General features: G+C 34.3%; 9 protein-coding genes across 14 annotated transcripts in view; 6 read left to right on the top strand and 3 right to left on the bottom strand.

Moving 5' to 3' along the window:
- LOC125200575 (ent-copalyl diphosphate synthase, chloroplastic-like) overlaps window positions 1-4957 on the top strand; it is a 5525-nt gene extending 568 nt beyond the window's left edge. The window contains exons 4-15 of the mRNA XM_048098233.2: window positions 74-350; window positions 436-619; window positions 730-944; window positions 1030-1150; window positions 1307-1419; window positions 1510-1736; window positions 2158-2273; window positions 3310-3408; window positions 3550-3801; window positions 3968-4079; window positions 4385-4576; window positions 4675-4957. Coding sequence (XP_047954190.1) covers window positions 74-350; window positions 436-619; window positions 730-944; window positions 1030-1150; window positions 1307-1419; window positions 1510-1736; window positions 2158-2273; window positions 3310-3408; window positions 3550-3801; window positions 3968-4079; window positions 4385-4576; window positions 4675-4902 — 2136 coding nt within the window. The 3' untranslated portion in view covers window positions 4903-4957. The remainder of the gene's footprint in view (window positions 1-73; window positions 351-435; window positions 620-729; window positions 945-1029; window positions 1151-1306; window positions 1420-1509; window positions 1737-2157; window positions 2274-3309; window positions 3409-3549; window positions 3802-3967; window positions 4080-4384; window positions 4577-4674) is intronic.
- An 18273-nt stretch (window positions 4958-23230) lies between these two features.
- Window positions 23231-27739, top strand: LOC125221910 (F-box protein At4g02760-like). Of its 3 annotated transcripts, none has more exons than XM_048124250.2 (13): window positions 23232-23719; window positions 24125-24300; window positions 24732-24929; window positions 25018-25128; window positions 25360-25445; window positions 25513-25634; window positions 25721-25785; window positions 25893-25965; window positions 26055-26117; window positions 26227-26291; window positions 26368-26442; window positions 26536-26795; window positions 27064-27739. In XM_048124250.2, the coding sequence occupies exons 1-12, from the start codon at window positions 23369-23371 to the stop codon at window positions 26741-26743; spliced, it is 1593 nt and encodes a 530-aa protein (XP_047980207.1). In that variant the 5' UTR covers window positions 23232-23368; the 3' UTR covers window positions 26744-26795; window positions 27064-27739. The 3 variants fall into 3 exon arrangements, with proteins under 3 accessions (XP_047980249.1, XP_047980207.1, XP_047980199.1); XM_048124242.2 differs by having other exon boundaries at window positions 23233-23719; window positions 27071-27739; XM_048124292.2 differs by lacking the exon at window positions 27064-27739 and having other exon boundaries at window positions 23231-23719; window positions 26531-26695.
- Window positions 27740-27940: 201 nt separating this feature from the next.
- On the bottom strand, window positions 27941-29126 carry LOC125221951 (uncharacterized). The gene has a single exon (XM_048124304.1). The coding sequence runs from the start codon at window positions 29124-29126 to the stop codon at window positions 28083-28085; it is 1044 nt and encodes a 347-aa protein (XP_047980261.1). The 3' UTR covers window positions 27941-28082.
- Window positions 29127-29171: 45 nt separating this feature from the next.
- Window positions 29172-30496, bottom strand: LOC125197843 (uncharacterized). 3 transcript variants are annotated; one of them, XM_089065370.1, is made up of 2 exons: window positions 30324-30496; window positions 29172-30118 (listed from the first exon to the last, which is right to left on the bottom strand). In XM_089065370.1, exon 2 carries the CDS (start codon window positions 30070-30072, stop codon window positions 29245-29247), a length of 828 nt encoding a protein of 275 aa, XP_088921496.1. In that variant the 5' UTR covers window positions 30073-30118; window positions 30324-30496; the 3' UTR covers window positions 29172-29244. The 3 variants fall into 3 exon arrangements, with proteins under 3 accessions (XP_088921496.1, XP_047952318.2, XP_088921497.1); XM_048096361.2 differs by having other exon boundaries at window positions 29172-30098; XM_089065371.1 differs by having other exon boundaries at window positions 29172-30098; window positions 30328-30496.
- Window positions 30497-36949: 6453 nt separating this feature from the next.
- Window positions 36950-38788, top strand: LOC125205598 (small ribosomal subunit protein eS24z). The gene is made up of 6 exons (XM_048104647.1): window positions 36950-37089; window positions 37207-37282; window positions 37381-37422; window positions 37843-38013; window positions 38431-38517; window positions 38596-38788. The coding sequence occupies exons 2-6, from the start codon at window positions 37211-37213 to the stop codon at window positions 38635-38637; spliced, it is 414 nt and encodes a 137-aa protein (XP_047960604.1). The 5' UTR covers window positions 36950-37089; window positions 37207-37210; the 3' UTR covers window positions 38638-38788.
- Window positions 38789-51039: 12251 nt separating this feature from the next.
- Window positions 51040-52970, top strand: LOC125206398 (small ribosomal subunit protein uS13z/uS13y/uS13x). Its single transcript, XM_048097761.2, has 4 exons — window positions 51040-51139; window positions 51217-51377; window positions 52364-52552; window positions 52635-52970. Exons 1-4 carry the CDS (start codon window positions 51137-51139, stop codon window positions 52738-52740), a joined length of 459 nt encoding a protein of 152 aa, XP_047953718.1. The 5' UTR covers window positions 51040-51136; the 3' UTR covers window positions 52741-52970.
- A 1415-nt stretch (window positions 52971-54385) lies between these two features.
- Window positions 54386-55070, top strand: LOC125201801 (late embryogenesis abundant protein D-34-like). The gene is made up of 2 exons (XM_048100063.2): window positions 54386-54719; window positions 54916-55070. The coding sequence occupies exons 1-2, from the start codon at window positions 54402-54404 to the stop codon at window positions 54943-54945; spliced, it is 348 nt and encodes a 115-aa protein (XP_047956020.1). The 5' UTR covers window positions 54386-54401; the 3' UTR covers window positions 54946-55070.
- A 221-nt stretch (window positions 55071-55291) lies between these two features.
- On the bottom strand, window positions 55292-56426 carry LOC125201794 (uncharacterized). Its single transcript, XM_048100052.2, has one exon. The coding sequence runs from the start codon at window positions 56178-56180 to the stop codon at window positions 55710-55712; it is 471 nt and encodes a 156-aa protein (XP_047956009.1). The 5' UTR covers window positions 56181-56426; the 3' UTR covers window positions 55292-55709.
- A 6217-nt stretch (window positions 56427-62643) lies between these two features.
- LOC125201275 (uncharacterized) lies at window positions 62644-65239 on the top strand. 2 transcript variants are annotated; one of them, XM_089066027.1, is made up of 4 exons: window positions 62644-62831; window positions 62935-63014; window positions 63119-64925; window positions 65010-65239. In XM_089066027.1, the coding sequence occupies exon 3, from the start codon at window positions 63375-63377 to the stop codon at window positions 63996-63998; it is 624 nt and encodes a 207-aa protein (XP_088922153.1). In that variant the 5' UTR covers window positions 62644-62831; window positions 62935-63014; window positions 63119-63374; the 3' UTR covers window positions 63999-64925; window positions 65010-65239. The 2 variants fall into 2 exon arrangements, with proteins under 2 accessions (XP_088922153.1, XP_088922152.1); XM_089066026.1 differs by lacking the exon at window positions 62644-62831 and having other exon boundaries at window positions 62838-63014.
- Window positions 65240-71153: the final 5914 nt, after the last annotated feature.

Below are 71153 nucleotides of genomic sequence, written 5' to 3'. Positions count from 1 at the left end.
CATATCCTTAAATATTTACCAACTAATATTTCTCTTCACTTTTCCAATTTTTTTTTTTCCCATTTTGGATAAGATCGGCGAGCTAGTTAACGCGGTGCGGTCGATGCTTAGCTCGATGGGCGACGGCGAGATCAGCATCTCGCCCTACGACACCGCGTGGGTGGCGCTGGTGGCGGACGAGGGGCGGCCGCGCTTCCCAGCGAGCCTCGAGTGGATCTCGAGGAACCAGCTGAGCGACGGGTCGTGGGGCGACGCCCGAACCTTCTCCATCTTCGACAGGATCCTCAACACGCTGGCGTGCGTCGTAGCCTTGAGATTTTGGGATTCGCATCGCGACAAAACCGACAGAGGTTCGTGCGTGATCTTTAAAAAAAAAAGTTTGAAATTTGGGCTATTCTATTCGAACCACGTGTGAGTAATAACTATGTTTTGTAGGGATTTTGTTTATTAAGGAGAATGTGAATAAGCTCGAGGAGGAGAACGTGGAGCACATGCCGATAGGCTTCGAGGTGGCGCTGCCATCGCTCATTGAAATAGCTCAAGAACTCCAAATTGATGTCCCGAGTGATACGCGAGGGTTGAGAGAGATCTATGCGAGAAGAGAGATAAAGCTCAAAAAGTAAGCACATGCTGTGGTGAAAAGATGTGTGTTGAGAATAATAGGAAAAAGGGTGTTTGCTTTTTCTATTTTGAAAAAGAGGAGTATGTGGGAATAATAATTAATTGCAGGATTCCAAGAGACATACTGCACCAAATGCCAACAACATTGCTGCATAGCTTAGAAGGAATGGGAGGACTAATGTGGGATAAGCTTTTGAAATTGCAAAGTGAAGATGGCTCTTTTCTCTTCTCTCCTTCTTCCACTGCTTTTGCTCTCCAACAAACCAAGGATCATAATTGCCTCAAATATTTGACCAAACACCTCAACAAATTTAATGGGGGAGGTAATTAACAATTACTTATAATTTATTTTTTTTAAATTTTACTAATATTTTTGATAAATTATTAATTTTTTGAATGATTATTTAGTTCCAAATGTGTACCCCGTGGATTTGTTCGAGCATCTATGGGCGGTAGACAGGCTGCAAAGACTTGGAGTTTCACGTTATTTTCAGCCAGAGATCGAGAAATGTGTCGCATATGTTTACAGGTACTACAAAATTAATTATATTACCTCTAACCATAAAAAATGTGCAATAGTATTTTATTAGGCGTATGCAAATTTTCTTTGTCAATAGTACTATAATTTATCCTTACTATACTAGTACTTAAAAGTAATTAAATAATTATGGAAATATTTTTAAAGATATTGGACAGAAAAAGGGATATGTTGGGCAAGGAATTCGGAAGTTGTGGACATAGACGACACGGCCATGGGATTCAGGTTGCTGAGGTTGCATGGATACGAGGTTTCTGCGGGTAATTAAAAATTTAAAAGTAGTATTATTATTTCTTGTTTAAATAGAAAAAGGGAAATGTAATACTAATATGGAATTTAATAAATTGCAGATGTGTTCAAACATTTTGAGAGTGGTGGAGAATTTTTCTGCTTCAAGGGGCAGTCGACGCAGGCGGTGACCGGAATGTACAATCTTTACAGAGCGGCTCAGTTGATTTTTCCGGGAGAGAAGATTCTAGAAGAAGCAGCAACTTTCTCTTCTAAATTCTTGCATCTAAAGAGAGCTAATAATCAGCTCTTGGATAAGTGGATCATCACCAAAGACCTTCCTGGCGAGGTATCAAACAATCTTCACTCTTGACTTATAGTACTATTATACATTTGAACCTACTTAGTAAAACATATAATGTGCTAATTAAAGAAATAGTAAGTTTTCCATTTAAAAGAGGAGATGGATAATGTTTCTTTTTTCTACTTTTCGGAAAAGTGGAGAAGCTTTTTTAGTTTAGGTGTTGTTCTAACTGGCCACATACTCACTTTAAAAAAGCAATTGCACTAAAAATAAAATTTTGAAATTAATGAAATATTGTATGTGTTCAATGATGGTATACACATGTAGATCTAGCAAACATTAAAAAAATACTATCACCATCATGCAAATAATTGCCACCTAGCTCATTCCATAACTTTTCTTATGGATTGTTGCTTGAATACATGATATAAATTGAAATTTAAGGTTGATAATATTGTTGTTTTAGGTGGGATATGCACTAGATGTTCCCTGGTACGCCAGCCTAGCCCGAGTCGAAACAAGATTTTATCTAGAACAATACGGTGGTGAAGATGATGTCTGGATTGGCAAAACCTTATATAGGTACACACTTTCTTTTACCCACATCTCACATCGTGGAATGAGTAGGGGTGCGTTATAATGCCAACTTTTCTTAATTTGCTAACTCATCACGCAGTGTATTAAAAATGTCAACACAGTATATTAAAATATCAACTGAATTTATTTTGACATTTCAATGTTGATCGTGTTGACATTTATAATACATTGCATTGATCAATTAACTATCTGCAATTTGTGTTGACATTTTAATAAACTGTGTTGATATTTTAAATATCAATGTCACACATTGTATTAAAATATCAATTAAATTTATGTTGATAATGTCATCGTGTTGACACTTATACATTGCATTGATCAGTTAACTATGTGTAATGAACATGGACACATTTATATAATCCACCGAATACAAAAACATAAGCATACAAAATAAATTTGGTAGTTAACCCTACGTTGAATGAAACGACCAACATATAGATATCTACACACTCCTGTGTCAATCTGAAAATAATAAGATAGGACACGTGAAATGTCTTGATCTTTTTTGCATGCATGTATTACGAGTGCATCTCATGCATGGTTTTTAAAATAGGATAATACATACGTTGTTGTCCATGCAAGAAGACTAAGACAACTTGCATTTTGGCATTCTTATCATTGGATTAGGATATAGAATAATACATACCTTGTTGTCCACAAAGATTGCGACAAATTTCATTTTGGCACTATTAGATTTCTTCAGCCCACCACCTTTTATAAAATATTAATTTCTAAGACTAAGACTTGCTTAATATTGAAATGTTATTTTGTGTTTTGAAAGCTTATATAAATAGATAACGTAATGGTAACAGACGTGGAGATTCCTCTTAATTTGTCTCATTACATGTAATTTTGTATTGTTGAAAGCTTAATTAATTAAATGACCGGTTGATACTCTGTATATCTGTCAAGGTTTTCTGTCTTTCATTTTGTCTCGATTTAGTGGAATATACTTAATTTTTAATGTTTATTAGAAAAGATGCGTAATTTTAACTAGTAAATTTTTAAAAAATACTTTCAGGATGCCATATGTGAACAATAACAAGTATCTGGAGCTGGCGAAATTGGACTATAATAATTGTCAAGCGTTACACCAACAAGAGTGGAGAGACATCCAAAAGTAAGATATACTTAGTATATTACTACTTGATTTGTTGTTTTTTTAAATATATAAATCAAGAAACGAAACAATTAGTCCTGACACAACACTCCTGAAAATACATTTGGCATCTATTAAATGTTTGAATATATTTGGTTGCAGATGGTACCGAAATTTGAGTTTTGGAGAGGTCGATTTAAGCGAAGAAAGTCTTCTACACGCATACTACGTTGCTGCTGCTTCAATTTTTGAGCCAGAAAAATCAAATGAGCGTCTCTCATGGGCCAAAACCGCAATTTTAATGCAAGCTATTACGTCGCATTTCAACCACAACCAACTCTCTACTGAACAAAAACGTGTTTTCATCCATGAATTCGAACACGGCAGCATCCTCAAGTATGCAAACGGAGGAAGGTAAATTGAGCTTCCCAATGTATATGAATCTTATATTCGTGTTATTAAGGGTCAATTAATTGTAGAAACATTGAACTTTCAAAAATAGGCAAATAATTATAGGGACTTGTTATTTTAGAATGTGGCCTTTCGAATGATTGAAAACATATGGAAATTATCTGGACAGGTACAAAACAAGAACAAATTTGGTGGGGACATTACTCACAATTCTAAATCAGCTCTCATTGGATATATTGTTGGCAAATGGCTGCGACGTTCATCAACCATTGAAAAATGCAGTACGTCCAACATTCTCATTCACTTCAACAAATATACTTCTTATATCTTCAATTATCTCTTGCTTTTAATAATTCCATTATCCTTGTTCATGTTCCACAGTATATATATTCACGTATCTAAAAATATTTACTCTTCCTTTAAATAGAAAACTCAGCCTGCTGCAACAGAATGAAGTCAGATAACTTCAATTATTTGCATGTTCATAAAGTTAAAATGTACTTTTTCCTCAATTTCTTAAAAAAAATATTGGCCTAATTAAATTGTGTAAAATTTAAATTATTTTACTTCGGGCGCCACCATGCAGTGGCACAAGTGGATGAAGACTTGGGAAGGCGGCGTGAATAGTGGGGCCGAGCTATTGGTGCAAACGCTAAACTTAAGCGGCAGAGGGAAGTGCGGACCCGAGGAGCTACTACCATCGCACCCGAAATATGATCAGTTGTTGAAGATTATTGTCAGTGTCTGTGATAAGCTTCGTCTATTTCAAGATCAAAAGGTTCATTTTTTTTTATTTGTATTTTCATTGAGTATTATTTTATTTCATTAGTGCACACGTTGAGGGTAGTCTTGTGACATATTTTCATGTCGTTTCAGAATGTCTATGGATGCATAGCTAGTGCCGAAGGATTTACAACGTTGGAGATAGAATCCCAGATGCAAGAATTAGTGAAATTAGTTGTGACAAAATCCTCAGATGATTTGGATTCCGAAATTAAGCAAAACTTTTTAGTTATTGCTAGAAGTTTCTATTATGCAGCTTATTGTAATCCAGGAACTATCAATTTCCATATTGGAAAAGTGCTCTTCGAAAGAGTACAATGACAATGTACGTGTTAAATATTGATTATATATTATAGTAATAAATTGAGTGTGATCATATATCATAGCATTATTTAATTTCATGCAATTAGTCTGTGTTAGTAGTGACCCCTCTAAATAAATATATCAATGAAAGACCGCAATTGGAGAACAAAATCACATGAACACGTAGTAGAATAATATTCGTAGTCATAGTAACGTGTTTGACAAAATCTAATCTTTTTCAACATATTAAATGGTGATATAATTTGTGTACTGGAATAATGAAGAGTTGAAGACCCCAGAGTCAACTTTTTGACATATTGATAAATCTGACGTGGCATGTACAATGGTGGAAAGGATCACTCTTGCATCACTAGTTCTAAGTTTCCGACAGAATATCAACAGTTATGCCAACTACCTAATTTCAATCAACATCATCGTGCAATAAAAAAATATCTCCAACCAATGGGTGTAGCGCAGTTAGCAACGCGGAGCTGTGGTGGCCTTGTAGTCACACTCACAAGTACAAAGCCCACTACCCGCTGTGAGACTTTCAGCCTTAATCCGTAAACCCAATCAAGTATGATTAGTCGGATTCTGCTAACAAAGGATCCAGTACACTTGTGGTCAAACAAAAAAAATATCTCCAATTACAAAGCATTAGTTTGTATATCACGCCTACTTAGTTCGAAACTTCGAACACATGTACATTAATTTTCTTTTTTCTCTTCACTGATATGGATTGTGAATTGTGATTAAATCACATTAAATATTACTAGAACATTAATTTAGATTAAAATAAAAGTATATCAATAATACTCAAAACAAAATTTAATGGGCATGGACTGTTATACTATGTCGTGTACTTACTCCGTATGTTTATTTACATCTAATATAGCATTTGTTTGTTTTCTATATGAGGACTACTGACTGTTATTTTACTTATGTTTTATTTACATCTATTATAATACTTGTTTTAATTAAAATGTGTAAGGAATTCTTGTAATCCTCTAATGAGCGCAACGAAAATAGCATACAAGAATAATAAATCTAGATTCATAATCATATTGCAAGTTGAGCATGTAAAACACAACGGAACTAAACCTTACTTGTGTTGTTTTCATCGATTGATTGAATCCTGCAGATTGAATCAACTACCATCGAGACCCACGTACAACCCAATCCGATGCAGGAACTATCTCGGCACAATTTGCTATGTAGAAGAAAAGCTAGGAAATCTTTCAGCAAAGCTTTAAGTATTACTCCCTCCGTCCCGGCTAAGATGACACATTGCTTAGCCGGCACGGGATTTTAGGAGTTATTGGTTAAAGTGTTTAATTGGAGAGAGAAGGTGGGTGTAAGTATTAAAGTAGAAAGATGAAGATAGATGAATATTTTAATAGAAGTGAGAAAAAGTGGTTGAGTGTATTAATTGGAGAGAGAAAGTTACCATAAAAGGAAATGTGTCATTTTAGTTGGGACAAACTAAATAGGAAAACGTGTCATCTTAAGCGGGACGGAGGGAGTATATGTATTGTGACTTTTGTGTTCTCTTTTCTTTCACGCTAATTCCCACTTCTCTTATTCACCACAATATAGAATAAATAGTTATTATCAAGTAGATGATCAGGCAAATTAAAAAGTCACTTGGCCTCATAAATTAATATAATTCTAGTTCATTTCCTTTCAGAAATATACTCCCTCTGTCCCATTAGAAATGAAACGTTTTTATTTTTAGTTTGTCCCATTAAAAATGAAACGTTTCTAAAAATGGAAACAACACTCTCTTTACTTTTTATTCTCTCTTACTTTACTCTCTCTTCATTAACTCACAAAACAACACTACATAAAATCCAGTGCCGAAAAGCAAATGTTGCATATTTAATGGGACGGAGGGAGTATTTATTATTGCTGAACAAATGGGTTGACAAATCTCTTTTGCATTATTTGTTTTAATAATGTTTCTTCTTGACAAATCTCTTTTCCATTATTTGTTTTAATAATGTTTCTTCTATTTTGAATGAACAATGTGATTCGGTAATTGGGTCAATTCAATCGAAATGATTTGAAACAGAATACCTTATCCCACACGTGCAGTGGGGACGACTTTTTGTAAAACAAATCTTGCATTGCAATACTATATTTTGAAAGCGAAAGTGGTGATATATTTACACTAGACCACCACCTCAAATTGGAGATTGAAGGGACACTTAATTGATCCAGAAAAGGTGGTAGGCTCATCATTCATGTTTGCATGGTTAAGACTTGAGAGAGAGAGAGAGAGAGATATGAAGTTAAGAAGAGGGCGTGGACACTTGAGCACCAAAGAAAGAATATGTGTGAAGAGACATAGGTGCACTAACTTTGAACAGAGATCCCACCAAATGGAAAAATCTAATGTTGAATGGCTTCCTTTCTTTGGAATCAGTTGATGACTGCTGCCCATACATATATGTTCATCACCATTCATCACCATATCTGTCTAACATTTCTGTAGTGCCACATTGCAACATCCATCTTTTAAATGGAACCCACATCATCTTCACCTTTAATATTCCTCTCTACCTTCCCTACCAATCTCCTATCTACACACACAGCATAATGCTGGCAATAGAAACTAAAAATAAAGATATAATTATCTTACAACGATATAAAGAGAGAACTAAAATCATTATAAAGCATCAACTGGTTTTAGAGTGGATAGTCGATTATCAAATTTAACTGACCTAGCAATACATCTGAACTGAAACCGAAAAAATGAATGCCCCAACAGTAACAGATCACAAAAAAAAGTCCAGCCCCTCCAAGGTTCACCTTAAAAGGTTTGAGGAAGGGATGCTACCAATTAAAATTGTCACACCTCAATCCTCATGACTTATACACTTACTATAAATAAATTCAAAATTTAAAATAAATAATCCCACACGTATTATAAAATTTCAAAAGCCAACATTTATCAAATACACATTTCAAAACATTTTAAACCGTAGTGAGACCCTCTCACCACTCTATATACTATACAATCATTTACATGCAAAAATGATGAGGAAGAGAAGTTGTCAAAATGCGTCAGCCGCTGACCCTTATAATAACTGTAACTCACATCAACCCACGAATCATTGATATCTTGTTCCTGAAAAATATTAGTGGTTTATATGAGTCACAACTCAGTGTATATAAACCTTACTTTTAATTCCACATACAAATATCAAATACATTCATTCACCTACATATATCACCAGAAGTAATAAATATCATAAACAATTTAATATCCATATGCATATGTCTCTCCTTTCTTTTTATTATTCTGTGACACATCAAGCCTGGTATCTTCCTGGGATTTCCATTGTATACGACCCGTAGGTCCCTTATATTTATTTGACCTTTCCACGAAGGTCCCTCTTTGATTTGACCTTTCCACGAAGGCCCCTCTTTGATTTGACCTTTCCACGAAGGTCCCTCTTTGCTCTTTGTATTGACCCGTAGGTCTATTATCATTGTATATGACCCGTAGGTCTTTTGCCATTGTATATCAGATCCAGAGCAAGACTGTCGCATATCCTCTTTAATCCTATGATTCAAATTATTCCAATATGATACATCAAACATATCCATTGCATCAATTACATAACCATATATTCCATCAATTAATTCCAATACTATAGATAAACATATCCATTACACAAATCACATATCCACGTCACATTTCACCATCAATATCAACTAACACATAACCATTTAGTCTCATATCATATAATTCAAATATTCACTCCAAATTAACACATAGCAATCAATCACATAAAATATGTAAAATTTAAAGTGTGATTTATACACGCCTGATTAAGATAGGTAAACTTATTGAGCTCCTGATTCCGACTCTAATTTCTTTTCTTCTTCTAATATTTCTCTCGTCTTCCTCTACTAACTATTATCCTTCTCCTCTTTTCCTTTCTTTTCCTTTTTCCCTTCTTCCTTTTTCCAAGCTCACTGACTACGTGTATATATATAAACATGATATATAAATATGCAAGGACGGTTACCAAAAAGAATAATAACTCTAATGGTAAATAATAAAATAAATATCAACCTGTATAGTTTATTTCTTCGACATTTTTGTCATGCAAGATTAGTGGCACTGTTAACACTGAACACGTACATACTAACACATTTGTATATTTGAAGCTATGTTACTACCATTATTTATATTATATTAATTTAAGATTACTATCATTTCCTATATAGTAATATATATATATATACACGTACATGATTAGTAGTACAATATGGTACACATGCACACACATTTACATAATTATCGTGTATATATATGTACTAATTTATACTATAACACTATATATATACATCTATTTAGTAATTTTCCGTAAATTAAAATTATTTATATATCCCATTATAGTGAGTCGATCATAACCATAAATATATTCTCTATGATACACTCATATCTCTGTAGTATAAGCGACAATAAAATATGTCATGACAATATAATATGGTAGTATGCAAAATAATGCAGGTTTTGGGTTAGGGATGTCACAAAAACTAAAAATAAAAATAAAACTAACTAGTCACATCAGTGTAAAAAGAGAACTAAAACCATTATATAAGCTTCATGGGTCTCTCCTTCTTTCACCAATTAGTTTTAGGCTAGAATCTCGTAGATTTCTATCACATAAGTCCAAGGTGTCAAACAGATGATATATACATCTCGGATCCATCGCAATTGTTGGAAAAAATTCTCTAGTCAAGACATACAAATTAGTGTGTCGTGTTGCACAAGAAAACTGATAGGATCATTCTTTCAAATCAAAACACAAAAGTGACCACTATTGTGAAAACAATATATGTTGACCAACACTAATATGATCATAGGAGCCGAGACCACGAAGCAAGTGAATCCAAACCCATTGAAGGCACTTGGAAAGTCGATGACGCGCTTAATGACCTTGAAGAAGCTCGAAGAGTTAACATTGCTAGTGCGGAAGCTACTGGACGAGGATGAGGCGCACGGGGGGATTTCTGTATATTATTACTAAAATAAAGACATGCCATGAAATCCCAATTTAACTGAAAAATGAAACTTAAACATAAAAAATAATTATATTCTTAGTTAGATTAGTGAATCCTAGTATGACTCTGAAATTATACTCTCTATCCCACTATAACTAAGACGTTTCTTTTAGATACGCGATTTGAGAAAATAATATTTAGGTAGTTAAGTGCAAAGAGAATCAAGTATGAGAGATAGTAAAGTTGATGATTGAAGATAGAATAATATATGAGAGAGTTCAAAAAAGAAAGTGACTCACTTTAGGTGGGACGTCCCAAAAAAGATTACAGGTAGCTTATAGTGGAGCAAATGGAGCACTATATAACAACATATTAAAATTAAAATTAAAATTAAAATTAGTAAAATAAAGACATGCCATGAAATCCCAATTTTTAACGGTAAAATGAAACTTAAACATAAAAAATAATTATATTCCTAGTTAGATTAGTGATCCTAGATGACTTTGAAATTACACTCCCTCTCTCATTATAATTGAGACGTTTCTTTTATATATGAGATTTGAGAAAATAATATTTGGGTAGTTAAGTGAAAAGAAATTAAGTATGAGAGAAAATAAAGTAGATGACTGAATAGAAAATAAGATATAAGAGAGATAAAAAGAAATGACTATGAGTAACTTATAGTGGAGCATATGGAGCACTATATAAGAACATATTGAAATTAAATTCAACAATTAATTAATATATTGATGGAAAAATTGGAACATTAAATGTATTATTTTTTTCAACGTATATTTCTTGTTTAATCTTTATATTAAATTATAATGATAAACACTTTACAATTTACAATATGTGGAAATTGGGCTCGTAAAGTAGACGTAATGGGTATTAAATTAAGGGTAAACTGCTTCTAAAATCGTGAACTTTCACAATAGTTTGGTATTTCCCGTAAACTTTAAAAGTTGCATAAAAAATCATGAACTTTGCTCGCGTGTGCCGATTTCCCGAGTCGGATTTTCCGGCTAAGTAGAGTGTTGACGTGTATAAGTGTCTGACGTGGATGATGTTGTGGGCGCTGATCTATACAATTACATGGATTTAAATTTTAAATTTTAAATTTTTTAAATCATCACATACCATAAAAAAACCCCAAACCCCTAACCTAACCAAACATCAGAAATTAAACATCAAATTTCTTCTGCTCAGCGAACATCTTAAGATTAATTTGAGAGCTTCCACCGTCGTCAACAGCCTCCCTCGCCAAATCCCTCCATTTCTTAGCGTTTTTCCTCATCTCCCTACTCTCATCTCCACCGTCCATCACCATCTCTAAGCACTGCACGGTCTCATCTGCCTCCACAATCTCCCCCTTCACAACCCTCACTCCACACCTCCACGAATCCTCCACCAGCTTCGCAATCGCCACCACCGGCACCCCCAACCGCCACGCTCTCCAGCGTCGAATTCCACCCACAGTGGCTCACGAAAGAGCCGACGCACATCAGGGAGGATGGTGATGATCTCCAAGCGATGATTTTCTCCCCTGAGCTGAATTGGCATCCGCCTGAGATCTCCCCGTCGTTTTACGTTTGCAAATTTTAGACATAATTAAGGGATATTTATTTAATTTAAGGGATGCAGCGAAAATTAATTTTTTTTAATTTTTTTATTTACAAAACACAAAACGACGTAGTTTTGTGTTCCGGCTGCCTAGTCACGCTTCCGGCTGCCACATAAGATAAGTTTATGCCAGAAAATTATCGGGTCGGGTCGTTTGGGAAATTTGCACAACCCGACAAAGTTCATGATTTTTTATGCAACTTTTAAAGTTTACGGGAAATACCAAACTATCGTGAAAGTTCATGATTTTAGAAGCAATTTACCCTTAAATTAATCTATTATGATATTTCATTTATTGAGGCCCAACACAATCCTTAGCCTTGATCCAGCTTGATTGTTGGTCAATACTGATCCATTCTCATTTTTCAACAAATAATTATAACCGCTGGGTAGGGGTGGGAATACGGATATATCTCGGGTATTGGGTTTACCGGTACCTGACCCGATATCCGCCGGGTATTGGATACTCAATATCCAATTTTATGGGATTGGGTATGGAATTGGGTATTGTAATTTAAGATAAATCGGGTATTGAGTAACCCGAATGGGTATAGGATATTACCCGAATATCCAATTTATTATTTAAAGCATTTTATAAATTAGGTTTAGTCATTTTGCCTTCAAGAGGTGGGCGAATTTATTTACTAATTACAACTTACTAGGTTAACTTTTTCTAAATTTATAAATAAATAAGTCAATCTCTCTTACTCTTGGTCACGGCTTCTCCAAACTCTCAAGTTTTACGTATTGCATAACCAACTCATGTGACTTTTATATTTTAGTTAATTATTTTGACTTTTGAATTATATTATTGGTTGCTTCCACAATTTAATTAAATGCGTAACTTTTATTATTTTACTTACATATTGTATAACCAATCTCCATAAATATAATCATATACTTTAAAATAAAAGTGATCCATTTTTTTATATTTTTATACTACAAAATAAATGCAACATTAAAGAGTCAATTTAAATATTTATATTTATATTAATATATAAATTTTGAATTTTTTTACTATTAGTTATTAACACATGTAAAGAGTCGGATATTTGGGTCTCAGATACGTGGGATGTGGATACCCGAGGCGGGTATTGGAGTACCCGAAAATATATCGGGTCGGGTTTTGGATAAACATTTAGACGATTTTCGGGTTTGGATACCCGGTTTTTTCGAATTGGGTATCTGAAGAACGTGTGTGTGCAGTGTGTTTGCTTTATCTCTTCCTAGTGCTTGTAAAATTATCAAGCCTCCTAGATCCAGCGAATCGACTAGATCGCAGGGTCTAGGAACTCGCGGAACTGGAGAATCTCGGTCGTTGGATACACAGAACACTCCTTCAAAACCCTCAACCACGAATACTAAAATTTAGCACAGGGAAGTAGGGATCGATCCCACAGAGATGGATACGTAATGAATATGCATAGAGATCTGGAAACTATTTTTGGTTTGACTGCTGCCACGCATTTTTTTTGGGTTGAGGAAATTAAACTAGGTTTGGAAATGAACTCTGCTATGCTAACAGCTAGATCTAGGCAGAAATGAATATTGCATGAAAACTAAGACTAGACAATCACTAGATCTAAAGACTCGTAACTAATTTACCTAGACCAGGGAATTTAAAATGCAAGTGGGACCCAAAGCTGAAAAGGTAGATACGGACGAAAAGAAAAGCTGCAGAATAACTAACTAAAGCATCAACTGAAAAATGACTTCATCTTCTCCGACGGACTCACAAGAACACTCGGTAAACTTAATAGGATGCGATTCAGAAGCAAACAATCAGATTTAAAACAAGCAGGTGACATACGAAAAGATAACAGAAAAATCTACGCTACTAGACGAAGCCAAACAGAAACAGAACATAACACTTGAAATTCATGCACAAATCTATCTCCCCTGCTCAGATCCAAAACTCGGATGCTAAATCCACTCCGGATCCAAGCATCCGACACAAAACTCCAACCAAAAACAGCTCCATAACAACAGATTTGGATTCTCCACAGATCAACAACAACAAATACAGATCAACAATCAAACTCCCAGATCAAACACCATGTCGACAGAGAAAATAGCTCAACATAAATCAACTCCAAAACAGAGGAAATGAAACCAACAGAAATGCATAGGAAATTGAGCAACATCAACAGCAGATTCGACTCCCGAAAGTGAAGTTCGAAACAAGAAACAACAAACTGGAATTAAAACGATTGTATCCTCGCCCTCACGCGGACGGTGTTACGTCGGAACTACTGAACTCAAAAAAAACGACCCCCTTAACCATCCCGAATTCCCATTCCAAGTGTGTGTGTGTGAGCTAAGTGTGAGCAAAATATTCTCTTCTTCTCTTTTTCGTGCTGCATACTCCTCCATTTATGGGCGTTGAGGTGGGGCCCAGCGAGGTATAGATAGACCTTGTTGCCCTCAGCTATTAACTCCCTTCCTCTAGCCTTCTTTTCGTTCAGTTTTGATCAATTTCTGCTTTGTTCCTCGCTAGACTGTTTCCTCCAGTATCTCCTGGATCTAGCGCTTTATCACACACCTGGCTTAATCAAACATGTTAGACCCAGCAGAAATGTGATGCTTTTCACTATATAACCAATACATGAAATTAGCCTTATCAGTATCCACGGATACTCGTATTCCCACCCTAACCGCTAGGGATCAATTTTCCACATATAAAAATTCCATTTCTCTTCCTAATTCTTCACTCCCTTTGCATACTGGTACGCTCGGATTTTGCACTGTTTTAAGGTCATTATTTGGTCTGTTTTTCATGTCAAAGTTGCATTACATGTTCATTATTCGCATATTTTATCAATTTTGGTATTTTGACGTGTTTTGTGAGAAATGTGCAAAATAGAGCTAAAAAGGGGCATAAAAACGACAAAGTTTGGAAGCTGGAAGTGAAGCGCAACCCGCCGGACCCAACGCGGCGGTTGCCGCAACCTGTCCAGAGTGTTTTGGAGCTGTCCGGCGGCTAGCCACAAAAACGTGGCGCACGACAGTTGTATTCAAACTCAATTTTTCAGCGATCCTGAAGTCTGATCAGAGCGTTCTACATTTCATTCTCTTCGTCTTTGAAAGAGCTTCGTGTTGGTACCAAGATCATCTCAATCGGAGTTCTATGGAGAAAGGTATGGCCGTTCTACCAAAGTCGCGCAAAGCTGTCAAATACAGAATTCTAGGCGGAAATTTAAAGAAGGAAAGAAACATTATCTTGTGAAACCAAATCTTTTCCTTCTACTATGGGACACGAAAATTCCATCTTTACTATTATTGGAGGAAACTTTTTACCAAATTTAAATCCTTTTCAAGCCTATATATACCCCATAACTTAATTCATAGAATTCATCCTTCTATAGCCCCCAAAAAGGGGAGCTTTCATAGCTCCTCCTCCAACCCTAATCTTTCATCTATATCTTCTTTTTGCCAATTAATTCCATAGCATAAATTTGAGAGTTCTTCATTGTGCAAGGGGTTGGAGAAAGAAGCAAGAGATCATCAAAGAACTACAATGATTCAACCTTTGGGTTTTATTTGCTTTAGCACTTATGTTTATTTTGTCTTCACTTCAATCTATGTTTTTAGCTTATTCAATTATGTTTAACTAAATTCATAGGATTCCTTGAATGTGTTAGTAACTTTTATTGGTTTATACAATTCCTTTTCTATTTATTATCCGTTTTGTTTTTACTTTGTTTCTTCCCTAAGTTAATCTTGACGCTTCATGATTGAGTGACACAATCGTGTATGATCTAATATAACTTGCTACATAATCGTGAGAGGAGGTTGGCGAGTTAGGTCCACTTAGTAAACACTACAATTAACTTCTCTTAAAACGGCACTGTTAATTGAGAGTGAGGACTTTTAATGTTAGTAACCAACGTTTGCATCGCATGAGCATAAGCTAGGTGACTCATCCTATCAAAGTATTAACTTTGTGATTTAATTGCATTTAGTTGTGATTTAATTGCATTTAGTTGTTTACTTGCTTTTAATTGTTTTTACTTTCAAAAATCCAAAAATTCTCTTGTTTCTCTAGATAGTATTCGACGCTTAGTACATAATAGCCAGTTGTAATTATATTCCTCATGTTCGATATCTCGGTACTGACCTTTAGCTATACTAGATCTACTCTGTATACTTGCAGGTATTTTTAGTGCTAATAAAAAGTGCATCACATACAACTCTCCTAAATTCATAATCCCGAATGATCAATAATTTGGTCAACGATTAATCTGACGAGATTTTATCTGCAGAGGAGGAACGGAGTAGGAACCCGTACGAGAGATAATGGGGGGAACTTGCAGAGATGATAAGATGGTGCATATGAAATAGGGCAGCAACCAACAGCACCGCTGATACCACGAGTTTCAAATGCGTATGTGCGCTAAGAACGTGAGAATACTGTCTCACACATCGCGAATGATTAGTATGCAACGGGTCACGTGCAATTGTATATCATCATCGGTTCGTATGCGCATATCATTGTTGTGCATAACTGAAACATTAATGACACTAGTGTTAACCCACGTGCGATGCACGGATGAATATTTTTTCATCGTACGATTTAAAATTGTTAATTGATTAATTAAAATAAGAAATAATATAACTATATAAGATTTTAAAATATAAAAATATACTATATTATAACAAATCAATAATTATAAACTCCTCAAGAGTATACGATTTTAAAATATAAATTCGTTTTTACACCTAAAGACATAAAATTAAACATATTCGAAATGGAATCAAGGCAAACACGATTATTTGGACAACGATGAAAAGAGTATATCAAGTGTTGACACTTTTGAAAAATATGTTTAAACCAATCCTTTATATCTCTACTAAAAAAATGTAAATCACACTTTTAACAAAATAATGAATCGATAACTCATAATAATGAATCGATAACTCAATGTTTTTTATAGACACAATAGTAGGACATGAGAGATCATGGAATTAAAATATTATAAATTATAAAATTAAGAATTATAAAATTAAGACATGGAGGTTACAAAAATTGTTTAATGCACAAAATCCTATTTAAATATCTAAATTCTTACGGGTTGCTTATAAATATTCATATTCATGATCATGTATTAGTTATTTCACTATTTGGATATTGCTTCCTAGAGAAATAAATTCTCATCATTAGAGAAATAAATTGCCCTCACCATAATCATCCAAATATATATATGATTATGATTATAATCAATTATCTAATTTAATAGTTTTTGTTTATTGCATTTATATCCTTTGCACAAAATAGTTATTCAAAACAATTCAAAACTCGCCTTTTATATATGTACATGAATTTATTAATTCATCATAAGTGATCAAATATTATTTTTTGTGACACCACTTAATATAATTATAGCGCCAGTGAAAATATAAATATACAAAAATAATAAAATGTAAAGATGAAGATAAATATTATGTATGTTTCGAGTTAAGGATATTACAATTCCTCCCTCTCCAAGAATTGTATAAGAAATATTGGAATAAAATTCTTAAACCATATATACATGCGGTACTCTAACTATTGCAATCAAAGAAAAAAAAACAACAATAAATGAAATGGAAATGAAAAATTATAAAATAAACTGAACTATTAAGTCTAGTCGAGAAAAATCATCTTCCCGCAAGACAAATTACAGCACGGTTAGTGTCAGCGGCGTATGCAGCTTGGGGGTACAACTGTACCCCCAAAATAAGGGTTATTATTGTAGTATTTATACTGCAACTACAAAGAAGCTGAGTGCTCTGGTGGTTGTCGAAGCACTTCTGCATTTGATTCCCTCGGGTTCGATTCCCCATCATGGCATTTGGCGTAGTTTTATATTTTTATGTTTTGTTTAAGTACTTTAGTTTTAGTTTTTTTTTGTTTTGTTTAATATTTTTATGTTTTGTTTAAGTACTTTAGTTTTAGTTTTTTTTTTGTTTTGTTTAAGTACTTTGTTTTATGTTTGCAGGTTTTAGGTTGGTTTTGCACGTATTAGGTAGTATTATAGTACTATTATTTTTTATTATCTCATTTACATTTTAAATAGTACGACTTTGTTTTTTTTTTTTTCTATTTTTAATTTTAGATACCGGTAGTTTCATTTTATTTTATTTATAATTAAATTATTTTTTCTTTAGTATGAATTCAGAAACTCAATTAGTTATACTTTTTATTCTTTTGTTCTATGATTATATTAACTGTTTTTTATGTGATAGGACTCTAAGTTTAATTATGTTGTAAAATGACTATAAATTGAATATTATTGTAAGATGTTATTTTAAATATTATTTTATTTTTAACATGTTATATTCTATCTTTTTCATATGTCATATTTTTCTTTTTAGTTTGTCCTATAAAAATGTTACATTTCTTAAGTTCTCTTTCATATTAATATAAATATACTATTTTCTCTCTCCACTTAACACATAAAATAACATCTCCTAAAATTTTGTATCATTATTCAAGTGTGCCATTTATTATCGGACGTCCGAAGGGAGTATTTTACATAAAATTCGCACCCCAGTCCAAAAAGTCTGGATACGCCACTGGTTAGTGTTCTCGGATTGACATATCATCCCTAAAGATGAAACGACTTTCTTCAACGTATATTGCATCTCAAATCCGCTAGGCACGATAAACTTGATGGGGCTCTAAAAATTGAGCAATACAATGTTCCTAAAATGTACAATAAAATATTGAGAGCTTGAAAGAGAATAGAGAATACTTTTGTTGGTGTGTAATTCATCCACAACTCAATGCTTTTTATAGGCATAATAATAGGATATGAGAGGTCATGGAATTAAAACATTATAGATTATAAAATTAAGACATGCATGTTACAAAATTTGTTTAATGCTCAAAATCCTATTTAAATATCTAAATTCATGAGAGTTGCTTATATATATTCAATTCATGGGCATGTATTAGTTATTTCACTATTTGGACGTTACTTATTAGAGAAATAAATTCTCATCATTAGAGAAATAAATTTCCCTCACCATAACGGTCCCAGTCAGGGGCGGAGGGAGGGTGGGGCCAGGAGGGGCCATGGTCCTCCCACTAATTTTTTAAAAAACCTAGGAGTATTTTAGTAATTTCACATTAATTATAATTTATAATATATATAAAAGATAGATTTCAGCAAAATTATACTCCCTCCGTCTATGCATAGGAGTCCCGTTTTTCTATTTTAGTCCGTCTGCGAATAGGAGTCCCGGTTCACTTTTACCTGGTAATAGGGTCTCACCTTCCACTAACTCATTCCTCTCACATTTCATTCAAAACTAATATATACAAGTAAGACCCTTATTCCACTAACTTTTTTCCACCCACTTTTCTTAACATTTCTTAAAACTCGTATTGCCCATAAATGAGACTCCTAATGGCGGACGGGGGGAGTACTCCATAAATCGTTTCCTCTTAATTAGTTTTCTCCTTCTGCCGTCGTTCTACTCCTTCTGCAGTGTAATCTGAAATCTAGTTATATAAAACTAGGTATATTTTAAAACTCAATTATGATTCAATTGATTTTTCTACATATGTTGTTTTTTTGTTTGGCTGCAATAGTTATGTAAATTGAGACCTAAATAATCATATTCAAGCTCTAAACTGGTACACATAAAATTCAAATGGGAAGAAAAAAGATAGCTAATGTAATTCAATGACTACGGCGGTTCTGTGTTGGCATTCTTTAACCCTTATTCTTAATTTGATGTGTATGTAAAGTTTTACACTATCTGATTTGTGACAGCAACATTTTAGATCTGAGCATATTGTATATTTTGTCTACTCTTTATTCTTTTAGTTGTGAAGCATAAGATGAACTTTATCCTTTTTTGTGTATGATTTATATTTTGCAAACATAATCAATGTTGACTATTTTTGTAGGTATATGATCGTTATTTCAAAAAACTTTCTTCCGTTGATTCTTCATCAGTTGAATGATTGTTTAGTTCCTTATATGGAAAATGATGTGTTTGTTAAAGTTACCAATGAAACTATTATGCAGCAATTTCAGAAGATGAAGAATAGAAGACAAATGTTATGATGTGATTGCATTTAACTTTACATTTTGAACATTATAATTTAATTTAAGTAATTTTGTTTAAGTTTAATTTTGAACCCCCCATGATGAAATTTCTGACTCCGCCACTGGTCCCAATATATATGATTATGATTATAATCAATTATCTAATTTAATAATTTTAGTTAATTATATTTACATCCTTTGCACAAAATAGTTATTCAAAACAATCCAAAACTCGCCTTTTATATATGTACTAGTATCACACCTGTATGTTGCACGATCCATTCAATTTTCCTTGTATTTATTTTACACCGTGAAATAATTATCGAAATGATAAACATACCATCATACAAATCTAAAAGCATAATATATATACTAAAAAATCATTACATCAATATATAAAATCAAATTTTAAAATCAAACAAATTTGTAAAAATATAATTTCTTAGTAAATTTGGCAAAAATTTCTCAATAAATTAAAATGACCAACTGATTGGAATCAATAAAAAAGTTTATACTACTAATTAAGAATTAATCTACATCGATCTTCTCTTCTATTCCAATATGCATTCAACTTACCTCTAATCTCTCCCAACCTTTTTTATCTGCTTGTCTCTATCTCCAATAGCCTCCTTTTCCGTTCATCATCTCCATCATTTTCATCACCCTATGCCGATGTCATCTTCTCCATCGTGTCTGATTGCCTCCAGCTATATAAGAACTTCAAACAAAAAATAACAAAACTCGTCTTTTATAACCCTACCATTTTGTCATGGAACACCCACCAATGATAATTGATTTGTCATCGGGCTTGGTCATCTCAAAATCGCATACTTATCTCACTTTGATGACCGATGGAGTATTGCTAGGCTATAAAATTCATTAAGGAATGTGATATTCATATGGAAAACAATATCTTGTTAGAAAAAATCCAACAATGGAAAAGGAAAAGCCAATAAAAAAGTGAGTAAGAAGGTAGCAAATTAGACATATTTCTCTTCCTTGATAAGCCATTGAGTTGATTAGGGCTTGTTGTCGCTGCTAACTTTCTCTTCCTTGAAGTTGAAGTCTCGTCCATCGAACTCGTATTGTCATCATGAGTTGGAGAGCGGGAGAGATTACCATCAGCGTGAACATATTTTCCAAACAGCATGATTGGTGTCATTCTTGCTTCAATCTGCTATAGATATGATTGATTATTTCTTCACACCGTAGGAATATATTAAGATGAATTGTGTTGATGAAAGGTATTTGCAAATTGAGATTAATTGGATATATATAGGCGAGTTTCAAATTAGGCTAATGAACTTATTTGGATTTCACTAATAATTAGTTACGTTACAAAGTCTTGATCAGAATTAAATTAGATTAAATAAATTTTTATGAATGGAATTATTGTGTAACGGCTTATACATTGATACATACTATAATTTGTACAATAATTATAATAAATTCACTTAATTTAAATTAGTGCCTAAAACCATACAACCTCCCATTACTAACGGCAAAGTTGTCAAACTATGACTATAAAATCATAACTTTGCATTTGATTGATAAGAAATTAATTATTAAACCATACAAATTCAGTTTTATTATAATTAATTATTTCATAAATATTCAAATTGGTCCATAATTTATAAATATTTTAAAATAAGGACAAAATTACAAATATTTCAAAAGACGGTCAAAACTCATCTTTTATATATGTATAGATAGATGATATGTATTGATATGATTGAGTATTTCCAACGGCACGCGGACACAACAAATTGCTAACCATGAGTATGTGGGTTTACATACTTGATACCACGAATTTTGACAGAAATAAAATACATTCAATTCATGCAAAATTTTAGAATTTACAATTAAACTAAAAAATTAAACACAACTTTTAATTATAAAAAAAATATACGAGTAAATTTTTTAAATCTAGTGGACTAGAGGCCATAATTGGTCTATATTTTTTTCAATCGTTTGAAATTCTAAAATTTTAGTTTGAGTATAAATTAAGAACTTTTGAAAAGATGTAAAATTGCTTATTTAAGAAGAAGAAAGAAAAAAAAATGGATAAAGTGGGAAAAAGGAAGAAAAAAGCTAGTAGAACTAGTGTTAGTGATTGTGTAGTCCATATTTCAAAATGGAAAGTTTTTATTTTTAAGAACGGAGAATATATTTTTAGTCCATGTTTTTATAATTGTTATTAATGATTTAAAACCCTACGATATTCTTTCGATAAGTCATGAGGATAAATAAAAAAAATATTATTTTATAAATAAAGAACATAGTTTTAAATTAATTTACTTATATTATTAAATATATTCACACATTTGATATTATCAAATTCTATAAATATTTGTTCTCTTGATTATATAAATATTTATTTATTGAAATTTAAACATTTTCAAAATAATAACTCTAGAAAACGTATATATTTCATAAATAGATTTTTGAGAATAATAATAATTCCAACGATATACATGTATGATTAGGCCTGCTTATTACCGACTGATTCTGTTTTCGAACCGGAACCGATGTGTAGTTTTAATCTGAATTTATTTATAATTTTAAATAGTTTAGTACTAAAAAAATAATAATCCAGCATCTAGAAATATAACAAATAATACCTAAAAAGCCAAATAAATACACAAAAAATACTAACCAGTAATATCATAATATTCATATATGGATAAGAGTAATGCCAAGTGTAGTAGGTCGGACTAATTTATATTAGCATTTTTTTTATAAAAAATACGAGTTCTAAACTTTAGCAATTTTTTTAAAAAATGAGTTTTAAAATGAATTCCATTTTCTCTTTTTTTTTTGGGCTAAACAAGTATTTAATGGATTTCCAATACTAATTGATCTTGTTGTGACTTTTTGGTTTGTAACGGAACAAATACTAAATTATTCACAAACAGGTTAAAATCGTATATTAAATGAATTGTTACATAAATTGTTATAAAGTTAAATTTCTATCATATGAAATGATATTGTATTTATATAAGTTCTTTTGGAAATTATAAACAAACTTATGACGTCCTACTCATAGTAGTTAGTTCATAAAAAGTGGATTGGGAAAATAATTGGAGATTCAAAGTATCACGGTTTAAACATTTTTAATACTTCAGAAAACAGAGCTCGCAAATCTAATACTGTTTAAATCTAAAAATATTCAATGTTTCAAATTATTTTACTTTAATTCAAAATTAATTTAATTAAATTAGATTTATCAGTATATTAAATTATAAAAAAATAAAATTGAATTATAATCTGGTTCCCGGTTAGGAACCGGTCGGTTTCAGATCCAAACTGGAACCGGGTTTATTTAAAAAGTTAGAACTGGAACCGAAACTGATTTTTTTGGTTTCAGTTCCTTAATTAACCGGTCGGTTCCGGTTTTGATTCTAGTTAACTAGAACTGGAGATCCATTTAAGCACCCCTATATATGATGTTTCATAGATAGCGGATAGAGGTATTACTCTTGTTTCATTTCATACCATTCTAGTACTATTATTTGTAATTATGAAATATAAAAATAAAATTTACAAAAGAATTACAATTTTATTTTTTTTATTTTGTATACTTATCAAGCATAAGATAAGAATGAAAAGAAATTGTTATTTTATTTCCATCCTCATTGTATTCACATTTCTATTCCATTCTCATTGCCCAGTAAAAATGCGAAGCATGAAATCCACGTGTCACTCTCTAGAGTGTCTGGTCCTGGAGTCCATGTTGATTCGAAGCTCCCAAAACTGCACAATCACAAAAGCAGCGTAGGAGGAATCCCGCCGCCCTGCAAATCGCCATGGATAGCGCTCTCCTCCACCACGCCGTCGGCGTCTCTCTCAATCCCAAGCTCAAGCGCCCCTGCTACCCTAACCGGATCTCCACCCCGACCTCCGATCCCAAATCCAATCAATTCGACGCGCTGCTGGAATCGTTCCTCGATTTCCACTATTCATCAGAGATCGCTCTCGACCTCGTCATCGATCGCATAATCGATTCCCGCCCCCACGATTCCGACAAGAATGACGTCATCGATCGCGCACTCCGTCTCGGCTCCGCACTCACTGAAGCGGCCAAGCGATCCGCTAGGAGGCGCGCTTCCATGCACAACGCGGTCGCTTGGCCTCTGCCGTCCGATCTCACTATTAAGGTCCTTTATTCGTTTACTATATTGTTAGTAAGTGTTAGTGTTTTTTTTCAACAATTTTACCGATGATTGTTCTAATGATTGCGATCAATTTTACTATCTTATATTAGCTATTGAGCAATTGAGGTGAAATACTGTTGATGGTAGGTGTTAGTTTTTTGTCAACAATTTTACCGATGATTGTTCTAATGGATTGCGATCAGTTACGTTAAGACCTGGTGGATCTTACATTTGCTTTTGATCAATTGAGGTGCAATACTGTTGAGTTAGTGACCTATTTTCTGCAATAAGCATTGTAGTCCGTGTTGATTGAATATTGCTTTGGTGGAATTTTAGGTCTTCCTGTGTGGATGTTGTTTTCTTACTGAATAAGTAGAGGATCTATTTGTTTGCATTTTCTGTGTGCAGGTATTCTCTTTGCTTGATACACAGCGTGTATGTCATGCAGCTGCTACGTGCTCCTTCTTCAATAAGTGTGCTGCTGATCCATTGTGCTATTCCGATATTAACTTAACCACTATTGTGCCAAGGGTGAATAACATAGTAGTTTCCACAATGATTCAACGAGCTGGAAAAGTACTGCGGTAAGGGATGTGACCTTTACTTTTTCTTGAGGTGATCTCTTGTTGCTATCTCTGCTCCTGGGAGGGCTTTTTTGTGGCGACTCTATCAGAGAATGTCTGGATATGTGCTGTATTTCTTTTTTCCCTCAGTTAGTGTGTGGGCTGAATGTTATGCTTTATTATATCTATTCACTTAGGATTTTAGTTCTGTAATTGAAAACAAGAAATGGAATCCTCACTGCTTTCAATAATCTTCAGTGCTATGCCTTCTTTTAGCTTATATTCATGATGCTTTTTCTGGAAATGGCTGGCCATATAGAAATGCTGAATAGTTGCATATCCTCATGTGCCTACATTTATGCGATAGGTGTGTATCTGCTAATGTTTTTTTATGCATGTGCTCACATTGTTGCACCAGCCACCATGAACTTTGACCATCTTACCATTTGTAGGTCCCTTAAGCTTGGGATTATCCCTAGCCCACCTGTTGCATCACTGTGTTCGTCTCAAGCACTAATGTATTCTATGAGAAACTCCTCAGATACATCAGGTTTTTCATGGAACGATAAAAAGTCAAGACAGGGAAAAGAGACATCTGTACTTACTAGGTCTTGCTTGGCTCCGTTGATTGGTGATGGTGGTACTGCAGGGTAACATTTGATGCTCTACAATTTCTGTATTTCATGGAAGTGTCTTTCGAGTTACTGCCTTACTTATCTTCCTTTTTTCTGATTTTAGGGCACTTTTGAAAAGGTTACACCTTTATAACATAGAGAGAATGGACAACACAGCATTTGGAGCTGCTATATCAGCTTGCCCTTCTTTGCTTGATCTAGAAATTGTTGGCCTGTGAGTATAAATTTTTATTGGTTTCTTACATTCTAATTCTATGAGTTGGTTTCTACGTGTAATTGCAAAGTTTTCTCTGAATGCACATATTCACAACATCATGTCTGAGTATGATTGGTGTGTGAAATATAATAGGTTTAGATAGATAGGTTGCAGTATGCTAAAACCCATGATAAAATTGCCCATGTATGTAACAGTTTGTACTGACATGAGTATACATCTTTTTGGCAGACATGTAGAGCTGAGGCAAACCCTGGAGTCAGTGAGTAGATCTTGTCCCCTAATAGAGCGTCTATTTTTTGAATCATCGAAAACAGGTGCATACTAGTCCAGCCATGTTTTGTAGATCAAAAGATATTCAGCTCATGTGTTTTTACCTCTCAGGTAGAGATGACAGCTTAAAATTACCGACATGCAATGACCTAGTGAACAATTGCCCATATTTATCCTCGTTGGCAATTCGAGGGTTTAAATTGCATGACCCTAAAGTCAGGGTTCTTGTCAAGGTATGCTTCCACTTCTGTGGTTCACCCATTTTAATTCTTATGCTCACCTTGGATGAAGTTGTTATGGTTGTACTTTTTCCACGCAGGGATTGCGTAATTTGAAGTTTGTTGACTTTTCAACATCCTATGCCATCACTGGTGAATTTCTTAGGTAGGTGTGGTTGCCATAGATAATGAAATACTTTTGTAGTATTTTTTTTTTCCTTTTTCCTCTACATACACCTGTCCTCATTCATGTTTTTGACATTCTGCTTGTAGAAATCTAGGTGGCAGTGTAGGTGGAAGCTTGCTGGAGGTTTTGATTTTACGGGATTGTATGCATTTGAGAGAAGTAAGGAATCAAGTACATTCAGTAAAATTGACAATAGTGTATTACTAAAATGGCTATAAAATTCTCAAGTAATGAGTTGTATCATTCAGGCAGAAGTTTCCAGGTTGCTTTCGGCAATTCTTGCCGGACGGTTCAAGCTTCTTAAGCACCTTGTGAGTATTGAATCGTACCCAACTACCCATGTCATAAATTTTAATATTTTCCAATTCTTTCCTGCGTCTCTACTCTCTAGGTAAGTAGTTCTTGTTGATCTGTCTATAGGATGTATCCAATCGAGAGGGGCTGGCATCTGATGATGACTGGTACCAGAGATGTTACACCCCAAGGTACATGCTGATATATGTCACTGCTGCAACTTAGATTTGAATCTATTTGACCTACAATGATGCAACAATTATGCAGTTTCATGTCGTTACGCGAGTTATTGGAAGAAAGGCCCAATCTAAGGGTGCTTGCAGATTTTCCTGCTGAAGGAAGGTAGTAATTTATTTGTTTTTTTTTTCTGTAATTCTTGATACAACGGATGTCCACTCATTTACTCAAATATTGATTCCCATTTCTCAAGCTCAGTTTTGTGGAAGAGCCAGTGACCAGCAGTGATGTCAACGTTGATACCAACTCACCCTCCGTGGCGAGCAGTCATACTTCTGGCGAATACGTATTCACTAGCTCATCGGAGAACAGTTATAATAGCGACCAAAATAGTGGTAATGAGGATTACCAAAATGCCGGCTTTCCAGTTAATGAAGAGAGTTCAGATGAGGTGGATGACTTATAGAGAGAGAGAGAGATGTCAACATCTCGGTTCAGTGGAACCTGCAATATAACTGGTACAATCTCTACAACAACTCATCAGGTTAATGATAAGAAATTTGTTGCACCGGCCTTGTTTCTTATTTCCATAAAAATATATTGAACTGTTGGATCCCCAACCATGCTCTTCAGTGGTAGACTTTTTGAAAAATGTTTTTTAATGAAAACATCCAATGTGCAAAAAGGTTTTGCATAAATTAATGCACATGATGTTGCTGCTTTTTCAATTTGATGAAACAATGTTTCTGGTCATTTAGGAATTCTAATTAGTAACTTTGCTGCAAGCTATCAGGTGTCCTGCTGGTGCCCCTGCACGGGAAGCAAATTCTACTGTCTTCCAATATCAGCCTTCTCTGCATGGGCAGTTACAGATACGACTCAGTGAAAATCAGAGTGATTCTTATTGCATTAACATGATCATTTTCATTTTCTGAGCGTTGGATATACTGAACTGGAGATCAGGTGACCTTAGAAATCCATTGTTGACATTAGCATCGGAGCTGCATGGATTGTGATTGCTTTTTGTGGTAACTGGTTGGCATATACAATCACATCCTTTCTCAAACCATTCTGGCAATTGCATTACTGTTTTGGAAGACTCAGATCGTCCAAAATCTTGACAGTTAGCTCTCAGTGATGCAGGTTTCAAGCGTTGTTTTTAATTTGAATATACAGAAACGAGCATTATGAGGTTATTACATCAAGTAGGAATTGATTTGGGAGAGGCCAAACCTCGGGGTTCCTGGCTGTATATCTGAGGGATCGGTCCAATTCATCCGGCATTAGAATGGGAGTACTTCCATTAATATAAATTTGTATTTTGTTAGAGATCAGTGGATCTGTTAACTGTTTGTTCTTATTGACATGTCGACCGGAGGTCATCTGTGTTTATCTTGGACGTTGTTTTGTTCCCATACTTTTGCTGGATATATGTTGTTTTTATCTTCTAAAGGTTATCTAATTTGTCGGTTGTATTTTGCTTTGTATGTTCGACATATGAGGATGAGTATTGCATAACATTTTAATATCATCAGTAGTAGTGGTAATTTAATGGGGACATAATATGATCCATTGACAGCTCACTTCTTTCTCCAGGATAAACCGTAAACTGGATTAATTTACTGGTTTAACAAATAGGAATAGTCACTAAAGCAATCAGATATACTCTCAATCAATTGAATTGGTATAAAACCAACAATGCATATCTACAAGTCTGACAAAAAACTGCAATTAGAAATTGCTCTTAAACTCAAAAGTCATCAAAAATCACTAGCAATGACTATATATGCATCTTGGCCGGGAAACTATTGCATCACCGGAACTCCGGCCGCGACCGAACCCAATTCTTGGCCGGAGAACCACTTCCGGTCAACGTCACGGAACGGCATCGACAGTCCATGAACAGCCACCCTCTTGTTAACCACCAGATCAAATCTATCCACCTTCACAAAATTAATCCGCATGGGCGCCAGCGGCCCGCCTCCTCCGGCGCTCGTCACCACCAGATCCCGGCCGCGCTCCATCGTGGGCAGCACCGTGCCGTTTTTGAGGGTCATCAAATCCGCAGCCGTAAGCAGCCTGTTGGGAACAATGTGGAATCCCATCTCCGCCACGTAGAGCTGCCCGCCGCCCCCGCCCCCGCCGCGGACGAAGACGGAGACGTCGTCGACGGCGAAGAGGGTGAGCGAGTTGAGCTCGAGAAGCTGAGGGAACTTGAGGCGGATGGAGAGCGCGACGATGCTGTAGCCGCCGACGCGGAGGGCGCGCATGGCGTCTTTTAGCATGAAGCGCATGATAGAGAGGGTGGCGGCGCGGTGGGGGAAGGATAAAGTGGTCATGGCCTCGACGGCGCAGGATAGCGGGGAGAGGTGGGAGACGTAGCCCTGGATGGCGTGGACGACGACGAGGCCGTTGTTGAAGAAGTCGGGCTTGGCGATCTCGGCGCCGTTGATGAAGACCTTTTTCCTGGCGGTGGTGGGGTCCGCGGAGGCCGTGACCGTGAGGCAGCGGTTGGCCGCGAAAGACTCGATCTTGGTGCCGAATGCGAAGCGGCGGAGGAAGTGGAGCGGGTAGAGCCCCGGCACCGAGTGTTCTTGGAGGAGGAGAGAGGTGGAGCAGGTCGGACACGTGTCGAGCGAGGCGTCGGTGGGGGCGAAGATCGTCGTGGGCCCGCCCGAGGAGAGGTTTGCCGCGCTCGCTGCGGCGGAGAGCTCTTCGAAACCCAGCGTCGAGAGGATGCTGCCGATGTTGGGTGGGGCGGAGGCGGCGGCGCTCAAGACTAGGATTCCGGCGATGATCAAGAATAGCTGCGTCGCCATTGGAGAAATCTTGGAGTTTCTTGATTTCATCAGCGGAAAAGAGAGAGAGTTGTGAAAGCGGTTATTTGATGTCAATTTAAATTTGGGAATTTTTGGAGTCTCATTTCTTTAATTATAATGTATACAAACAAGGCCTTAACTATTACTACTATTCACTCTTCCAAGCACACAACACAAGTGAAAAACCATGACTAAGTCCCTCCAACGGCCCGGCCTTGGCGACCGGCACGTGTGTTCGGAACAAGAAGATGGCGCTGTCGAAGAGCCAGCCGTGGACATCCCAATACACCTCAACACAAACTCCATCCACAAGGATGGTTTGGTTGCCCCTAAACTTCCACTGAAGGTGAGTCACCTGCAACACTACCTTCCTATCTACAAGCATAGTCAAACACTTGCCACATCTCTCATTTGGATCAAACTCAATCCTTATATCATGCAAACGCCCCTTCCCACAAAACTGCGCCTTTGAATTGTACAATCTCTTCCCAAAAATGTGCTCTTTTCGAGCGAGAAAACTGGCCTTTGGTGCAAATGGTGATGGATCAATCTTCTTGTAGGCTTCAGTCTGTGAATCTCCGAGAAGAAGGCATAGTTCTTGGTTTATTGCTATGGCCAGATAGAACCCCTCTAAGGGCTCGGGGCTTGACCCGAATTTGGCAGAGGATAAGTCCCAATAGATGTCTACCTTTGTTGAGTCCACCACCATTTTCTTGAACCCTTTTCTCTTGGAGAAGAGCCATGGCCTAATGTCCACTTTCCCGAGGCTGTCATTGGCCGAGTTCTCGATGGCGATGCTCAGTGCCTGGACCATGAGATTCTTCATCCATGTGACTGTGATGAAGCCAGAGAAGGATTGGGAGGTGTATTGGTAGATGCAGGCTACTTGATTTTGAGCTCTAGTTGTGGTTGGTGGTGATGAGTCTGCAACTTGAACTCCACTTTCACCAAAACATGATGGGAAATCCTTCATCATACCATATGCTTGATTCCCTCTTGATCCTGTTGTAGAGTTTGAGAAACTTGTTGAAGAACAAAGTGGATAAAATGACTATTAATGATTGTATATCTAATCTTGAAATAAGCTAAATTATATACATATCATGGCTATAGATAGATACTTAGATAATAGATGAAATCCATGTTTTGATTAGATTGATCTTTGAAATATTCTTATTCTATCAACACAAGTGAGTTGAGAGATTAAAGGGCAGGATAGAAGCATACCTACAAGATGAGATTATGCTGCAAGAAGCATCAAACCAGCACACATTAAGTGTGACTCTTGAATTGAAATTGGCATCATAGAATTTTTTTTTTAAAAAAAAATTAAGAAATTGAAGATTTGGAGCAGCACAGAATTTGCTAGAGATGTTTTTGCCCCACAGTTTTGGCTCATATATGAAATTATTGGAATTATTCAGCTTCAACATTTATGTGATCTTAGCTGTATTTATATGTGTCACTTTTATAAAAGATATTTCATTTCAAAATTGGATAAAATCAAATAAAGCTGATGGATATAATCAGACAAAAATTATTATTAAATTAATGGCCCTACTCTAGAAATAATTAAGCAAATAAAAGCATAATGCCATAATCCATGGCACAGCATGCCAGGGAATGATAACTTGAATCTTTTACCACAATCCAAGATTCAGTTTTTCTCATTTAAAAATAATTGTGGTAGATTGCAATGTTAGGTGAGTGTTTATTAAACCCAACTATGGACTTCTGAGTGATGTGATGAAATGAGTAAAGTTCAATTGATTACTATATTTGTTTACATATTTATTGTATATAGTGATGTAAATCTTCGTCATGAGGTTCATAATTGTGCTTGCTCAAGACTTGTTGAGGTGTAGTCTAACCTTCACTTAAAAGAAGATTATAACCTTAGGTCACTTTTGTCAAATCAAACTCTATATTGGTTCCACAATTCTAGCTACTTTCGAGTTATATCGCTTAAATTTACTTAATTAATTGGAGCATTGGACAATTAATCAAGCAATCATTCAATAATGGAACTTGATAGATTTTCAGCCAAGTGCACTCGTCTCGTGCGAGCTTCTTGACAACTCCGAGGACTTTTCCTGACCGGGTGAAGTTATATTGGATGCCGAGTAGCCCAATCTGCTCACGAGGGAGCTCCACCCAATCAGATGGTTCGCCTCTCTAAGAGATGTATATGAAAGATAGAAATACCTTAAAAAATGGTATGGGTCTACTTTTAGACTAAACTACGTTGGAAAATGACATTATTATAAATCATACATCCAATTATACTTGGACACATTTTATTTTATTTCTCTTATATTTTTTATTAATTAGAGTATATATGTCAATTCACATTAATAACAAATTTTATCAACTGTCCAGCTGTAAATTGGCAGGTATTATATGATATCCGCTACATGATATTTATAAACGCATTACACTAGTGATTCAAAAAGTATTGTCACATTCTAAGTCCATTTATATAATCATTGTGACGACTTGAGTCGACTCCACATTGAAGAAGAAATTGACGTGTTCAGTTGTTCTCAACTAGTACCAAAAAAATGAGTTGCCAATGAAGCAATCAAATTTTACATATTTTGCAATTTTAATCTTTATTATAGAAACACCTTAATTAATTGATCGTGTTAAGATGATAACTAGCTTAAGATGATAACTAGTTTAATAAAATAAACCTTGATATATCATCAACTGTATATATTAAAAATATTAATACAATGACATGAGTATATTAATTATGTCTTTGGGTTGATACTACCAAAAAAAAAAATTGTTTTGCAAGCATACAAATAGTCATTTTACAAGCACTTTGCGAGCAAGAAAGGTGCTTCTCATTTGACTCGTAGCAAAATGGCTTGCAAAATCTAGTGGTAGTATTAGTGCTTTGCAAGCACTTTTTGGTCGCAAATTTCCTCAATATATCGCAAAATTCAACCTTGCTAGCATTCTTTTGTGCTTGCAAATAATATTTTTGCAAGCACCGATGTGCTCGCTATAATTCAATATCTTTTCAAAAATATTTTTTTCTATTATATTTTTATTATTTTTAAAAATTTAATATTAAGATTTATTTTTTCAAATCATAGTATGAAATAATTCAATAGAATAACAAAATTAAAATTTGACATAGATACAAAATATTGTTTTACACTTCAATTCAATTAGATCACATGATTTAGTTCAAATACTACTAGCTCCCACAATTTAGTTCAAATACAAGCTCGTCGCGTGTATAGCTCCAAGAACATGTTTCCTTTTCTTCACCTTCCCAAAAAGCTCGAGAAAGATCGCATTGTAATCTGGTTCTCTTCTCCTTTAGCACGCAACTTTAGCCCTTGCCAAAACTTTTTCCTACAAACAATCAAACAAACGTCCAATAGCAGTGTTTTAAAAATCGGATCGGACCGGCCAGTTCGACCGGTTTGACCGCGAACCGGTAAGTAGTCCGGTCCGGTTTGCTCATATAAACCGCCTATACATTGAGCCGCCTTGAACCAGTGAAACTAGCCGGTTAGACCGGATGAACCGCGAACTGGAAACCGGTTTTCACAAAAAATGTTTAAAACTTTGTTGTCAAGGAGGCTTGAACCCAAGACCTCTTGTCAAATTAGTAACACTTTTACCACTCCACCACAATGCTTTGAGTGATAGTATGACCTAAACATTAACTAAATTTATATATTAAACATGATAAATTTTTATTTACACTAACTTATAATTCAAATTTAATAAATAATTATTATTTATATTATCTATAACTATATTTAGCACTCACTAAATTTTAATATTATTTATATATAATCAATTATACATAAGGTTTAATATTTTTATATATTATTAATTGCATTTTGTTATTTATTGAATCTTAATGTATATAGTATGCATTTACATTTTATATATATGTTATATTATTTCTTCAAATAAAACATATTTTGAAAAAAATGAACTTTATTTGTTTTTATCATAAAATATCAATAAAAATTTAGTATATTTATAATATATTTTATTATAAAAAAATATTAGTATAAATTTAATATTTAATATATTTTACTACTATTCTTTGTGTAATAGTATATTTTTATATAAGTATACATAATGGTAAATGTGTTTTAGTGATAAATTATTAATTACATTTATCATTCATTATTTAATATATATTTTATATATTATATATTTAATTATATATGTTTATAATAATATTCTGGTTTGACCAGTGAACCGGTTGAACCAGTGAACTAGTAACGACGCCGGTTCGCCGGCCGGTCCGATTTTTAAAACATTGTCCAATAGCAAACAATTAACGAGAGATAATAAGCTAACAGATTTTATAATGTCAGAACATGTCCACTCGTAAAAATGTTTCCAAAATGGATCTATTAAGACAGAAAACTACACGTTAGAACTCTTCCAGATCGTTCACATACTCTATTTGAAAATCAGAACAGATGGTAAATGAGACCTTCATAAGCAGGGTTATAGTTATAAAGAGCACTTACAGGGTTATCAGACAGCAAAGAAATCGAAATTCTCAAACATTTTTCATCACATCTTGAACTTCGAGTAAAAAAAGAGCATCCCCATGGCTCTCGGGAAAACTGAAAGCCAGATTGTGATTATCATGTCTACCGATAATGGATATCCAAATGCAAAACCTTGCAATTTCATGATTCGGCATTATAATCATAACAGAATTTAGTAATATTGCCAACTTACAATTCATGGATACACCGGCTCCAGGCCGAAGTGACCTGCTTCAGCTTCATTATCTTTAGCCGAACTTTTTAGTTGAATCACGCATGATAATGTTTCTGTGGACAAACAGCAAGAATAAATCTACTCAAATATACAAGTTCAATATCTACTAATCATAAGCCAGGTACTAAATATATATAATGTTTTATATCAGCAAACATATGTGTTCTGTTTTCATGAGGAGCAATCAGGGTCTGAGAGGGTGAGGGTCTGAAGTTCCATGTCATTTATCAACTGTTTCAACAGACATCAAATTCAGAATTTCAAAGACTAGGACTTTTTCTTTCTACATGACAATCTCAAATTCTCAATCATATGCAAAGTAGGTAGTCGAATAAATGGAATATAGAAGCATGCTGATTTGAATTACCTCATAAACTCACTTAAGTAACTGAAGCTGAAAGGAAAGCATGCTGAGCCTGAGAGCGAGGCAGTCTGAGAGCTAGATGATTCTACACAAAACAATCAATCAGATATCAGTGATCCATTTTATCAGCTAATCAGAAGCTTGTTGCATATAGCATCTTAGATAGCAGCTTCACCACATGAGAAGAGAGGTCCAAAATCAGGAAATTAATAACATATCATCACTTTCACTTATAAACACATCACAAATCTTCCACCACAATACAAAAACATACATCAGTCATCAAAATATCAAATATTAATCATCTAATAAATCACACTAATCAAAATTTTAAGATCCACAGATTCCAATTAAAGTAGCACGAGCAGATTTGTAGAAGAGGTTGACCTGATGAGCAAATATAATTAAGGATTCTTGGTGTTGTTGAGTTGAAGCCGAGAAGAGAACGGCGAGCTCACGCCAACGACAGCTGCAGCGGTTATCTGATGAGCTCAAGTCAAAATAAAATTAGTGAGCTCATTCACAATTTGCACATGTTGTTTATGGATTCCTCAAATTTGTAGGATCAGTAACTCAACTCTAGTTTCCATAATAAACACATTCCTTGCTAGCCAAATCAGAACAAGCATTTTCCCACAAACATACACTGTAATGTTAGAAGTGCCATAAACACTATTCACATTTACTACAAAATACATCAAATTGGATTCCACATGCTCAATCAAAATGCAGTTTTCTTAAACAATGTGACCACAAATCAAACCTAACTAGCACCAGCATTTCATATGATTTCTAATTTCCAATTTCCCTAATTTCTTCAGCAAACTCATGGTGCATCCAATAACAGCGGAATTCCACTACAAGTCAATCTATTCCAATCTATTCTTTATATGAATGTACTCATGATTGGAATAGATTAATCAATACAATGACATGAATATATATGTTAATTATGTCATGAGTATATATGTTAATTATGTTTTTGTGTTGACATTTAAATATTTATATTTAAATATATTTTAAAATGTTAATTATGAGTATATATGTTAATTATGTCATGAGTATATATTTAAATATCTACTCAAATATATTTAAATGTCAACACAAAGACGTAATTAACATACGCATGTCATTGTATTGATATTTTTAATATTGAGTTAATGAATTGTAAAGTCATAACATTAAGATAGTTATCGAAAGATTACACCCCACACCTTAATAATGTCATCGTTTTTTTAAAATAGTTATAATTTACACACACATAGACACTCAAGTTGAACATCCGATCCATTGATTGGAGAGAGAACATCTTACTAACTACGTCGTACGTCTTCGTCCTTGTCATTTTTACGCAAGTGTCAACCTAACATTTTCAATTCTTTTATCGAACCTAATACTAACGAACATAAATTAGTAACATTGTGCAGCCACAATTTTGGCACAACAGATTGTATTTAAAATTATCAAGTTATCGAAAATCTGTGCCTTAATGCACAATTAGTTAAAAAAATTTGTAAATTCCTATAAATTCTACACGCGCAAAGTCTATGTAACATTATGATATCTAAGTAAAAATTTTGAGCATATTTCTATCGCAAAGAAGAATGAAAGATTATTGGAGGAAATAAATGTGCATTCTTGATGTTTTTGTGCCTCAACTTTCTTGTACCAAAATTCATGGTACCCGACACACAGTACAATAACACATTTTGTTTCCAATTATGAGATTTTAATAAATTTTCCAATGACAAATGTGACTTTCTTGCGTTAGAAACCCTTTATTCCAAAGCATTACTAATGATAGCAAAAACTTCGTAACCTAAATATTCAAAATCAGTCCACTTTTTCTTTCCGAGTTTTAAAAGCACTCTGTGTCCCATAACTTATACTCCTAATACGCACACTAAAATGGTTAAAATAAATAATCCTATTAATTGAGAAGGAGTAATATTTTTCGATTCATTTTTGAAGATGCACACTAAAATGTATAGAGAACTATGGAGAGTAAATGGCAAATGTATTGTTGTGTGTCTTCTTTTACTCCAAACTCTAAATAACAAATGAAAGGTCTTGCAATCAAGACACCTCATCAAGTATTTGGAGCTTACACTAGGTAAAAGGCCAAAACACTTGAACCACATAAGGCCAAAAGTCCTCTCCTACAAGTCTGATGAATATCTACCATTGTTGCGGGTGGAGATCCCGGATTTCTACCGCCGACGAAATTCTACCCATTACAAATTTCAAATTAGGAAATTACTGATTTACTGTTTTCAATTTTTGAGCACGATTCCATAATTTTCTTTTTCCTTCTTTTTGTTGAAGGTTTAAGTTTCATCAGTATAATTGTGAAATGGAAGTATTCATCCATAGTAAAATTTGTTGTAAAATATACTACTACTTTATACTGTTATTTTTCCATATTTATTCGTTTCACATTAATCATCTTATTTCCACTTATTAATTTGTGATAAATGAACCTAAAATTTTAGTAACTCATTTCATTCATATTTTAATATAAAAATAGGATTTACAATTCTACTAAATTTTTTCTTACATTTTTTTAAGAAAGTCATATAATTTTTTTAAAATATTACTGGGCCATTGTATTTCCGTTTCGTCAAAATATTTATGATTGAGAAGTACTACTAACATCTAAAGCCCATAAATATGCATAAAAGTCAAAATAAAAAAACTCAGATTTAGGCCCAATTAAGCCCAGAAAAGAGCTTTGTGATGTACTAAACCCTAGATGGCCTAAACTCGCGTCTTCTTTCAAACCAGAAACTCTTCGCTATCAGAGTAGGAGCTTCTTCAGAGCAGCGGCGCACGGCGGAGATCTGCTTAAACGACATCGTAATCACTCGAATTCTCTGTCGCTCAGCTTTCTTTGATAACTAAGTAGACAGTGTTTGCTATTTATTTCGAAATTGAATCGAGCTAAATTAGGTGAATCTGTCCTCGTTGTTACAGTAAAATGGCGGACAAGGCAGTTACTATCAGGACCAGGAAGTTCATGACAAACCGTCTCCTTTCAAGGAAGCAATTTGTATGTATCGCCACGGTTTTACTTTCTTTTTGGTATTTAATTGTCGCAGTTTAGCTCATGTTTTCGAAACTCTGTTTTCTGTCTGGGATTTTGTGTAGATCATCGATGTCTTGCATCCGGGAAGGGCCAATGTTTCTAAGGTATAAACACTTGTATTTTCTGTTTTTTACTTTCCTTTTTATGATTATATGATTTTTTTTTATGTAAACGAACTACCTGTAACATAGTCATACCCCATTTATCATGTATAATTTCACTGGTCTTACCAATGTTTCAATTCTAGGGCACAGTTCCTCCTACTACTATAATTAGGGTTTATGTATTGGGGGGTGTATTGAAATTTAAGTCAAATTGTGTATGCACTAATATAGTGATAGGCAGTTTCTGACCAAATTTATGAATTTTGGTTTTCGCTGAATGAGTAAGTATGACATCTGTATCTGATTGATATTTTTTGGTGAGAAATACTAATTGGCAGTCTAGATATGGTTTCATTTACAGTTCCATTCGTTTCCCCAACTACTTGTGCATTCATGTAGTTCTGTGTTTTATTGCTTTAGGCTGAGTTGAAGGAGAAGTTGGCAAGGATGTATGAGGTTAAGGACACCAATGCCATCTTCGTGTTCAAGTTCAGGACCCATTTTGGTGGTGGCAAATCTACTGGATTTGGATTGATCTATGATTCTGTTGAGAATGCTAAGAAGTTTGAGCCTAAGTACAGGCTAATCAGGGTAACTACTTCACTTTATATCACGTCCTTTGTGATATTGATGAACATTAGCTACTTGCATGTCTAGTTTAGTTGACAACCAGACTTTCAGTTAATAGGTTCAATTTTATAGTTGAATAAATAAATAAATAATGAGTGGATCTATGTTTTGTATCCTAATGTTGTTACTTGATGTTTGCTTTGTTGGTTAAAGATTATGTTTAGTAACACTTGTTAAGGGTTACGTATATTTCACTGCTGCTGTCATCAATCATTGGAAGGTGACAAGTGATTTTGGTTCTGATTTGCATTTTAAACTGTTTCAAACCTTTAGTACTCAGGGGGCACCATTTCTGTGATCAGTTTCGAAGTGCAGGCTGCTTGTTATTTTCGTTATTGTGATCGTACATATGTTTACATGTCAACTTTTTGTTCACAGAATGGTCTTGACACAAAGATTGAGAAATCAAGGAAGCAGATGAAGGAAAGAAAGAACAGGGCGAAGAAAATCCGTGGTGTTAAGAAGGTGAGATATTATATCCTAAAACTAAATTGTAACATATGTGTACCTTCTCTACTAATCATGTGGTAAATGTTCTTGCAGACTAAAGCTGGAGATGCTGCAAAGGCAGGCAAGAAGAAATGAGTTTGTGATATTTTACTTTTTTTTGTGAATCGTGACGATTTTCATGTGACAATATATTTTTGTTTGCCTTAGGGTTAATTTAGCTCTCTGTTTAATGCTAATGCGGCACAATCTTTTTTAATTGTTACCAAGTCTCAAACTCTTTGCTATATCTTGCAGAGTATTGTCTTTCTTATTAATTATCGTATTTGCCCATCAGACATTATTTTTGTTCTACAAAATTGTCGTACTAAGATATGTGGAATGTTAGTACTAAATTATGATGTGCTTTATATATCTAGTCGAAGGAAGATATCGTTTATGCATATCATTGCGCATTAAACCATCGCTGTGCTTATGGCCGTACATGAATCAATTTCTCACACTTATATTTTTCTGTAATATTTTAGTATTCAACATAATTTCTTAATCTCTGTTCATAAAAATTTTGTACCAACTTAGTTGGGATAGAGTGAGTACTAATCTTTACCAGTTGTACCATAATGAATAGACTCGACCATGTTTTATTTCATTTCAAGCACATATCAAAGTAGATTATAAGTCCACGCTTTAGCCACAATTTTCTAAGATGCCATACGTATATGAATTAAATTCCTTAAAATTCTTGTTCTATTTACTAATCTTTACCTCTTGTACTATAATGACTAGAAGTGGACTATAAATCAGTTCAAGCACGTATAGAAGTGGACTATAAATCATATGCATAAGTGTTCACAGTTCTATGCATATATCATCAACCGTCTTAATCAATACCAAAATCAATATCAACAATGTACATGATGTCTGAATATGAGGACAGCGAGCATAGATGTGTTGAATAACATAAGCATCGATGTGCATTAAACATTGAGCATTGACAGGATGATAAATAGTAAGCATAATATACTAATGAACAAGTAAACACCACGTAGCAGAATATAGTAAGCACCGAATAACTGATTATAGTAAGCATCGAATTGCTAATAATAATAAACCATGTTGTATTCCTGCATAATGCATAACAAAAAAAAATAACACAGGTTCATTGTAGGTAGGGATGTCAATCGGGCTAGGTCATCGGGTTTCAGGCCAATCCTATTCGGATTGCGGATCAATCGGGTGCGAGCTAATCGAGTTGTGGTTATTTTGGGTTATAAAAGTTTTAACTCTAACCTTAAAAGCTCGGGTTTCGAGCTAGCCCAGTGGATTAATCAGGTTGCTACTGATAAAATTAACATGCGATTAATCCAATAAATAATGGTGATAATTAGTTATATTTATAAAATGTAAAATATTTAATTATGATAAATTTGAGATATATGCTTAAACTCAAATATAAACATGATCAAATACTAATGTTTGAGATTTATACAAAATAAAACATAAACATCAAGAAATTTTAAAGCATGTTTTAAAAATTTAAATATATTTTTATTGAATTTGAAGTTTCTAATTTATTTATCTATTATTATGTTATTAAAAATTTTATATATATATATATATAGGATTGTGATCAATTGAGATTATTTAGGCTAATTGAGAAATGAGATGCAATAACAGCCACTCATTTTTATTAAATGAGTGGTCCAGATTTTGCCACACAATAAATATTTTTAGATTAATTTATTATGAAAGGGTATAATAGTAAATTCAATGAAAACAAATGAAAACAAACATCTTCGCCGCTTCCGTTCTTCAATTCTTCTCCCACCAAATTCTGGCGCATCCGATCTGATGCACCTCTCTAGCGACGACGAATTCGAGCTCCTCCGCCGCTGCCTCGCTCCAGAACTCCACCCACCGCGCCGTCCTCCCCTCGCCGCTGTCTAGGCTCCTCCAATTATTCAATACAGCCGATTTCTCGATCTCGATCTCTCTGGATTTGTTAATTGAGATTAGAAGCAACTGAATCCATCTAACTATATCTCAATTTCATGAGCAACAACTGTTCTCAATTTCAGATCTGTCTCAATGATCTGTCTCACCGAAATCGGCCTCGAGAGGTAACGAATTGAATTCCGACGTCGATTCGAAATGAATCCCCTCCAATTACTTGATGCAGCCGATCCGCAAAGGCTCGGTATCCTAATCGAAGCGCAGTCGAAACGAGAATGATGGAGATTTGGTGACAAGAAGTCAGAGATCGAAAATTGAGGAGAAGAAATCTGTTTCCACACAACCGCACATGCTTACCTGGCTTACAAATGTGTGAGAAAGAAAATTGGAGCTGAGAATTTGGAGAGGGCGATTAAAATTGGGGGAAATTAGGATATTCAAGAGTGATGATAGATAGCATCTCATGGTCTTGGTTGACCGCAGCAACGGCTGCTGCATTTTTATTTTGATAAATTATATACAACGAAATTCCTTTTTATTCTCAGAACTTTTATCTCGATATTTAACATTTAAATCAGTGTTGATTATTGATTAATTACGTCTGCTTTTATTTGTTTCGGTTTGTTTATCAGATGAGAGTATTTGGATGTTCTATGTGGGAATATTAGCAACATTTATCTTTACTCTATTAATTTGGATCTGTAATATAATATGGTTGGAAATCGCTAACTTGGTACAGGTTTTGTGGTTGAATTTGTTCCTTTTTGAAGTTGAATGTGATGCTTTGTTTTGATTAGAGCAATGTGGTTTATGAGCATTTCTTCAAATTTAAGGTTAATTATAATGCACTCCAGGTGTTTGGTGATATTCTCCAAATGCAAATTAGTTGCTAAGAGATAGATTCAAGATTTAGCTATCTTCCTTTTTTAATGTCAACTGCATATATAATCTATGTCAACTACATATATAATGTCAACTATGTGTACAATCCATGTCAACTACATATATAATGTATGTCTAACTACATATACAATTCATGTCAACTACACACGTATAATGTCAACTACACAAGCCTGTCGGATTCTTTGTCAGCACCGGGACTCAAGGGGGCGGACAAGAGACCACTGCGTAAGCTTCAATTTTACTCTTGTATTAATTTATTATGATAACGTGGCTTGCTTCAATGATGTTGAAACATGAATTGGAAGATAGTTTGTTGGAGATGAATCGAATTGTTTGTGTGATGCTTTGGATTTTTCAGATTGATGTGGAAATGCGTTGCAATTGTTTGTTTTACTTATGTATACTGCAATTTTGAAAATGTTGCCTTGCTCTAACAAATGCAGATTAATGTGGTGTTTGATTCATTAGAATCTTTGTTCACTTGTAGTTACCGAATTATTGGATGGAACTTTTGGAATGACTTCTTGTATCTGTGTTTGTGAAATTTTGGAACAATAGTACTCACTAGCATCTGACTGAAAATCGACTGAGATATTCTTCTAATTTTGTTAGAATAGATTTTGTTAGAATAGATTTTGTTGCTTCCACAAACGATGGAAAGTCTGGGATCTTGTAAGACACTATATCTGTAGATGCAGCAGTTTTGAAGTTGCAACTGACTAAATTGATGAAAATGTTTATTTTTTACATGAATTATATAGCTCGTTGACATAATAACGTTTGTTGTTGACATGAATTTTATAGGACGTTGGCATAAATTTTATGAAAAATGTTGTTGACATAAATTATATGTAAAACATTGTTGTTGACATGAATTATATGTAAAACATTGTTGTTGACATAAATAATATAGGTCGTTGACATGAAAATATTCGTTGTTGACATTAATTATTTGTAAAATGTTGTTGTTGACATAATAGTTGACATAAATAACATTTGCTTTTGACATCGTGGTTCCCATAAATAACATTTGTTGTTGACATCGTAGTTGACATAATGTCTCCGTAGTTGACATCGCGAAAATGACAATTATGCCCCCTAGTTGACATAATGTTTAAGTAGTTGACAGGTGCTATTTTATGGGAAGGTGACATTTAACAAGTTTAAAGCAGCTGTGAGGGAGCGTATAGTGGACTTCGCAGCAAAAGCCCTTGGATCGTTGCCGTATTGTTCTGCAGTCAAATCCGGCTTCAACGACATGAATTATATGTAAAACATTGTTGTTGACATGAATTATATGTAAAACGTTGTTGTTGACATAAATAATATAGGCCGTTGACATGAAAATATTCGTTGTTGACATTAATTATTTGTAAAATGTTGCTGTTGACATAATAGTTGACATAAATAACATTTGCTTTTGACATCGTGGTTCCCATAAATAACATTTGTTGTTGACATCGTAGTTGACATAATGTCTCCGTAGTTGACATCGCGAAAATGACAATTATGCCCCCTAGTTGACATAATGTTTGAGTAGTTGACATTGCGCGAAAATTGTGAATGAGTGGCTGAAAATGCATCTCAATTCTCAATTAAGCTAAAAAATCTCAACCTAACAAGACCCGTTGTTGATATTTGATTTTGCTCTCTATTGACATCTATTGTATGATTTTGTTTTTTTTAATTTTAAGATTTGTTTTCTGAGTTGTACACTCTTTATACAAGCTGTTGACATTTGGTTATAAGTTGTTGACATTTCAATACAAGTTGGAGTCAGACTTGCCTCCGTGCTACTCGCTGATGAGGGCGTCCAGGCTTGACATTTCAATTACAATTACAATTCATGTTTTTAAGGTTAATTACAATTAAAAATTATGTCAACTATATATACTAGCCATGTCAACAACTAATATAATTATGTCAACTATGATGCATATCGTGTCAATGGTACATACAAGTCATGTCAACTACGGTACATATCGTGTCTACTACACGTACAAACCATGTCAACTATGTTACATACTATGTCAACTACACGTACAAGCCATGCCAACTATACATAGAAACCATGTCAACAACAATTATAAGTCATGTCATCTACACATACAAGCCATGTCAACAACAATCAGAGTTGTTTCTTAGTTGTTAACATATACTAAAAGTTATTGACATTATCTTATTAGTTGTTGATATTTGATTCTGCTCTCTAATGACATCTATCTTATAATTTTCTTTATTAATTATAATATTTGTTTTCTGAGTTGTTGATACTTTATACAAACTGTTGACATTTGGTTATAGGTTGTTGACATTTCAATACAATTTGTTGAACTGATTAACATTTGATATAACTGCTAAGTTCAAACTTCAGAATCCACAATAATAGTTTTAAAACCCATCCAACTATATAATTTAAGATTACTTACACATGGAGACATAGTCATATAATTTAAGATTACTTAAACATATAATTTAATTATGCTCAATCATAATTCATGTTTTTAAGGTTAGTTACAATTAAAAATCATGTCAACTATATATACTAGTCATGTCAACAACTAATATAATTATGTCAACTATGGTGCATATCGTGTCAACGACACATACAAGTCATGTCAACTACGGAACATATCGTGTCAACTACACGTACAAGCCACGTCAACTATGTTACATACTATGTCAACTACACATAGAACCATGTTAACAACAATTATAAGTCATGTTAACAACAATTATAAGCCATGTCAACTACACATAGAACCATGTCAACAACAATTATAAGCCATGTCAACTACACATAGAAACCATGTCAACAACAATTATAAGTCATGTCAGCAACACGTACAAATCATGTCAACAACAATTATAACCAAATGTCAACTACACTTTCAAGCCATGTCAACAACAATTCAGTCATTTTATAAAAACAATATACTATTTAATCTTAGTTTTAGTTATTTTATTTTAACAATATTCTCTACTTTCTCTTTTCTTTTCTCCTGTTGCATTTCTTTGTTCACTTCAACTTGTGCGTCATCCATTGGGCTTGCGGTTGGTGGTGAGATAGGAGAGGCTGATTCACTGGCTCACCCCTTTAGGATCATAACCTGGCGATGTAGGGATATTTTCTCTGTTTCTTTCTTCTGCATACTGCTTGTAAATTAGTTCTACAATGTTAGTATATAAACTGTAGGAGTAATCTAATGTCAACTCAGAGAAACATATGTAAACAAAATGATGTACTTACTTCATCAAAGAAATGTCCAAATTTAAAAGTTGGAAATTCAGTCAAATCTTCAAGAACTTCCTTTTCTTTTTCAGCAATAACTATTGATTCAGATATTGTTTTTCAGTGATCAAAAGTATCAGACTTGTCTTGAAGGAACGTCTTGGACAAATGAAGAAACTTGTCGGCCATAGATTCAAGTGAAGTCGTTTGGCTTTCAAGTGCAGATCAACACAAGCAGTTGCATCAAGAAGCAAAACACATATGATGACTGGTGGGAGGGGGTATTGATTGACAAGAGAAACCTCAGATATTTATTCAGGGACAATAAAATTACAAAATCCACTAGATAAAAACAGGCACAAAACACCAAAATATGATTACACATCATCCCTAAGACCCTAATTGTTGGGAACATCTATGAATTGACACTTGAGATTCTAGTAGAGATTGAAAAGACTTACAGCTATGCCACATGCAATGAGTCCAGGCTTCTCCCTGTCATCCATACAGACACATAGCAGTAGAAAAGCTCCTATATACCAAGGGATTGCACCCAGAAAGAAACTGGTAATAAACCTAGCAAAAAAGCAGCAAAATCAGAGAAGATCCTATTTCACTGAACAAGATGGTAAATCATTCAACTATCAGCTGCACCGCATACATTATCTCTTAAGAAAAGCAATTTTGAAATAATTAAGTAGACAATGACTGCTAGATAAACTTACAAGAGCCATCCAAGACCAACACCAAAACAGGGGGAGTCGTTCCTCCCTAAAAGGTCCATGAGCAACAACATGACCTAGAAACATTTGTATGTTTTCTACAGCCATTCAAACAAGCATACACTATGTCAATATAATTATGTCAACACATATTCAAACAAACATACACTACTACTGTCAACAATATATTATTATAGCTATGTCAATAGCTAGTATATAAAATGTCAATAATCTTAAAATTTTTAAAATCAAGAAGAATAAATCAATATCAATTATACACGATATCATGTCAATAAGAAGTATACCATGTTGACAACAAGTGCATGCATGTTTTTACGATTATGTCAATAGATAAAGTACATAATAAATCTATGTCGATAACAAGTATACCCTATCGACAGCAAGTGCATGTATATTCTTAAAATTATGTCAATAGATAAAGTACATAATAAATCAATATCAATAACAAGTATATCTCATATATAGCAAACATAATTATCTGGTTACTATTATGTCAATTTGACTATGTCAACAGCGATTCTAATAAGTATACACTATGTCAATAACAAGTATATCATGTTTAAAGCAAACATAATTATCTTATTACTTTTATATTAATTGTTAAAGTTTATAATGTCAACAGCAATCCAAACAAGCATACACTGTGTCAACAGTATACAATATCATCTCAATGACAAGTATATGCTGTTTATAGAAAACACAAGTCTATTATCATAACTATGTCAATAGCTATTGTATGAAATGTCAATAATCTTAAAAATTTAAACAAATCCTTAACTGGAAGCAGATGCATGTTCTCTTTCGTTTTTTCCAGCAGCCTTGTTGATTTTCCTCTCTTTCGATTCTACCATCGCTAATCAACAATAAAAAATCAGCAGAAATCGAATTCAGAAGAAAACAAATCCAGATCTGTTTTAATACACTAAAATCGAAGCAATATACTTAAAATTTGAATCAATTTCTTAACCTGAAGAATTCGCTTCAACGACCGCCGATTTGGAATGCCTTTTTTTGGCTACAATCGGTGCTTCAACTTCAACTACTTCTTCGATCCTCATTTTTGGAAATTAATTGATGTAGAAAACTGAACGAAGTCTAAGATTAGGAGATGAATTGCGACGAAGGGAAGAGAAGATGCAGAATTGTAGAAGAAATTTGGGAGAGAACTCAGAGAAATGTTCGAGAGTTTTGCCAGCGTGTTTTGAATACAGCTGAAACATTTTAGAGCTGAAATAACAAAAATACCCCCCTGTTGACATAAACCAGAGGTTGTTGACATCGCGCTAAGATTGTGAATGGGTGGCTGAGATTGCATCTCAATTCTCAATTAGGCCCAAAAATCTCAACCTAACAGGACCCTATATATATATATATATAGGGAGATGATCAAAATAAGAATGTCCTTAAATCCAGAAATGCAGACCAAATCTTGGCCCTAAGATTAGATAATCTAATGGTCAATAATTGACCTAAAACACGGAAGGTCATAATTAAGTAGTTTTAGGTCATATTATAAGATTTTGGTTTATGTCATGTTAAGATCATTTTAGGTCATGCTTTGTTAGCATGACCTAAAAATAAACTAACTATGACCTAAAAATGCCCTACGTATGAATTTGTTCTGCGTTTCTGTATTTAAATCTAGTCTTCATAGATCAAAACCCTATATATATATATATATATATATATAGATGTGATCATATCATAACCCTCAAATCACATGATAACTCTATAACCAAATCTGGACCACACATATTTTATAATCTTGTGGTTGAGATTCAAACTTAGATTTACTTAATAAAAAAAGGCGCAGAGGGTAAATATGTCATTTCGCTCATTTAATTTTTGAATTTCGCTCCAGATTCACTCCAGATTTCACGCTCTTCTCATCGGTTTCTTCTCAGCGATTTTCGATTCTCTCCTCTTCTCTACGATTTTGTTTCCATATGCTCCAGATTTTGTTTCCATATTTCTCGCTTATTTTGTTTCCATAGGCTCCAGATTTTCTTCCGATTTGATTCATTTTCCATAGTCTTCAGATTTTGTTTCCATATTTCTTGCATAATTCATTATTTTCATTGATTACTTGTTCAATTGCCGTCAAAAATTTTTGGTAAATGTCATGAGATGGGTCGTCATGATTCAAGAAATTGTGGTAAAGTCAATGAGAAGACAGATTGAAGCCATTTGATATAGTTTAGGTATTTTTGGTGTATAAAATGACATTTTGGCTGATAACATCATTCTTTTGTTTATAAACTGATAAAATGATACTTTAACCTGAAAAAATGATACTCGCAGCAAATAAAATGACAATAACCTTATAAAATGATGTATAAGCTGGAAAAAATGACATATAAGCTGATAAAATGATACTCTCAACGGATAAAATGATATTTTAATCCGACAAAATGATATATAAGCTGATAAAATGATACTTCTGACTTATAAAATTATAAAATGATACTCGCAGTTGATAAAATGATACTTTCAGCAGATAAAATGATAAAATGATACTTCTGACTGATAAAATGATACTTCTGATAAAATGACATTTTTGTTTAATAAAATGATACTTTGGGCTTATAAAATGATAAAATGATACTTCTGACTGATAAAATGACAAAATGATACTTGCAGTAGATAAAATGATACTTTGGGCTTATAAAATGACATTTTGGCTTATAACATCATTCTTTTGTTTATAAACTGATAAAATGATACTTTAACCTGAAAAAATGATACTTGGAGCAGATAAAATGATAAAATGATACTTCTGACTGATAAAATGACAAAATCATACTTGCAGCAGATAAAATGATAATTTTGGGTGATTATATTCGAAACCACTATTACAAAACGCTATTATCAAGTCATATAAGTTAGTATACAAGGGGTTTAAATTCTCTGATCATCTTTTCAACATCAATTTCTCCTTTTTTGATGTCATTCTCAAACTTCTTCTTTATCATTGTAAGTGTCTCAAAAGCCTTCTTGTTAGTATCTCCAATAAGCAATGCTTCAGTATATATGGCACGGAGTTTTATGAAAGACTCTGTTCCCTTCTTCGTTAAACCTGAATTTCAGTTACGAACAGGACCACCCATGTAAGTCTCCAAATGGCGCATCACATAAATTCCACAGTCAACTTTATTTGGATCGTTCTGCCATGGCATATTCATGTATCTGGTTTTTGACAGTTCTTCCCATTGATGGATTGACTCAATTTCCAAGATAAGTTCAGAAGAAATTTCTCTATTCAAATAACACAAAACATACATGAGGTTGATTAAAAATTATATTATGTTCCATACTGAATTATATTCAATGCATTTTAACTAATAAATATTGTCACTTAAGTATAACAAAGCACTATTCACAAAGTATCATTTTATCATTTTCAGAAACTATCATTTTATGCACCCAAAGTATCATTTTATCAAGCAAAGGCACAATTTCTACATTTAAACAGATTAACCAAACACATAGCAACACAAACACACATACAAAAACACAGAGACACACACAACAACACAAATAAACACAGCAGCAGTAGCATCAGGACACACACACAAACAAACATAAAGTATCATTTTATCCCATGAAACTATCATTTTATAATGTAAACTATCATTTTATCCCATGAAACTATCATTTTATAATGTAAAACCATCATTTTATAATCTGAAACTATCATTTTATCAAGGGCAATTATCATTTTATCTTCTTGAACTATCATTTTCTAAATTTCAATGAGTTCAAAAAAGCAGAGAGGGCATAACTTGTCAAGTATAACAAAACACTATTCACAAAGTATCATTTTATCATTTTCAGAAACTATCATTTTATGCACCCAAAGTATCATTTTATCAAGCAAAGGCACAATTTCTACATTTAAACAGATTAACCAAACACATAGCAACACAAACACACATACAAAAATACAGCAGCAGTAGCATCAGGACACACACACAAACAAACATAAAGTATCATTTTATCCCATGAAACTATCATTTTATAATGTACACTATCATTTTATCCCATGAAACTATCATTTTATAATGCAAAACCATCATTTTATAATCTGAAACTATCATTTTATCAAGGGCAATTATCATTTTATCTTCTGAAACTATCATTTTCTAAATTTCAATGAGTTCAAAAAAGCAGAGAGGGCATAACTTGTCACTTAAGTAGAACAAAACACTATTCACAAAGTATCATTTTATCATTTTCAGAAACTATCATTTTATCAAGCAAAAACACAATTTCTACATTTAAACAGATCATCCAAACACATAGCAACACACACACAACAAAACACACATAAACAAAGCAAAACACACACATAAACACAGAAAAACACACACCAGCAGCATACACAGCAAAATGTAAATCTAAATATATAGATTGTTCTCAATATTGTCATGCATGAACGATATTGTATAAATATAAGAAATATCTACACTAAAAAACTACAGAATCTAAAAAAAATCGAGAAAATCTCCAGCAAAATGATAAATCGAGCAAAATCAAAAGTGAAATAAGTAATAAACTTCATCCAACCTTTCTTCGATGATGCTTGAGCGTTTTCCTTCGACATATTCCAGAATCGGATGATTTTTCCTTCGATTCAAATGCTTTGAAACGCGATTCAGAGGGTTTGATTGTGAGAGAAATTGAATGCAGGGTTTTGAGCATGAGAGAAATTGAATGGAGCGTTTTTGTCAAGTTTCCTTCTTTCCCACCAAATTTTAGAACGAAATGACAATTTTGCCCTTAATATATCCGAAAATGATAGTTTTATTTGATAAAATGATAGTTTTGTTAGATTAAATCTAGACCACACATTTTAAAAATGTGTGGTGGAGATTTAGTTATAGGGTTATCACACAAATTGGGGTTATCATTATAATGCACCCCTATATATATATATATATCTAATATATAAAACTGAAAGTTATTTTTTAGTAATCTATATTATAAAATAACCAATGAAGTGTCGAATTAGAGTCAAACAAATAGAACGATAAAAATTTTATCGAGTTTTCCGGGCCAGCCTATCGAGTTTTCGGGTCTGACCCTAACGGATTGCGGGTTAATCGGGTGCATGTTAATCAGACTATAATTTTAGTGGGCTAGAAATTTTCTGCCATATAACCCTATAAATTTGGTGGGTGGTGGGCTATATTGACATCCTAATTGTAGGAGAACACTTAAGATTATTTTTACTTCGTTCTAGTTCCTTATAAAAAATTTGAATTTTAAGATGATAAAATAAGTTTAATTCTTATGTATTTACTAAATTATTTTGTTATTATATGAATGTACTAATATTAATTCTTTATATTCTTTTAAATCTATTCAAATCTTAATCATAATATTGAATTTTTATTGGATTCAAGTTATTGCTCATTTCTAATTATTAACATTAACGATATAAAATCAATTATAAAAAAAATAAAGATAATTAATTTTCTTATTATACTAATATTTTTGGATGTTACAGTTAATTGAAGCACTGTATTTAATCTGTACAAATAAAATATCATTAATAAATAGACTTCCACTAATTTCAAAGAATATAGTTTACTCTTATTGTGGGGCGAAAGTGCAAATTCTCAATTGAATAGTTTAATGTTATTATGGGGCGAAAGTGCAAATTATCATAGTTGAATGACCTATAAAAATAAATAAATAAAACCACGGTTTTAGGGTTATGTTCTCATAAACTCACTCTTAGTCATAGCGGAGCAGCAGCCGTCGAAGAACGCAACACACCGCTGCTCGATTCCAAACCCTAAAAATGGTGTGTTCCTCGATCTAATTCGCTCTTTGTTTTCTTGTGTAATCTTTTAGATTTGTAACTAATGATTGGAGCTGCAGTCTCTCGTAGCAAACGAAGATTTCCAGCACATTCTGCGTGTGCAGAACACCAACGTTGATGGCAAGCAGAAGATTATGTTCGCCATGACCTCGATCAAGGGTATTGGCCGACGTTTCGCCAACATCGTCTGCAAAAAAGCCGATATTGACATGAATAAGAGGTTTGGCTTTCTCTCTGAATTAATGACGTCTCACTATTCTCAGTGTTGATTGTTCCACCAATAATATTGTAACTATGTGCTATTCCAGTTTCATCGTTCGAATTCGCACTTTCGATAGTCTAATTGCTGAGGCGATTTAATGATAGATTTCGGTAGCTTTATATAATTGTTTTGAACACGGCGAGATTTGCTCAATTTTGTTGCACTGTTAATAGAATTTAAGTTTGAATCTGTGTGTGCTATTCCAGAACCTTGTACTCTTTCATTAATTGGATTGCTGAAGGGAATTTAATGATAGATTTTGTGTTGTGACTAACTCTTTGTTAATAATTTAGATGTGCCGATGAAATATTTTAGTGTTGATAATTTGAGTTTGAGCTTTGTTGAACACTCAAGATTGTTGTACTTTGTTCCACCACCAATAGATTTAAGTTTGAGCTTGTTGAATCCTATGCTGTCTATTGCCAGTTTTTCCATCTCTATTGGGATTATTTGTATATCAATCTATTAAATGAGAATAAACAAATGTTATGCACTGTAATTTGTACTCTTGGCTTAGATTCCACGTCTGTTTATGTTTAGTTTGAGCTCATAGGTGTTTAGGCATTACGATTTTGGTTTTTCTGCTAACTGATCATAGTTAATTATTGTTTTACATTGCCCCATAGTCTCTAAATTTTGTATATCTTTTTTACCTAGAATATTGGTATGGATGCTGAAAAGTTGGTAACATATTGTTTGTAAAAACTATCAACATTTTAATCTATTGGGACTATAGATAATTTCAATTCGTCATGTGTTGGCTCATGTGTGACAATCAGATTTTGCTCAGTTATAAATCAATCCAATGGTCTTAAACTGTCTACATTGCTGTCTACTTTATTGAAGTTCTTTTGTTGGAATGCTTGACTAGCCTTCAACTCTTTGTCTACTTCAATTTGTGGTGTGAGTTGCAAGTGATCTAACTGTTATTTAATCTTTTGCAGGGCTGGTGAACTCTCTGCTGCTGAAATTGACAGCTTGATGGTTATTGTCGCAAACCCCCGCCAGTTCAAGATCCCTGACTGGTTTTTGAACAGGAAGAAGGATTACAAGGATGGCAAGTTTTCCCAAGTGACATCCAATGCTCTGGACATGAAGCTCAGGGATGATCTTGAGCGATTAAAGAAGATCAGGTGTGATTCTTTACTTGATGTTCTTACTCTATATCCAACTGTTGCTTATAACTAATTGTTTTTGTGTGCGCATTACTTTCAGAAACCACCGTGGTCTCCGTCACTACTGGGGCCTTCGCGTGCGTGGACAGCACACCAAGACCACCGGTCGCAGGGGAAAGACTGTTGGTGTCTCAAAGAAGCGATGAGCGTTGTCACTTCATATATCTCTTTGCTATGGATACTTTTGTTATACGCTCTGTAAGAGATATGAACAGACTCCTCATGTCTTCGTTTTGGATCCCAATATTGGGTTTCAATTTTAATTTTGATCATGGTTTTTAAGACAGTAAATCTGGTAAGGAACTTGTAGGCTGTCTCTTTGTTTCTTTAATTTTATACATTTGGAGTAATTTATTTTCCATTTTATCGATGGTTATTATGCGTTTGTTCAATTTTAAATTGAATTAGAATATCTATCTCTTATTTTAAACTGGACTCTGGATAATTGCAAATTAACATTAGGCCGATGCAGCCACTTGTTCTTGGACAAAAGATCGAATTATCGTTGAGTCATAAAATTTGAATTTTTCTTCACTTCACCAATGTTTTTAACTTGAAATTTTGAATTACAATCACATCATCATTTTAACATCATTCAACCCTTGCATGCATTAATTTGAATAAAGTGATTTTTACATGGTACTAGTACGGTATATATCAGGCTATTATCAGCATTCAATGAATGTTGCGAGCGAATGAGTTAGAACTTAGAACCATGATCCAGATCAAATTTAGAATATCAAATACTCCCTCCAACAGTCCAACGATGATCCAGATCAAATTTAGAATATCAAATACTTCCTTCGTCCGAGGTAGTTGATAGGTGAATTTTAAAATATTTAACCTCTGATTGCTTGACACAATCAAGTTTTGTTGAACTTCATTTAAGTTTCTATAAACTTTATTTTGAATAGAAGAGATAGGTGAATTTTAAATTTCTTTATTTGCCAACATGGAATTTTAAACTTTACCATGTAAGTTCTTTAAATGTTTTGAGCGTCCGACGCGTCGGGCGACCGAACTTCGGTTGTCCCACCGATCGATCGATCACCTACAATGGGCGGGCGATCACGGACAAGCCCGAAAATTGTCGATCGGGTGGACGAGTGGAAAACCATTGTGAATGCTCTAATCAGCACTTCTACATTAGTACTACTACATGGTTTACTATTATCAGCACTTCGGTGCTTAGTATATAATCAGCACTCCGATGCTTATCCCCATTAATATCCTTTCAATTCTTTTTGGGATGGAGGATATCTATAAATTTAAATATTACTCTCTCCGTTCCAGTTTAAGAGTAAGATTTAGTTACGACACGGGTTTTAAGAAATTGATTGTGTGTGTAATAAATGAAGTGAGGTAGTGGTTGTTGGAGTGTGTAATAATTGAAGTGAAATAGTGGAAAGTGAGACCCTTCTGACTTTTTGTATGTTTAGGATTTTGTTTTATTTTATTTTTTATAAAAGTAATGACATTTGAGTGTAAATTTCATCAATAATGTGGTTAAATTTTATGTCAAATATGATAAATTTTAAATAGAACTCTTAAATTGGGACAGACGATGATGACAAAATAAGACTCTTAAACTGGAATGATAATGACAAAATAAGACTCTTGAACCGGAACGGAAGGAGTATTAAATTGTTCGATCCAAACTCGAGTCGAGTCTGAAGAATAAAGATAGGTGAATTTGTAAAATTCTAGATTTGCCACCTGGAAGTTGAAAATAGTGACAAGTGGGTAGACTCCACCGCCAAAATCCCCTAAAAATACAATCAATTTTCACCCTTAGTAACAGGTAAAAATGAACAAGGAGACGGAGAAGCCAAAAAAGTTCAAAGCCATCAAATACGGCGACGTTTTCGACGTCTCCGGCGAGCTAGCCGCGAAAGCCATAACACCACAAGACGCCGCTGCCATGGAGTCAGCGGAGAAGAGCGTGTTTGGGGAGACGCAGAAGAGCGGGATGGCAAGCGTGATGAAATCGGTGGCGGAGCTCAACGAGGAGCGCGGCGTAGTTGGGCACGACGACACCACCGAAGCCATTAGGGAAGGCGGAACTCAAATTACAGAGACCACCGTCGTTGGCCATCGTGTTATTTCCGAATCTATCGGCGGACAAGTTAGTTATTCCTCCCTCCGTTCCTTATAAATCGAGTTATTTATTTTTATAAATTAACTCTCTTTGTTAATCCGAGTTTGAAAAGAAGTGTCTTAGTTAACAAAGAATGGAGCGAGTGCCATTTTCTAATTATTATTTTCATTTCCGACCCTTCAATTTATTTGATGCAAAACTAAATCATGTCATTTTTGTGTAGCTTTTGGGGCGATTTGCTATGGATGAATGATGATCAAGAATTCGTTTTACTATATTCTTGCTTTAGTCGAATTACTATATCATATGTAAACTTGGTTCTATTTCTTTTACAAGGAAAAATAACTCGTTATAAATTTTGAAGTATCTTTGTTTTTAGTTTTCAAATTGTTGGGCGATCAATACTCAAAAGATGGAGACAGAATGAAACACGACGGCAAAAGTGAAATAAAAATCAAATCTTTCTCTTTCGAATTTGATTTCAGAGTGACGACGCCCCACCACCAAATTTACTACTCAGGGTCGCAATCTAGCAGAAGCACTAACTAAACACATTAAAGATCAAATTCTGTAAAAAAATCACACAAATTTCATCAAGATGCAAACAATGGAGCTCAGATATGGTTCATTCTATGCTAGTCATATAAGTACAACACACAAATGGAGTAAAAAGAAATGCCTATGCTAATAGAGTATGCAACTGAGCTTCACCATTCTTACATAATCTCACATATCACCTCACAAACATCAATAACATGCTAGATAAATTCCACCCAAAACACAATGAATTCCACACAGATTAAAATTCAATCCTAAATACAACGAGTGACTTCAAGATTGAGCTTATTTTTACCCCAATTTATGTTCTGAACAAAACCTAACTTCACTAACATCTTAATCACGCCGAAATTGATTATAAGTGGAATTAAAATTGTGCAGGGTATGTGTATCACAAACTAAGCATTTTTCGAAATTGAGAATTGGAGCTTTAGAGAAAGAGGATATAATAATATGAAGTTACTGTACAAGAACAAGCCTACCCCGATTTCCCAAATCCCCACCGTGCTCCGCCCCTTTCGGTACGGTCACCACTAGGTCGCCGTTCTCGTAGGCGGCGGACACGAGCTCTGGCCGCGTGGAGGGCGGCAGGCGGAACCGCCACAGATCGAGCTCGAATTCGGTCCCTGAAAGGTCAACGACGCCGTTTCCCCTTATGACGATCTTCGTGACGCCGGGGTAGATCGCGACGGCGTCGGCCCTGACGTCGCCGCTGATGTCGTCCGTGGCGGCGGTGAATCGGATCGACGCCGGCGTCTCGTCGACCGAGACGTCGGCGTCGGAGTGGAAGGGGAGCTCCAGGACTTTCGCGAAGATGTGCGGCAGCCGCAGAAGCTTCTTCTGCCGGCAGGCGTTGGCCTGAGCGAGGAGCGAAGCGACGTCGTAGCGGAGCGTGATGTTGAGATTCCTCGGCGACGGGTGAACCTTCATTGGCGGCGAGAAGATCAACGGAATTCAATTGGGAAAATTAAATTAAAACTCAGATTAACAGAAAAGAGGGAAATTTTGAGGGAGAAGGGCAGGAATTAACGGTGGCAGGTAATAGCAGGCAGAGATTGGATAAAAAGGCAGAATCGTGCACCCTCAAAAAGGAGAGAATTCGTAAAAAAATGGATCACATTCGTTAAAAGATGATCACATTCGCTGACCTTTTGAAATTTAGGATTAATTTCGCTGAATTTTCAGAGCAGGGATCAAGACATGCGAATATTTTAGAATAAGAGATTTTTTATTTTTTATCTTTTTCTTATTCATTTTTCATGGTGTTTCCTTCGTCATATTTATGAATTGACATAATTATCCACCTAATTTAAATCTCAATTATTTAATTCTTCAACCAAAATACTAACTCTTCTAGTATATGAAAACAAAAAAAATTCACGCTTACAGAAATCAAAATTTTCCGTCCACCCTCCTCCTCCTTCTCTTACACCGCATATCTGATACTTTTACAAGTTAGCACTTGTATTTGATGCAACACTTTTATTTTTCTGCGTATGCTTGAAGATGCTCACACACTCTCTCTCATACTCCCTCCGTCCCCTATTAGGAGTCACTCTTTAAAAAAATTAGTGGAATGTGGGATCCATTTATTTATATTGGTTTTATAATAAAATGTGAGTGAATTGAGTTAGTGGAATGTGGGACCTACTTACTATTTATGGTAAAAATGAAATGTGACTCTTAATTGGGGACGGATCGAAATGGAAAAATGTGACTCTTAATGGGGGACGGAGGGAGTATTTTAATTTTGTGGGATTTGCTTTTCTTTCTCCTGCAATACGTTTTTTAACACATAATTTATTGAATAAAAATCTAATCTTATGAGCAGCAGTCAGCAGGTTTTAGGATAAATTTTTCAATCTTTTTGAAATAAAAATCTAATCTGAATAAAATAAAAGAAATGGGAGTAGATTAACCATGTGTCCGTAAGTGTATTTATTTTGTTTTCAGAATTTTAGAAGAGTTTTAACGATGGGTAGAGAAGATTTAAAGAATTGGGGTCAAATTTTATGTAGGTAATTTGGTCAATTTATAAATATTATGAGGAAAATTATATGAAAAAGAGGGAACATCTTTTTTGGTCCACGAACTTTGCCAAAGTATCATTTTAGGTCCGTGAACTTTGAAAATATCATTTCAGGTCCATCAACTATGGGTTAATATCATTTGAAGTACTTTTTTACTACTTCCAAGTTTTATAGGACGAAAATACCCTCGATAACTTAAAGGGTATATATTTTTAATAAACTTATCATATACTCATATTTTTTATAAATATCTTTATAATATATTTTTGACAAATTTTCTAAATATAATTTGACCTTCAATATTATCACTTAATTATGTGACAAGTAAAATTGTTTTTCTTCAACTTTTTATATTAAAGAATTTTAAAATTGAATGAAGAACTTTTCTTTAATAATAAAGTATTAAATAAGGATCTATTCTTGTATGTCACAAAATTAAGTGATAATATTGAAGGTCAAATTATATTTAAAAAATTCATCAAAAATATATAGTAAAGATATTTATAAAAAAATATGAGTATAGGATAAATTTATTAAAAATATATACCCTTTAAGGTATCAAGGGTATTTTTGTTCAAAAAAACTTGGAAATAGTAAAAAAGTACTTGAAATGATATTAACCCATAGTTGATGGACCTGAAATGATATTTTCAAAGTTCACGGACCTAAAATGATACTTTGGCAAAGTTCGTGGACCAAAAAAGATGTTCCCTCTATGAAAAATGAATAAGAAAAAGAGAAAATTTTTTTAAAATCCCTTATTCTAAAAAATCCGCATGCCTTAATCACATATTCCGAAAGGTCAGCGAAATTAATCCTTCATTTTGAAAGGTCAGCGAATATGATCCCTTTTTCCGAATTCTCTCCCATAAAAAGTGGGGCATTTGAAAAGTTAAAAGGAATAATTAAAAGATTCTAGTGATATATATTGGGGCTACGGCTTGTTGAAGAAAATCCAAGAAAAAAATATAGATAACCGTCCCCATTTAAGATATACTACTTCCGTCCACCAAAATTTGTCCCACTTTGACTCGGCACGGCTTTTAAGAAATGTAATGGAAAGTGAGTTGAAAAAGTTAATGAATTGTGGGTCCTACTTTTATATATATTAGTTTTATAATAAAATGTGAGAAAGAATGAGTTAGTCGAATATGTGGTCCACTACCAAAAATGGTAAAAGTGAAATGGAACAAATTTTGGGGACGGACGGAAATGAAAAAATGGGAAAAATTTTGGTGGACGGAAGTAGTATTTCCTATTCTTTTTGGAAATTTTATCTCTCCAATAGATACACTCAATCACTTTTTTCTAACTTCTATTAAAATATTATCTTCCCTTTTCTCTATTTTAATATATACCCACATTTTTCTTCTCCAATTAAACACATTAATCAATAGCCCTTAAACATTCGCGCCGAAGAAATGTGTCACTTAGCCTGGACGGAGGGAGTAGTACGTACATAATGCATTCAGTATGATATTGTAATTGCACTTTATAGCAAGAGACGGTGCTGAAGAAGGGGATGGACAAGCAAGCACATTGGACACCCTTAGAGCATCTGCAACCCAACTTAATGCTGGCTCGGTCTCATCTCGTAAGCGAGCTAGCATTGGGCAGTGACTCGGCGTCCAAATCCAATTGTTATTTTTTTTTAAATTTGGAAAAAAAAATTGAAAAAAAATTAAATTAATGCTCCATCTAACCTCGAAAACTACGAACAATTGGTTCAGCACATATTTTAGCCTATAATTGGTAAAGTAAGAGAGAGATAAATGAATATAAGTAGTGTTAGTGGAGTGTGAGCTTCAGATCATTAGTAGTGTAGTACTTCATTATGATATAAGTTGTAAATAAAATGATGTGTAGGGGTTATAAGCGTTTAACTATTCCAAAATTAGAAAGTTCATACTTATCAGAGACAAGCTAATAAGGAAATAACTCATACTTTTCAGGGACAAAGAGAATGAAATTTTTCCGATTCCACAAATGTTACCGTTTTATGACCGGTTTTATCTGATTTTTTTTCTTTATTATTTTATTATCCAATTAATCTTAAACACATCTGTAAATATCTCATTCGTTATACATTAATATTTTTTACTATTATTTAATTTTTGGATTTTACAATAAAATATTATATGAATTTTAATTTTAAAATAATATTTCATCTCAATTTAAAGAGTAAAGGTCAATTTTGGTTCTAAACATATGCTCAAAATACCAATTTGGTCCATAACATTCACTTTTTGAGAAATTGGTCCTAAACATTTGAAACCGTTAACGAAGTGGTCCTAATTTGACGGAACCGTTAATTTCTGACGGTCAGCACCTAATTAACGATTTTTTGACTTAATTAGTATAATGATGCATAATAATTCAATAAAATTAAATAAAAATATTTTAAAAAAATAAAATAGAAATTCTCACATCTCTCTTCCTCTCCTTCCTCTCTCACTGGCGACACTCAATTCATCACTCTCCCTCATCAATTCTAAAGGGTTACCTCCTGCAAAATCGACTCATCCATCTCCACATCCGATTCACATTCCCACCCCATCAAAATCCAAGAATTCACCTACAAAGACCTCCAATTAGCCACCGCCAACTTCTCCGACTCCAAGAAGCCCTCCGCCAACGACCTCGACAACAAGATCGACATCCTCTCCTCCCTCTACAGCCCCTCCCTCATCAACCTTCTCGGCTTCTCCACCAACTCCCACGACCGCCGCCTCCTCGTCGAATTCATGAGCAACGACAATTTGTGCTACTTCCTCTACACCAATCCTCGCCCCTCAACCTGGCCCCACAACCTCTGATTAGCTCTGCAGACCGCCAGAGCTGGATATGGTGAATCCCTCGCCATTGGTGGTGGATTGGGCGATTCCGCTGATAAGAAAGTGGAAATTCATGAGCGAGTACGATCCTAGGGCTCCGGCGCCCAGGGATGCGAGGGTTAGGAATATGGTGTCGGCGAAATGTGTGAGGTCGTGCAGAGAGAGGAGGTTGTCGATGAAGGAGGTGGCGAGGTGTTTGGGTGAGCTGCTGAATTCGTGGAATGAAGTATCGAATCCTTGCATCATGGGGAAGGATGTGGAAATCGTTGAAACGCTATTGAAGAATCAACAACTAGAGTTGGGGTTTCGAAGCAATTTGATGGAATCAATGGTTTAGGCCTACAACTACAAATCTCAGATTTTAGAATTGATGAGGGAGAGTGATGTATTGGGTGTCGCCGGAGAGAGAGGGAGAGAGGAAGAGAGATGTGAGAGAGATTTTATTTTAGATTTTTTTTATTTAAATTTACTTTTATTTTAATTAATTACTAATCTGGTCAAAATTTTTGCTAATTCACGGCTGTCAGAAAATTGACGGAATCGTAAAAAAAGGACCAAATCGACAACGTTTTCGTATGTTTAGGACCAAACCAACAGCGTTTTCATATGTTATGGACCCGTTTTTCAAAAAGTAAATGTTTTTGACCAAATTGGTGTTTTGAGCATATGTTTAGGACCAAAATTGACCTTTACTCCAATTTAAATTAAATTTGTTGAAAAAAAATAAACATAAAATGAAATAGTGGGACCCATGAATAGTTAAGACCATCTCCAACCATACTCCAAAAATAAGTTTTGGTGTATAAATCTTCTTCAACCATACACCAAACTCAAAACCATCTTTGGTGTTTTTTTGTGAAATAACACCAAATATGGTGTTAATGCAAAAAATTTGTGAGACAAAAACTCAAATATTGTGTAAATTTTAAATTTGGTGTAAATGATTGGAGTACAACTATATTTTTGTGTGACGTATACTCAAAATTGGATTTGAGTTTGGTGTACATAGTTGGAGATGGTCTAAGAGATGATATAAATCGGAAATGGAGGGTTGCAAGTGTTGTCGCTTTAGCAAGAGATGGTGTAGAGATGTGATGAATTGGAGATGAATTGGAGATGAGGTTTGTGGAAAATATGGATTAGAGATAGAGTTGTGGATGCTCTTATTAGTCGCACCTCAATTCTTGGGTTATTATTTCTCTTTTCTTTTCTACATTAACCACAACTCTTAGTGCAATAAAGACACTCTTCTTAATTTTCACATTAATTTGTAGTATTCATTGTTTTACTTTAAAACAGAATAGTGAGACTATATATAACAAAATTACTTCATAAATAATAAAATAAAATTACAATTTCTATAAATTTAAATATTATAAATCTTAAAAATTTTAAAATTTAAAATTTATAATAATTACGGGGTTATTAGAAATGTTGATGTAGCACCTCACCAACACCATCGCCTCTTCAGAGATATACTTCTTCAACCCCACTTTTGTTGGCCTTCTTGCCCTTTTCCATTCATTGATTTCATAGTCATCAATGCTCACCTCTCCAACTTGAAAGGACTATCGTTCGACCATGTTATCAAATAAGGGAAGACTATGTATGAGATGTCGGTTTCTCACTCCACGGGGGACTTTAGACCCAGTTCTTGTTGGAGAACCATTGAATTTTGGAACGTGAGAAGGATATGGATTGAAAGTGATAAGAGTGAAGAAATAATCAAGAAATGAAAATGAGTGTTTATTTATAGAATTTTTGGATTATATTAAAAAAAGTCCCCCGGTCTCACTCTGGCGTCGCATGTTCCTCCTCTACAACGCACGTTGTGAGTAGTCGTGCCTCTATCGGTGCGCGCCATGACGCCCCTCTTGTCACCCACCCCGTGCAATGGAGGGGAACTCAAAATCTAAGAGCAACCGCATCGGTGCTTGTGGGGAAGGACGGCATCCGTGCCGTCGGCGCGACATGCCCCTGTTCGCCGCTGTGCTCTTGCCAACGGCACGACTTTGCTTAATGCATCGAGCACGTCCGTGCCGCTGAGCAGGGCGACGTGGCATGTTTTTATTGGATTCCCAAAAAAATATAGCCGTTTTATTATCGTTTAATTCCAAAATCATCTATAAATACAAACATTCATCATCCATTTTTCACATCAAAACTCACATTGAGCTACAAGAAGACCTAATCAAACACATTTGGGCGAAATTCGGCCACGAGTAGTGAGTTTTTTTAATTTTATGAATTTAATTATGTAATTTTTAATTTTTAGGATGTAAATTATGAAATTTTTAATTTTTAGGAATTTAATTATGTAATTTTTAATTTTTTAGTAATTAGTAATTGTATTTGGAGTATTTAATGAATTTTAATATGATGGGAATGTTTTTATTTAAATTGAATAATAGAATGATGAGATCTTTGAATATATTATTGCTGAAGAATATATATGTGAGTGTTGTGTTTTTGCCAAAAAAATAAGGAGTAAAAATAAATAAAAGTGGATCTCCGGCGAGAGCATGGAATGGTAATCCGATTAGATATTGTTCGGAAATCCCGTGGTGGGCAAAATCGTCATAGACATTTTCCTTGGCAGTTGAGTGTGATGCTTATCGCCACTTCTCACGAGTAATAATATCAAGGATACACAGGGTAGGTTAAATTGGTGAATTTGGGAGGTCACGCCGTTCCTAAGGCGACATTTAAATTCAATTGTGAGTAGTTTGAGATCCGTTTTTCACATACAAATATTCACAAAACAAAAAATTCTCACTGACTGCTCTCTGTACTCAACTTCCAATGGCTCTCTCTCCCTAGAAGAGAGCAATACCAGACTCCATAAACTCGGTTATTTTTGGATAGGAAATTTGATTCGAAGATTGCGCCTCCAAATTCAGGTTAGTTTCAATTGTGTATCTGTTTTTCGCCTAGATTCCATTTTTTTTAATAAAAAATATAGTGATTATGTTTTTTGTGATGTTTTTCTGTGTGGTGTTCACAGATCTGAAGAGTGAGATTATAGTTGTCGTGAATAAGCACATCTATAGATATATGTTTCATGCTTTGGAAGGTTTGGCTAAAATAGAGGTTGATTTACTGAGGTTTTGGTGGTTATGGCGGAAATCTAAATCTGCTGATTGTATAAGTTTCACAGGCTTAGGATTGTAAAACTCGTTGGTTTGATAGATCTCTTGTTTTAGTTTGTTAGCTAGGATTAGCGCAGGAGAAAGTGGTTTTAGTGTGAAAATTTGCGAGAAATGGAAACATTAGTAGTTGTTGCTCATCACAGAAATCATCAGTACCATGGCAGAAACCGTGGCCACGGCTCAAGTTCAACAAGGTTTGGGTCATGTTCACCACCTATGGGTGGTTTTCGAGGAATTAATTGTAGGACATTTCATTCCGGGGAAGGATTGCTCTCACCTCCACCCAAATCTTGCTCGAGTAAAACAAAATCCCCTGTTACTGAAAAGGCCTTTTGCCCTTCCTTGTCGCCTAAAACTCCTTCCCCATCTGTTTGTGAAAACCCGAAAATGCTGAAAGGAACCGCTAAAAGCAGTTCTATTCCAATACCTATGAATATCAATTTTGAGAGCAGGGATGAGGGGTTTCAATTTTCTGAGCTCTGGGCTGGACCTGCTTATTCGAATTCACCTCCCCCAAGTTGTTTGCCAGTGCCTAAGTTCACACTGAAGCCGAAAAGAAGTATTTCCCTTGACTTACCGACTGTGGCATCAGAAATTGATTTGCCTCCTCTCTCTCATTCTGCACCTGCCTCCCCTAGAGAGCGCAGTCCTTCTCCGAGTGATTTATTTGACATTGCTGATTCTGCGACGAAGACCCTTCGCCGCATGCTTAATCTTGATATTGATGATGAATGAAGAATTGGTGGTGGTGGGTGTAAATAAGGAAAATAGCTTGCTGTGAAGCTCAGTAGTGGTAGAGTTGAAGTCTAATAAAAAATGATCGCGTGTGCGTGGGATGGCATGATAAAGCATTGGTGTGTGGTAGTGCTGGAACTGCATTTCATTGATCAGTGATCTCCATATCTCTGGGACTGTATTTCTTGTTTGGCTGGGGATATTTGGTTTGGTTGCTCGGACATGGAACTCACATATGGAAGTTGTGAAATGGAAAACATGGGTTGATGAAGGATTCAATTAGTGTTCCTTAGTTGAGTACTTATGGTTTGAAGTTCTTAAACAACTGAATTATTATTGATCAAATTTTTCAGTTCGGGGAAACTAGATGCTATCAAAAGTGGCAATTTCAGCTTTCCATTCATTTCTCCTCACCTTTCCCCCCATAGTCAGAATATTAATGTACATATACTGCATAACCTAACTTGTTTTGTGTCAATAGTTTACCTTTTTCTTTTCTCTATACTTCCTTCCCAATCATCTGCTTAGCCCCCTTGCACTTTCCTGTTCAGATACTCTTGTATTCCCGTACATTGGCTGTCTGAGTTGGTTCGGCATCTTTTTGAACCTTCTTCCATTTTCTTCTTCTCTGCTTAGAGATGTTACTGACTTCTGATCTAGGTTTTCCCTTCGCCAATTTTCTTGGTTTTAAAAAAAAGAAAAGTGGGAATGGGAATAGGGAAGTCGATCTTTTCTCTCGTAGTACTTCAGTCCAATAGTAGTTGAGTTTGCTCTTGCAAGCTTCGCCTTTCTCTTCAGTATGAGCTTTTTTTTCTTTTATTACCTAGGGATGATCCTTTCTAAGCAGGTTTTACCTTTACCCCTTTCCTTGCTGGTCTTTAGTACTATTGACATTGGAGATTGTTGATTATATGAAGTTGTTTCCAGGTAATTATGTTTTGTAATTTTTGTCTATGAATATTTATCTCACTTGTAGAAACTAATGTAATGCTCATTCCTTCTCTTTGCCAGTCAGAGCTGATGGAACATAAATGCTTCTGGAGGCCATTCCAGTATAGCGTATCGCTGATCTTTATAGGTTGTGTTCTTTGTTTTAATCAGTGTAGTAGTCTGTCTTTCTATGAAGTCTGAACATCTTTGTGTCATGTCTGAGTCTTATGTTTCTTATAGTTGTGATCTCTTTCCTATGTTTTGTTGAGATGTTGTCTGAAAGCAAGTTATCCTTCCATTCTTGATTTCAAGTTATCGTTTAGTTTATTTGTTTTGTTTTTCTAGTATGTTATGGTTTTATCATTTGAGGAGCCATTGAATGTAGCTTTTGGTGTCGTCAAATAAATGTTTGCTTATAATGATGGAAAATATTATATGGATATTTGATGGTTGGTTACATTTTGAGAGCTTGCATGTAATATGATTCTTCAATCTAATTCATCAGTCAAAGTGATTGTCTTAACTGGATGTCATTCCAAACAAGTTTTACATATTTGAAGGTGCATGTGGAATCAACTTATGTTTGTGTTTTGCTTGATTGAGCATTCTAAAATTTAAAGATTCGAGAAGTGCAAATTCTTTGATTTTACTATTATTCTCATAAAAATGAAACTTGAACATAACGAAGTTGTGAATATTCCATGACATGAATCAGTGTTTTGTTCAGAAAGGAAATAGAATTAGCTAGTTTCTCGAAGTGCCCAAAATCATTCATAATCACACCCTTAGCCGAAATACTTAAAATGCCCCTGGAATGATTGAATATCGATTCTTTTTCAAAGTAGCTTTAGGGGATGAATTGATGGAGTATCATTTAACGACATAGTTGGCTCATTATAATTTCCACAATTAAAGTAAACAGCAAAAACTTTAATAACACCGATCAATCATTGATATATCTCAAAAAGAAAAATAAAATGAAAGGTAACCTGCATAACGTAAATGTCTTTATCCTGTTGAAGTTTCAATACGTAAATTACTACCGTAAATCAATGTATTGAAATCTGATTATGTATTATTTTCTGAAAGAAACACTACGAGATTAGAACTAAAATATTATTTTAGAAGTGGAACTAAAATATTATTCCCAAAATTGGAGTATATATTTCAGAAGTAATAGCATAACCTTACTTATGTCCTAATTTATTTATTTATATTGCTTACAAAATAAGAGGGTCGACTAGGTTAATTAATTTAGTATTTGAAGATGCACATTCTAAGCGAATGAAATGACTTTTTTTAGTAACAATTTGATTATTATTAAGCTTTAATCACTATCTGAGATTCTGATTCTTTTTTTATTTCTTTTTCTGGAACAATGGTAGGCCGATCACTTTTTGAGATTCTGATTTTTTTATTTTTCTAAGAGTGGTAGACCGACTTTTATCGAATTTCTTTTTAGTTCTACTAGCTAAGCATATGTTCTTCCTCAACACCTCTCTCTCTCTCTCTGATGATAATTGCTAGCTTAAAACATAAAACTCTATGAAATTTTGGACTTATGGATAGCATTTTACTCATTTAATTTATGGTTTACAAAATCCATGAAATTATTGCCACTTTTCTTGTGCTATTTGATTTACCTAAAAGGAAAATTAAGGAACATGTTTGGTTTGAAATACTACTAATATCATAGGCCAAAAAACACATTGGCCTAAGTTGGTAGGGCTGATCACATTTTTTTAATTTTAATTTTTTTATTTATGTTATAATAATAAGTGCTAGCAAATAGCAAGTAACATAGAAGGTGAAGATGTGTTTTGCAAGTAATGAAATTGTTGGTTGTAAATTGTAATTACATGCACTCATAACTCGAAAGTTTGTAAATTTTAATATCAATATATACTTTCGGATATTTATGAATCATTGTACACATTACTAAATATACACCCAGTTCAATAATTCATTTACCAAAACTACTCTTACTCAATGGGAGATGATAAATAGTACCAACGGAAGAACGTATGACAAATTTGCGTCTAATACCTAATTACGACACAAATGACAAACTAAAAAAATTATGCACATATCACTTATATATATCTATAAATCATTATCAATTGCATGCACTAATATAGTTAAGAGAAAATTGTCATTTAAATTTTGATGCTAATTAAATTTTCGGTTAACTTGTTGATAAATTTAGCACTGTTCTATATATAATGGTCGATATTAGATGATTGTTAGGTACTTGGTGAAGATATAATGATGAAAGTAGAAAAATCATAACAAATTTAATCAAAATTTGAATTATATAGGATAATTTTAATTACTGTGATTATCTTATTCATATGCGTGTGTATGTACTTGTCAATACAACAATTACGTAATTACTGCCATACTAGAAGGTAACTTGGAATGACAAAAAGATACATACTGAGACGGAAGAAAATATATATAACATGAATAAATTTGACTGCTAAAAGATTAAGTGAAATGGAGAATTAATGGATCAACATCATCTTCTACCACTTAAGCAAACAAGCTTCAGTCTCTTCAATGTCGAGCGCGGGCAATATACTCCGTATTTTAGTCCGTGCGAATTCTAACTTAACAAAATCAAAAAACTTGAATTGAACTTGATGAGATAATTGGACCTGAAGTTGTCGCATATGACCCTTATGAATTTGTACCTGAGCCTTCCTAGTCATAGAGTGAGTACATGTATTTATTTTCTGAAATGCATCGAAATTATCTGAAATATAGGTCACTGATTGGATGATATCGCTCGCACAAGACCCTTGGAACTTTAAGGTTTTAAGTTGTTGGTGTGGACATATTTCAACTTCCGTTCTTCCATCTAGAGAAGTGCGAAGAAACTGCATATATGGATCTGTATATATATGTAAGAAGTTAGCGCAATAAATTAGAATTTGACCAAATTTCAAATGTACTGACCTTGAAAGTGGCACTCCGGAAGCGAGGACATGCTGCTATTACATGGGGTACAGACAAGATATAATCGTGCTCGTACAATCCGCTCTCATTGATAACGATCAACTCCTTGAGATTAGGCATTTGGGGAAACCCTTTCCCTAAAATGTTCTACACAACAAATGAAGCATCATCTATCCATCTTCTTATATGTATATAAGAAGAAAAAACATTTAATTTGTGAGTGATGCCTAACCTTAGGATACAAGAGGTACAATGAGTGTGTTGAGATGAAAAGTAAAGCAAGGCACTCAAGAAGCAAATTTATGCATAGTATATTTTTGACCTTCAATATAAAACTCGCAACAAGAAGTCTTGGAACGTTCTCGATTAATAGCTTCCCAATTCTTGCATCGACGAGCAGAAATGTTGACGATGGATCCGTTATTATAGACGCATTCCCATATTCGAAGAAGCTTCAGCATGAGGGTTGCACCGCATACATGAAGATCGGATGCCACAGACGAGGATTTGATGATCAATTCACTCAACAAAGGTGTTTTCTTCACTGCTCACTTTGATGTTTTCACTGCTTCAGCATGAGGGGTTGTCTTCACTGCTCACTTTGATGTTTTCGAGAGACAAAGTCTTGAGGTGTTTCGTTGGCGTTTTCTGCTCCAGCGAAGCTCCTAAGACAACTCTATACTTTGGATCTAAACATATGAAGTTCAAATCCAATATCTCAACGTGTCTCGACCACACAAATTCGAGCCACTTGGTGACTAAGTGCTGTACTGACTTGTCTACGTACACACAGATTTCAAACTTTTTGTGGGAAAAGAGCATGATGCAATTTAAGAAGAGAATTTACTCTTTTGAGGGGTTGTTCTGGTGTACTACGTTTTGATAGTAAGCAAAGTTGAGATTAGGAATGTGCTTCCACAAATCCGATCATCGATGTGAAAGAACACTAGTGAACCCAACTTCTCTCAAGGGTAGGAGAGATAATATGATAATAATCATGTCATCTAGCAACTCACTTATCCTGTCCTTATCATCCTCCTATCTATCATCATAATCAAACATTTAACTTACAATAACAATCATGGATATTTATTTGTAATAAAAAGCTAACCTCTTTATTATTCTTTTTTTTTGAGTTTGAGTCGCTTACAACGACCCATTTCTTCTTGTACTCATCCCAAGTCCGAGTTTCCCCCGGCAACCAAACCATTCTCTATTTCACCAACGAAAATTCAATAAAAAATAAATAAAATAAACATCTTAAAAAACAGTAGTCACAATTCAAAAATAGTATATAACCAAGGAACTAGGGGTGGCAAATCGTGCGTGTTGTGTCGTTATCGTGTCGACACGATAACGACACGACCCGTTAAGAAAAATCCAAACACGAACACGAATACGACCCGCTACCCCCAGACACGAACACGACACGAACCCATTAACGACCCGAATCACTTCGGGTCAACACGACACGATAACAACACATATATGACACGACACAATGACGACACTATAATAATAATATTATACTCCCTCAGTGCAACATTTGGGTTATGGCACGGAATTTTATGCAGTGTTATCTTGTGAGTTAATGAAGAGAGAGTAAAGTAAGAGAGAAGAAAAAGTAGAGATAGTATTGTTTCTATTTTAGAAAACGTTTCATTTTTATTGGGACAACCCAAAAAGGAAAACGTTTTATTTCTAATGGGACAGAGGGAGTATATTAATATTATTTATAATATTAAATTTTAGTTTTTAAATTTAAAATTTTTAAATTTTAAAATAAATAAAAAAATAATAATATTATAATATATTAATATTATTTCTTAACGTGTAACACGAACACGACACGAAGTTTTCGTGTCCTTATCGTATCGACACGAATCCAATAAGCTTTGACAGTACCCATTAATTTCGCACGAGTTTATGTCGTGTTATCGTGTCGTGTCAAAAAGTGCTAGCCCTACAAAGAAAGAACTGTCCGTTCAAATTCAATATCCTTCTGTCAGAATGAAGCTTGATGAGTCTTCTTCTAGCACTTCTTCTCAATTATGAACGCCTCCTATTTGTAGTAACCTAAATGGGCCAATTTTTTTCACAATCTTCTATTGAGATTTAAAATCTTCAAACGAAAAATACAAAAGGAAAGTTAGGAATACCAAATTTATTTAGTAAAGCGAATGGAAACAATATCTAAATTCAAAAGAAATAATATGCTAAATAATTGACGATTCCACTGTACTAATCCTGATGAAAATATGTGTGAATTTCTTGATATATTTAAAGAATGCACCCCTTCTTTTCTTCTTACTTAAAAATACAACTCCTACTTTCACCTTTTATTTTATTAGATCTTTATACAATTTTCTCATATTAATAAATCCTTATAGGCCTTCCTTTTACTTCATTAAATCCAAAAGTATCTCACTTGATACCCGACTCAGATGTCTCTTCAGCTACCCTAGTACACGACGTGGGTACTAATCATGTGCTCACAAACATGAAATTAATATTTTTACTTTCTTCAATTTACATAAATAATGTGATGAGTATATAATTTGTAAAAATTAATAAAATACTCATACTTCAAACTTCAATATGAATGTTTCAATTTTCTGATAGTATTGCCAATACATGTATACCAACAGATAATTATATGATTTTCTTAGACTTTGACTAGAAAAAAAATGCAAGTGTCCTCCGTTACCCGATAAAACTAAATGTAACAATTATTTGTCCAACATGAAATAAACATGAAAATATCCACTGCAACACACATGTAAAAATCCCCACCATTCTGTCTGGCGTTGCGCCGTTGCCGGAAACAATAAAAGAAGAGTGTAGATGGCAGTAAATAAGGATGGTGGGAAGGAAACTACAAGATGTAGAGCGAGCGATGAAGACTCTATTAAAATGAAGCGATAAATAATTAATGAAAAAACAACCCCTGCGATGCTACTCTAAATAAAAAACACCTAGTGATAATTAATTATGTTGACTAAATTCAAAATTAAGTCACAAATTCGATCACTCTATGTTTACCGTTAAAGTTTTAAATAGTGTTAACTTTGGGCCAAAACATGTTGTTTGAAACTATGGTAAAATCTTTTTCATCAAATGGGCATGAAGTTCCCCACTTTCGATATTCATTGCCAGCACTCGACATAGCGCGCGTAGAGGCAATTCTGTCGAAGTAAATAAAAATAATAGAGTGCAGTGTTATCGCTATTTTGTTGTGATGTCTGAAAACTCTGCGGCCATATGTTG

This window comes from Salvia hispanica, chromosome 2, assembly GCF_029641045.1.
Source record: "Salvia hispanica isolate PSC_SH4W2 chromosome 2, Shi_PSC_v1, whole genome shotgun sequence".
Classification (NCBI taxonomy): Eukaryota; Viridiplantae; Streptophyta; class Magnoliopsida; order Lamiales; family Lamiaceae; genus Salvia; species Salvia hispanica.
Note: the sequence above shows the minus strand (reverse complement) of the source record. Positions and strands in the feature narration are given on the sequence as shown.

Coding starts and splice junctions, on each gene's coding strand:
- LOC125221910 (XM_048124250.2), top strand. CDS start 23,369: ATGGATAGCGCTCTCCTCCACCACGCCGTCGGCGTCTCTCTCAATCCC. Junction 23,720..24,124: donor CGTCCGATCTCACTATTAAG/GTCCTTTATTCG, acceptor TTCTGTGTGCAG/GTATTCTCTTTGCTTGATAC. Junction 24,930..25,017: donor GGTGATGGTGGTACTGCAGG/GTAACATTTGAT, acceptor TTCTGATTTTAG/GGCACTTTTGAAAAGGTTAC.
- LOC125221951 (XM_048124304.1), bottom strand. CDS start 29,126: ATGAAATCAAGAAACTCCAAGATTTCTCCAATGGCGACGCAGCTATTC.
- LOC125197843 (XM_089065370.1), bottom strand. CDS start 30,072: ATGATGAAGGATTTCCCATCATGTTTTGGTGAAAGTGGAGTTCAAGTT.
- LOC125205598 (XM_048104647.1), top strand. CDS start 37,211: ATGGCGGACAAGGCAGTTACTATCAGGACCAGGAAGTTCATGACAAAC. Junction 37,283..37,380: donor TCCTTTCAAGGAAGCAATTT/GTATGTATCGCC, acceptor GATTTTGTGTAG/ATCATCGATGTCTTGCATCC. Junction 38,014..38,430: donor CTAAGTACAGGCTAATCAGG/GTAACTACTTCA, acceptor TTTTGTTCACAG/AATGGTCTTGACACAAAGAT.
- LOC125206398 (XM_048097761.2), top strand. Junction 51,378..52,363: donor GATATTGACATGAATAAGAG/GTTTGGCTTTCT, acceptor AATCTTTTGCAG/GGCTGGTGAACTCTCTGCTG. Junction 52,553..52,634: donor GAGCGATTAAAGAAGATCAG/GTGTGATTCTTT, acceptor CATTACTTTCAG/AAACCACCGTGGTCTCCGTC.
- LOC125201801 (XM_048100063.2), top strand. CDS start 54,402: ATGAACAAGGAGACGGAGAAGCCAAAAAAGTTCAAAGCCATCAAATAC. Junction 54,720..54,915: donor CCGAATCTATCGGCGGACAA/GTTAGTTATTCC, acceptor ATTTTTGTGTAG/CTTTTGGGGCGATTTGCTAT.
- LOC125201794 (XM_048100052.2), bottom strand. CDS start 56,180: ATGAAGGTTCACCCGTCGCCGAGGAATCTCAACATCACGCTCCGCTAC.
- LOC125201275 (XM_089066027.1), top strand. CDS start 63,375: ATGGAAACATTAGTAGTTGTTGCTCATCACAGAAATCATCAGTACCAT.